Raw genomic sequence first — 72,089 nt, 5'->3', positions numbered from 1 at the left:
TGAAATACACATGTGGAGGATTTATATATTTATATAATGCTTGGTATTGGAAATTGTAATATAATACTTCACTTGAAATTCACATATATGACCCTTATTAACTATTGGATATTTTAATGTCACTTCTTTATGAAATTACATGTTTTTGATCGCTGATTACGTCACTAGGGGAAATGATGTCACATCTGTTTTTACTACATATATGTTTGTCTTGACCGTGTCTGTTATGCTTGATAAAGATTCAATGTGAATCGAAATGTCGCTGCTTTTTTACCTGGATGAATTGTAAATAAAGAAACCGTTGGAACTTTACCTTTCCGGTGCTGTGGTCTTCTCCAATCACTATAACACACTGGAATTATTATTATTATTATTATGATAGAAGATAAATATGAAAGATGATAGAGATTTCTAGATGCAGAACTGTAACGTAGATTATATAGACAGTAGATAGATATGAGAGATAAATACAGTAGAAGAAAGATATAAGACTTATTAATAAGATTAATAAAAAGACACAGAAAAAGCGAGATATATAAATGGTCAGATTATAGGAGATAGATAACTAGACAGATAGATGATAAGCGTCTTTACCAAGCATCTTCAGCCAAGGGGTATTAACCTTTTCCCTGTTGGGCATTTCTGGATATTTTGTTGCATTATTGGCAACAGCAATCTTTACAATTTTGACGTTTACAAATAAAACCAGAATTACAACAAAATGAATTAATGTAAACTGCAACAAACCACATATTTTCTGAAAGCAGACACTTGCCCAATTTTCAAAATTGCATTCAAGAGTTTATAGACATTCAGACATTGCAGGCGCCTTCCTGCAATTTTGATTGAAACGGCAACATTTTATAAAAAAAATACTTAAAATTTTACTTTGATGGCAAAAACTGTGCTTCAAACAGAAAATATTTACCTTCACATCTCCGAAATGTAATAGATGGCTATGTGTAGAGTTCACAAATGCCTCATATTGATATTTCCACATGAATTAATCATCATAATATGACTAAAACTGAAATAACTAAATACCTGCTTTTCAGCTAGAAATTTTAAGATGTTAACAACCTGCAAAATATAGCAATAAAACAGATTAAAAACTAAAGGCGCTCATAAAACCTATATGTTTTTGAAAGCAGACAACCAGGTGATGCATTTGCCTTAACAGTTGACAACCTAGACCACCCTCAGGTAACTTTGTGGCAAACACAAATTATTAAAGAAAAAGTGCATTGAAAATGCCTTGATAATGTACGTTTTTTCATAAAACTCACATCGAAGTGGAGATTAACGCAAAAAATAGGGATTTAAAAATACCGTATATACTCAAGTATAAGCCAACCTGAGTATAAGCCGAGACCCTTCATTTTACCACCAAAAACTGGGAAAACCTATTGACTCGAGTATAAGCCGAGGGTGTAGTATACAGCTAGCCAGCCCCCATGTAGTATACAGCCTGCCCCCATAAGATATACAGCCTGCCCCCATAAAGTGTACAGCCTGCCCCCATAAGGTATACAGCCTGCCCCCATAAAGTATACAGCCTGCCCCCTGCCAAGCGTATAAAAAAAATAAAAAACGTAATACTTACCCTCCGGTGTCCGAGTCGTTGGCACGGGTCCCGATGTTCAGCGCGAGGCTCCCGATCCTCGGCGCGGTACCAGGCGGCGGCGGGGGCTCCTCTTCTTTCTTCTGTAGCCGGCAGATCGCGTCCATGCGATCTGCTGGGCGGGCGCGCACTATGACACCGCGGTGTCGCGACTGATGACTTCATCAGTCGCATGAAAAAAAATTGCATGAAAATTCTAAATTTCCAATGAAATATGTACAAATCCTGAATAGTTATATGAAGAAAATATACTTAAAACAGTAAGATGTGAGGAGATCATACAGACCCCACTTGTGTATATTCACCAAAACATGCAGCAAAGGGAATGTTAACTCCACAAGGGACACAAAACAATTTTTGCAGAAAATTGCACTAAGCGTCACACAGATATATTATTATATGCTCCTTACACAATGGTAACCCAAATAAATATATACTTGAGTATAAGCCTAGTTTTTCAGCACAAAAAAATGTGCTGAAAACCCAAACTCGGCTTATACTCGAGTAAAAATATATAGGTTTTAACAGGTTTTTGTGGTAAAATTAGGGGCCTCGGCTTATACTTGGGTCGGCTTATACTCGAGTATATACAGTAACTATATATCCATAGACCAAGCTAATGAGATAATAAAAGTCCCTTTTAGATGTGTGCCATTGTATTAGCCGCACAATAACGGAACCCTCCGCGCTTCATAAGAATCTGAGTGAGAACGTCATAACATGGGTGTAAGTAATGGAGGATGGTGGGAAATAAAAACCTTATTCAGGAGCATGTGTGCGGTTTTGGTGTTACATATAACTTTATGGACACGTTCTGGGTCATGGTGTTAATATATAGGGACATGAGGCAAAGAGGAACGAATGTTCATTGTATCAGAAAAAAAAAATCACAAAATAAAAGGCAATAAGAGAGAAAGTGTGCTCTTAAATAGTTCTGGATAGGAGAGGGTTAAAACATGAACATTAGTTGATTTAGTAACATATTGGGGCACATTTTACTTACCTGTCCAAGGAGTTCCGACGATAATGCACTGTGCCGCGATTCACTAAGATCGTGTGCCCGATATCCTGCATGTGTCGCTTCCCAGCTCGGGTCAGACAGAGTTCACCTTCTTCTTCCCGGTGCATGTAAGTGCATTGGATTGCAACACAATTTGAAAGTTAAATCCCGCGTTCAGTACAAATCAGTCGGATCGTTCCCATGCCACGCCGCCACCAATTTCTGTTGTATGAAAGCAGTGCAGCTGCGCCACAATACGATTGCGTGCAATACGATCCCCAGTTAAATACCTGTCCCAGCGGCCCAGAGGGTATTCTCTTTTAAATGAATTTAAATTTGTGTTTCTAAGTGTCAGGAAAACTGAGATATTAACTGTTAAAGTGCCATCGGGAGTGATTTTTATATATATACTCACCCAAAATACTCACTTTAAACTTGAATATCTCCGGATCCATGGCACCTAGAAACACAATTCTAGATTCCCTGCCCACTTTGCCTACCCATAACGCTGGACCTGGGTAAAAGATATAATTTTATGCAGCCCTGTAGCTGCTGATCACTTGGGAGGAGTAGACGGCAGGAAGTTGGCACGTCACTGAAAAATGAGTGGATTTTGGTTGTAGTTTGGGCACTCGGTCTCCAAAAGGTTCGTCATCACTGGCTTACAGTCCATGAGGATGAAGGGATGATACAAGAGCTTACAGTCTATGAGGATGAGGGGGTGACACCAGAGCTTTCAGTCTATGAGGATGAAGGGGGTGACACAAGAGCTTACAGTCTATGAGGATGAGGGGGTGACACAAGAGCTTACAGTCTATGAGGATGAGGGGGGGACACAAGAGCTTACAGTCTATGAGGATGAGGAGGTGACACAAGAGCTTACAGTCTATGAGGATGAGGAGGTGACACAAGAGCTTACAGTCTATGAGGATGAGGGGGTGACACCAGAGCTTTCAGTCTATGAGGATGAAGGGGGTGACACAAGAGCTTACAGTCTATGAGGATGAGGGGTGACACAAGAGCTTACAGCCTATGAGGATGAGGGGGTGACACAAGAGCTTACAGTCTATGAGGATGAGGGGGTGACACAAGAGCTTACAGTCTATGAGGATGAGGGGTGACACAAGAGCTTACAGTCTATGAGGATGAGGGGGGGACACAAGAGCTTACAGTCTATGAGGATGAGGAGGTGACACAAGAGCTTACAGTCTATGAGGATGAGGAGGTGACACAAGAAATTACAGTCTATGAGGATGAGGGGGTGATACAAGAGCTTACAGTCTATGAGGATGAGGGGGTGACACAAGAGCTTACAGTCTATGAGGATAATGGGGTGACACAAGAGCTTACAGTCTATGAGGATGAGGAGGTGACACAAGAGCTTACAGTCTATGAGGATGAGGGAATGACACAAGAGCTTACAGTCTATGAGGATGAGGGGGTGACACCAGAGGTTACAGTCTATGAGGATGAAGTGGTAACACAAGAACTTACAGTCTATGAGGATGAGGGGGTGACACAAGAGCTTACAGTCTATGAGGATGAGGGGGTGACCCAAGAGCTTACAGTCTATGAGGATGAGGAGGTGACACAAGAGCTTACAGTCTATGAGGATGAGGGGCCACAGGAGATTACAGTCTACAACATAGTCTGACAATAGCTGAAAAAGAAACAAAGTACAGTAAAACTAATGGCTACAATAAAAAATGCACAAGTTTAAAGAGAACCCGTCATGCAAAATAACCCCCCTAAACTAAATATATTTTCATAAACTGCCATTAGAGAGCATTGCCTCTATCCCTTCATTGTCCCTCTACATGCCTGTAAACCTAAGCAATGAGGTCCTAAAGCTGTATGCAAATGACCTGTGAAATGTCCAATGAAGCATTAGCATATTCAAGCTGTCCACCTTATTCATGAGTGGGAGGCACAGCCACACCCCCAGTGCATGACTGACAGCCTGTATAATGATGTGAGGCTGTATAATGATGTGCTTCCTGGTGCTGGTGGCCACGCCCCCTGCAGCCTGTGTGTGCATGTGTGTATGTGTTTAGAGATAGAGATACAGCAGCTCCAGGATGCAGCCATGTTACAGCAGAACATGTCAGATTCATGTGTAGCTGATGTCTGTGTCTCTCACATGTGTATTAGGAGGATGCAGCATGTCAGCAGATGCAGCACACACACTAGCAATGCTTTACTATACATTACACACAGACATGAGCAGGGGGAGGAGAGGGGAGGGGGTAACAGGGGTGACATCACTGCCTCTGACCATGTGACCAGCCTCATTTACATGATAAAGAATAGATGATTTTACAATGAATAATGTATGAAATAACTAGATAAAGGCTGTGATGGATCCTTGTGAGCTGCTCCAACAGGTAGTGGTGACAGGACAAGTGACACAGACCTGATGACAGGTGTCCTTTAAAGACAACAAGGTAGAGTTTTTCAATTGCAAAGATCAGTATTGAGCATCCTGAATTGCATATGATAGGAATATAGGGGTGCGTGACTTCTACTTTACTTTTACTGCACTGTATATATTTTGCTGAAACTTTTTCTTTCAAAGATTAAATTTGTGCAAAAAGGGGGTTTACAGATCAGTTTCCTGTTTTGTCAAGTTCAGCCACTTCCATATTTCACAGCCACAAGGCAGCTGGGCGAGTATTGGTTGCTTATTCACTCTGCCGGAAGCTGTAGTGGACATGCTGTGGTCTGTACTTCCTCTGCGGGATTTCGATTACTGTGAAAGGAGAGAGGTCTGAGGGTAAAATTGCAAACTGAATGCAATGTAGAAAGTCTAGCTGGATTATAAAGCTACCAACCCCTGACTGTATTTTCCACATCTTCCACATTAACCACTTAAATAGGGGGGTGTACTAAATGCACAAACAGGGCGCACAGCTCTATCCTGAATGCAGGAGACTTAAAGGGGTATTCCCATCTCGGCATTCACATTAACCCTTTCAGGACCTGGCCCTTTTTTGTTTTTTCATTTTCATTTTTTACTCCCCATGATCAAAAATCCATAACTTTTTTATTTTTCCATGTACAGAGCTGTGTGACGGCTTATTTTCTGCGTAACAAATTGCACTTCATAGAGATGGTATTGAATATTCCATGCCGTGTACTAGGAAGCGGGAAAAAAATTCCAAATGCAGTGAAATTGGTAAAAAAACGCATTTGTGCCGCCTTCTTGTGGTCTTGGATCTTACGGATTTCACTGCGCGCCCCAAATGACATGTCTACTTTATTCTTTGGGTCGGTACGATTACGGGGATACCAAATTTATATAGGTTTTATAATGTTTTCATACATTTAAAAAAATTAAAACCTCCTGTACAAAAATTTTTTTTGGGATTTTGCCATCTTCTGGCGCTACTAACTTTTTTATACTTTGGTGTACTGAGCTGTGGGTGGTGTCGTTTTTTGCGGATTTTGATGACGTTTACAATGTTATCAATTTTAGGACTGTACGACCTTGTGATCACTTTTTATAGAATTTTTTAATTTTTTTAAATGACAAAAAAAGTGCCATTTTCGAATTTGGGCGCGATTTTCCGTTACGGGATTAAACACAGTGAAAAACCGTTATCATATTTTGATAGATCGGGCATTTTCGGACGCGGCGATACCTAATGTGTTTATGATTTTTACTGTTTATTTATATTTATATCAGTTCTAGGGAAAGGGGGGTGATTTGAGTTTTTAGGGTTTTTTATTATAATTTTTTTTTTTTTAACTTTTTTTTATTTTTATTTTTAGTACTTTTCAGACTCCCTAGGGTACTTTAACCCTAGGTTGTCTGATCGATCCTACCATATACTGCCATACTACAGTATGGCAGTATATGGGGATTTTACTCCTCATACATTACAATGTGCTGATAGCACATTGTAATGCATGGGTTAACCAGAAGTAGCCTCGGGTCTTCGCGAGACCCGAGGTTACCATGGCGACGGATCGCCGCTCCCCGATGACGTCACGGGGAGCGGCGATCCTCGAAAAGATGGCGGCGCCCACGCGCCGCCATGCTTTTGAAGCCGCCGGCAGCATTGCCGGCGGCGATCGAGGTGAAAACACCCGCGATCGGTGCTAGCACCGATCGCGGGTGTTACCGGTAAGCCTTTGCTGCAATATGCAGCAAAGACTTACCGGCTATGGAGAGGGCTCAGCGCGTGAGCCCTCTCCATGCACCCGCGGCCGACCCGTGACGTGCTATTACGTCACGGGTCGTGAAAGGGTTAAGTTCATCTGCTTTGTATATAACTTTCTTCAATTGCATGTTATTAAAAAAATTTACCTGTGTGAAAATAATTTCCCATATGTAGCCATCTTGTCCCTTAGAAATGAGATAGTTGTCCTTGGATACAACATCCCACAGAACCTAGCAGCAGTGACCACACATGCGCTTTTAATCATCTGCCTGACCATGTGTATTCAGCTTTTATTACCACAGGACTGAAGTAACTCCTGGACTTTTCATATGAGAAAACTATTTGTTTTCTTTGTACGATCACTCCTTAAATGGTGGTCGTATCAAAGGACAGTAATCTTGTTTGGAAAATTATCTTCAATCAGGAATGTTCTTTTATTAATAACATCCAATTGAAGAAATATATATAAGAATACTCCTTTAATTTTTGTATTAGCTAGGTTAGTTATATTTGAGGCCATAATAAATCAATTTTACAAGCTTAGTTGAAGAAAGCTTGGCTGTACATCAATTGAGACATCAATTTAATATTTATAAATTTGCAAAAATTATTGCAAAAAAATTACCTGCAAGTAGAAATAAGAGTGTATGACACTACAATGGGTGTATTAGGCTTAAAGGGGTATTTCCAATCCTAAGATTGGCTTGGACATTGCACATCTCCTAGTTAAAAGTTGTTGAGGCACCATATTCCTCCAATAGGGGTGTAACTACAGGGGTAGCAGCCATAACAGCTGTGTCCGCAGTGTCAGGGGGGCCTGGCACCCAACCTGCCACACAAAAGAATGGCGCACATTATTTACAGTGCATATGGTACTGTATGTATGTGTGTATATATGGTATGTATATACTGTATGTTACCATTATATTCACGTGCATATATGGACGTGTCTGTATATACTGTATTTGTAATATGATGTATATATACTATATGTATGTGTATTTGATGTGTATATACTGTATGTTTAAGTATATATATATATATATATATATATATATATATATATATATATATATATATTAGTGAATACATCTGTGTGTATGAGTGTATAAATGAGTGTATTCATGTATGTGATTGTATAAATATGTGTACATGTACAGATATGTGTATTATTTTAAGGGAAATGGGGGCCCCATTCAGAAGTCTGCTATGGGCCCCAGCCTCTCCTAGTAACACCCCTGCCTCTAATATCACTAAAACCTCAGTAACTTATAGTGCATGCAGGGTCTTTGCTTACAGTCAATACCAGAAACATGTGTGCACCAGTTCTTCCACTCAAAGGGGAAGTCCAGCCAAAAATCTTCTGATGACATATTTCTTATACATGAGAAATCTACAAGTTTATCAGTGATTTTCAGTATCAAGTCAACATCCCCCTTTGTTCCTGTTCTGAGATTTCAATTACTGGAAGTATCTGAGATTTTATGCAAAGCTCCATTCATTTCAATGGGCTATAATTTACAATGTTATGTTAATATTTTCAGCGCTGAGTTTGGGTTGATAGGTTTTTTTCTTTTACAATGCCCACTTTTTCTATAGACTCCAGTAAGCCATCTATGAGGAAAGTCATCTATACATTACACTTATCCATTTAGCATATTTGCTACATGACCTGCACCTCATTGGACCAATAAGACAAACACTACCAGTGACTTTCGGTATATGGGGCATACTGTGGTTTTAAAAATTATTTTAAATTTTTTATTGATCCTGATTTTCTAGGAGAAGATCATTTTAAATTAGTCTTTCTCTATATGTTAAAGACGATGGGGATCATTTACTAAGGGTCGGGCTGCTCCCTTTTGTCGGACTGTTTGCCTTTTTCGGGGATCAAATGGCTTGGACAGGTACTTAACAGGTGCAACAGAAATTAGGGAGCGTACAGTTGGACGATCTGACTGATTTGCACTGAGCACAGGATTTAACTTTGAAAATTGTGTCGCAAGACAATGCACTTAGATAACTAATTATCATCTGACAACTTTCGGTGAATAAATGGTAAGTAAATGTGCCCCAATGTCCGGACTCCACAAGAAAGAGAAAAATGTCATCATGACTTTTGTTGCCTAAATTTCAGGCTAAAATGTAGCTACAAAAATTCCTTTAAAAAAAGGAATTTTTACTTGACGTTAAAGACTATCCTCATTATTGTTTATAACATGGAAGTGGGCAATGTATATTCCAGGAAAGCCATACTGCGTATAACATACAGTATAGATTCCTCACTTGTGAATATGAGGCTTTCATGTCCCCACATCTGGGTTGCATTATGAAGCTCATACAGCACTGATCACTTTGGAAGCTGTGAAACAATTTCCTACTGTAGTGAGACTGGAGTGTGGCTGGAGGTGCCGCCATGGGGCAGGTGTTGATACTTCTGAGGAAGCTGGCCAGTCCTCTCTCATGTGGTCCACACCCGGTTTTACCACAGGGAACACTCCAACTTTGTATATTCTGGAGCCCAGCCCTCAATAACAGCTGAAGAAGCACATTTTGCACTGGAATGGCACAAAATGCAACCTAAATATGAGCTTCCTACACACATGTACTGCATATTTGCTGCAGATTTACACAAAGACCATCAAAATCCATCATGTTAAAAACATACTCATAGATACATACAACATGACTTTTGATATCTAGTTATACGAGTTATCCATGGCCACCTTCTTTCTAAAATCAAAATGTAAAATTATGCTAATAGCTGTGGGGGTATAACCAGAACCCCTCAGTGCTGCAGATTCACAGGCTGTTACAATGAGCAGAACATGTCTCACTCCCCTCTGCTCTCTCCCTACTCCCTTTGCCTGTGCAAAATCCCCCACCGGGGCCTAGCCTTTTCTCATTGGGCCCAGAATACCTAAATGGCTGGATATTGCGGCCCAGGGCACGTTGTGGTCACAGTGCTTGGTATGGGGACCGGAGGGCTAACCTACAGCCTGGCAGGTCTCCAGCTGGTGGTGTGTGCAAAAAAAAAAAGAAGGGAGAGGCTGATGTACTGGTTTCTCCCTGAGTGTCTGTAGGATGAGTCCCTGGGTGATGGGTGAGAATGCCCGTGATGGTAACAGCCGTATCCAGGGATCAGATGGAGGCAACGTTATGCAAATCAACTTACAGTTCTTTATTGAACAACAGGCAATGGCCCCAACATGGTTAAACAGCAGATTCTGGTTGCTGGAGAGTGGACTGCAGAAATGGTGTAAAACAGCCTCATAGTAGATGCAGACTGCGATAGTTGAGGTGGAGCTGTGTCCAAGTTGTGGAAGCTGTAGCTCTGGGCTAGAGCCTCCAGACTCTCCCTAAGGCTACATTGACACTGCCGTTGCCCGCCGTACCATAGCACAGCGTGCAACGGCAGCGCGAGGAGAGGAGGAGGAGGTGAGCGCAGCTCACCCCCGCTCCTCTCCATAGGAAGATATGGAGCATGGCGCCGTACTACGGAGAAAGATAGGCTTGACCTGACCTGGAGAGGGTGCTATTCGCAACTTCCCACCTGCCTATTGCATTGGCAGGGGTGTTGCACCTGTTTAATCTAGCAGCAGCATGAAGTGCAGGATAAGAGGAGACCTGCTTTGCCCATTGTAACAGATTGTGAAGCTACAGCACTGATGGGCTCTACAAACAGGGGCTCTGAAGCAGGTCCCATTATTTAGAATAGAATAGAATAGAATGCTTTATTGTCCCCATGGGGGAAATTGATTTTGTCACAACGACAGCAACAACACCTCCATTCATGATCACAATTATACATATACAAACAAACAAGATACTAGCATAAATACATTACAAACAATTAAATACATCCACAGTAAAAGATTTTTTAAAAGACGGTAAAAAGAAAGAAAGCACCATGGTTAAAAATAATATTAACCGGGCTAAGATATCTGCTGGTTTGTTTTTGAGTTTTGATTTTGAGTTTTGGTTTGTTTTTGAGATAAAACATTTAGAAAAGGTACATAACTTCTAGAGATGGCGTCAAGTGGGTGTCTCAAGCAGCAGCAGGAGTCATGGAGTTACCATTAAAAACACACCTACATGACTAGAGATAGGTACCTATTCTACATGTGATGTATGAAAAATGAGCAAGCAAATATCTTTGTCAAATACATGCTTATGTAGAGTATTATGGGAGCTGCAGCAGAATGCCATTAACCTGATATGTGAAATCCTCCTGACAGGTCCACTTTAATCTCATGTACATGCTGCAGTGTTATTCAGAACAATAAAAAAATTATTAAGGTATTAAAAGGGGGAGGAGGTAAGATGTGACATCATCTATTGTCAGTAGTGATGTAATGATGAGTCAGTGTTATCTATATAGAGGTCATTGTACAGGGAGGGGGAGGAGATAAGCTGTGACATCATGTATTGTCAGTAGTGATGTAATGATGGGTCAGTGTTATCTATATAGAGGTCATTGTACAGGGAGGGGGAGGAGATAAGCTGTGACATCATGTATTGTCAGTAGTGATGTAATGATGGGTCAGTGTTAGTGGGTCAGTGTTATCTATATAGAGGTCATTGTTGTATATTAAAACAAAGGCTAAAGGAAAATAAAGAGCTGGTCATAAAAAGGGCGGATAAGGGGGGGAATATAGTGTTAATGACACGAGACCAATACATAAAAGAAGCCGAACGGCAACTTAAAAACACTCAGAATTATGAACAACTAGTATCAGACCCCACAGAAAAAATTAAAACTAAACTTATCACCTTTTTAAGAGACCATACCTCAAGAGGCACTATCTCTCACCGTACAGCAGAGAAACTATATCCTAAACACCCACAGAAACCAGGATGGTATTTCCTGCCAAAAATACACAAATCCCTGACGAACCCCCGGACGACCCATAGTCGCCGGAGTGGGCTCGGTCACGGAGCCTTTGTCGCAATATATTGATTGGATGTTACGTCCACTCCTGTCAAAAATCCCCGCCTATCTTAAAGATACGAACGATTTTCTACTTTCCATAAAAGATTGTACATGGCAAGAGAATGTACTGCTCGCCACAATAGATGTAGAGAGTCTATATACTAGGATCCCCCACGAGATAGGAATAGAGGCTATAAGAAAAGTTCTAGAAAAAATAAATGAAGACCCAAATGTTATTTCTTTTATATGCGAGGCTATGCTCTTTATACTCTCAAATAATACCTTTAAGTTCATGGATACATGGTTTAAACAACTCATCGGTACTGCGATGGGGACCCCAGCGGCATGTACTTATGCAAATATCTTTTTAGGCTTCTTCGAGGATAGATATATCTATACCTCCACCAACCTTTTTCTTAAATATATATCAACTTACTTATCGTTATGTGGACGACATCTTCTTGGTTTGGTCCGGTACAAAAACAGCCTTTTTAGAGTTTATGGCATATCTAAATCACAATACCCTTAATATGCTTTTCACTTACAAAATAGATGAAAGAAATATAGAATTCCTTGATGTAGAAGTCAATAATGTAGGAGGGTCTATTATAACTACAGTTTATAGGAAACCTACATCTACAAACTCGTACTTACACTTTTCCAGTTATCATCCAGACAGTGTCAAAAAGGCCATCCCTTATGGACAGTTTATACGTCTTAGACGAATCAATAACCAAGATGACCTTTTTCTACTTCAAGCAGAGGAATTAGTGGACCGCCTCCATAAAAGAGGCTATCCACTACCTCTCCTTAAAAAAGCCAAAGAAAAAGCCTTTAAAAAGACCCCAGCACAACTTTTAAAAACATCCATGAACAAAGACAAAAGAGAAAAATTTACTTTTTCGTTTGATTACAACTAGAGATGAGCGAACATACTCGTCCGAGCTTGATGCTCGATCGAGCATTAGCGTACTCGTAACTGCTCGTTGCTCGGACGAATACTTCGCCCGCTCGAGAAAATGGCAGCTCCCGCCGTTTTGCTTTTTGGCGGCCAGAAACAGAGCCAATCACAAGCCAGGAGACTCTGCACTCCACCCAGCATGACGTGGTACCCTTACACGTAGATAGCAGTGGTTGGCTGGCCAGATCAGGTGACCCTGGGATAGACTAGCCGCTGCCCGCGCTGCTCGGATCATTCTCTGTCTGGATGCCGCTAGGGAGAGAGCTGCTGCTGGTCAGGGAAAGCGTTAGGGTGTTCTATTAGCTTACTGTTAGGCAGGAGTGATTGTACAACAACCCAACAGCCCTTCTTAGGGCTACAATAACGTTATACTTTTTTTTTTTATTTGCTTGTGGCTGGGCTTGCTGGCACTAGTAGTGCAGCTAGTACCATATTGTGAGGAATTTGCAGGGGGACTTGCTACCGTTGTGTTTAGCTCTTAGTGACACACATATCCACCTCAAACACCAAAGTGGGAAAATTTATTAGGGGTTTGATTTCAATTAGGCACAGTCTGCCAGTTTCTTTTTATTTTACGTTTATTTTTTTAATAACTCAGTGTCATCTCATCTTGCATAGTAGTGTGCTTTCATACTTGGCTAGAAAATAGCCATAGGAGAATCCAAACGGCTTACTTACGCCTACAGTAGCGTTATATATATTTGATTTCTGGTTGATCTGCTGGTGGCTGTACTTGCTGCAGTGCATCTACTAGCAAATTGTGAGCAATTTGGAGTGAGACTTGCGACCGCTGTGTTTTGCGCTTAGTGACGCACATATCCATCGCAAAGACCGAAGTGGGAAAATTTATTAGGGCCCGGGGTTGTATTTCAATTAGGCATAGTCTGCCATTTCCTTTTTTATTTTACGTTTATTTTTTTAATAACTCAGCGTCATCTCATCTGGCATAGTAGTGTGCTTTAATACTTGGCTAGAAAATAGCCATAGGAGAATCCAAACGGCTTACTTACGCCTACAGTAGCGTTATATATATTTGATTTCTGGTTGATCTGCTGGTGGCTGTACTTGCTGCAGTGCATCTACTAGCAAATTGTGAGCAATTTGGAGTGAGACTTGCGACCGCTGTGTTTTGCGCTTAGTGACGCACATATCCATCGCAAAGACCGAAGTGGGAAAATTTATTAGGGCCCGGGGTTGTATTTCAATTAGGCACAGTCTGCCATTTCCTTTTTTATTTTACGTTTATTTTTTTCATAACTCAGCGTCATCTCATCTGGCATAGTAGTGTGCTTTCATACTTGGCTAGAAAATAGCCATAGCAATAGGATAGCATCGTTTGGTTTTAAAAACTAAAAAACACAAAAAAAAACAAAAAAAACAAAAAAAAGTTTAAAAAAAAATTCAAGTTATAACTCTCATTTTCAAAATGTTTAACCCGAGGGTTAGGGGTAGAGGACGAGGGCGGGGACGTGGGCGTCCAACTACTGCAGGGGTCAGAGGCCGTGGTCCTGGGCGGGGTGAGACACCACCTGCTTATGAGGGAGCAGGGGAACGCCGCAGAGCTACACTCCCTAGGTTCATGTCTGAAGTTACTGGGACTCGTGGTAGAGCACTGTTGAGGCCAGAACAGTGCGAACAGGTGATGTCGTGGATTGCCGACAATGCTTCGAGCAATTTGTCCACCAGTCAGTCTTCCACGCAGTCCACCCATGTCACCGAAATCGGCACTCCTCCAGCTCCTGCACCTCAGCCTCCTCCCCCCCAGTCTGCCCCCTCCCAGGAAAATTTGGCATTTGAACCGGCATACTCTGAGGAACTGTTTTCTGGACCCTTCCCACAGTCACAAACCACTTGTCCGGTTGCTGCTGAGCAATTTTCCGATGCCCTGTCTGTGGGCATTGATGACCTTCTTGACGTAGTGGAAGAAGTGTGTAAAGAGGTGTCCGACGATGAGGAGACACGGTTGTCAGACAGTGGGGAAGTTGTTGTCAGGGCAGGAAGTCCGAGGGGGGAGCAGACTGAGGGATCGGAGGATGATGAGGTGACAGACCCAAGCTGGGTTGATAGGCCGGGTGAACACAGTGCTTCTGAGACGGAGGAGAGTCCTCGACCAGAACAGGTTGGAAGAGGCAGTGGTGGGGCCAGACGGAGAGGCAGGGCCAGACCTGGTGCATCAGCGCCAAATGTGTCAACTAGTGAAGCTCCCGTGGCGAGGGCTCCTGCGGCGAGGGCTAGATTTTCAGAAGTCTGGAGGTTCTTTAAGGAAACACCGGATGACCGACGGACTGTGGTGTGCAACATTTGCCAAACCAGGATCAGCAGGGGTTCCACCACTAATAGCTTAACTACCACCAGTATGCGCAGGCATATGAATGCTAAACACCCCACTCAGTGGCAACAAGCCTGTTCACCTCCGGCCGTGCACACCACTGCTCCTTCCCCTGTGTCAGCTGATAGTCAGCCCCCTGCCCAGGACCCTGCCACAAAAACCCCATCGTCGCCTCCACGATCCTCCACAGCATCCACCAGCGTTCAGCTCTCCATACCCCAGACGCTGGAGCGGAAACGCAAATATAGTGCAACCCACCCGCACGCCCAAGCCCTTAATGTCCACATCTCCAGATTGCTCAGCCTGGAGATGCTGCCCTATAGGCTAGTAGAGACCGAGGCCTTTCGCAACCTCATGGCGGCGGCCGCCCCTCGGTATTCGGTCCCCAGCCGCCACTACTTTTCCCGATGTGCCGTCCCAGCCCTGCACCAGCACGTGTCAGACAACATCATCCGTGCCCTGACCAACGCCGTTTCTGACAAGGTCCACCTGACCATGGACACGTGGACGAGTGCTGCCGGGCAGGGCCACTATATATCGCTGACGGCACATTGGGTTAACTTGGTGGAGGCTGGGACCGAGTCTGACCCTGCGGCTGGTCATATACTGCCGACGCCGAGGATTGCGGGGCCTACCTCGGTCCAGGTGTTTCAGGCCTACTATGCCTCCTCCTCCTCCCACCCCTCCTCCACCTCCTCCTCCGAACTACCATCCGTGGGCATGGCGCCATCAGTCGGTAGCTCTAGGCACAGCAGCAGTGCCGTCGCTAAGCGACAGCAGGCGGTGCTCAAACTGCTGAGCCTAGGCGATAAAAGGCACACCGCCCAAGAACTATTACAGGGCATCACGGCGCAGACTGATCTGTGGCTGGCACCGCTGAACCTGAAGCCAGGCATGGTTGTGTGTGACAACGGCCGTAACCTGGTGGCGGCTCTGCAACTCGGCAGACTGACACATGTGCCATGCCTGGCCCATGTGTTAAATCTGATAGTTCAGCGTTTCCTCAAGACATACCCCAATCTGTCTGATTGGCTCACGAAGGTGCGCCGCATCTGTGCGCATTTCAGGAAGTCCAGCACAGATGCTGCCACTCTCAGGGCAGCGCAGCGCCGCCTCCAACTGCCCGCTCACCGACTGTTGTGCGACGTGCCCACGAGGTGGAATTCAACACTGACCATGTTATCCAGAGTTTACCAGCAGCGCGGAGCGATTGTAGACTGCCAGATGTCAACTTCCACCAGAACTGGTAGTCAGGTCAGTCAGCTTCCTCAAGTCTACAATGAGGAGTGGACGTGGATGTCTGATATCTGTCAGGTGCTGAGTAACTTTGAGGAGTCAACACAGATGGTCAGTGGCGATGCCGCCATCATCAGCCTCACCATCCCGCTGCTTGGCCTGTTGAAAAAATCTCTGATCAGCATGAAGTCGGAAGCTTTGCGCTCGTCACAAGAGACGGGGGAAGAAGATTCCCTTGTTGATAGCCAAAGCACCCTTAGGTCTGTTTCTCAGCGCATATCGGAGGAGGTGGAGGTGGAGGAGGATGAGGAGGAAGAGGAGGAGAATGTGGGCGAGACACAAGAGGGGACCATTGTTGAGTCCTTCACTGTTCAGCGTGTATGGGCAGAAGAAGAGGAGTTGGAGGAGTTGGAGGAGGAGGAAATGGACAGTCAGGCCAGTGAGGGGAGTGAATTCTTACGCGTTGGTACTCTGGCGCATATGGCAGATTTCATGCTAGGCTGCCTATCCGTGACCCTCGCGTTCAAAGAATTTATTCCAGCACCGATTACTGGGTGTTCACTCTCCTGGACCCACGGTACAAGCAAAATCTTTCCACTCTCATCCCTGGAGAGGAAAGGAGTGTGAGAATGCATGAATACCAGCAGGCCCTGGTGCACAAGCTGAAACAGTATTTCCCTTCTGACAGCGCTAGCGGCAGAGTGCGTAGTTCTGCGGGACAAGTAGCGAGGGAGAGTAGGCGAGCAGGCAGCTTGTCCAGCACTGGCAAGGGTACGCTTTACAAGGCTTTTGCCAGCTTTATGTCACCCCAGCAAGACACTGTCACCTGTCCCCAGTCTCGGCAGAGTAGGGCTGATCTTTACAGAAAGATGGTGAGGGAGTACGTAGCTGACCATACCATCGTCCTAAATGATCACACAGCTCCCTACAACTACTGGGTTTCAAAGCTGGACATGTGGCACGAACTGGCGCTGTACGCCTTGGAGGTTCTTGCCTGCCCTGCCGCTAGCGTCTTGTCCGAGCGGGTTTTCAGTGCAGCTGGTGGCATCATAACCGATAAGCGTACACGCCTGTCGACTGACAGCGCTGACAGGCTGACGCTTATTAAGATGAATAAAGCCTGGATTTCTCATAATTTCCAATCTCCACCAGGTGAAGGAAGCTCAACCTGAATAATTTATCCACTCCTCCTCCTCCTCATTTTCCTCCTTCTCCTCCTCTTTGTACAGTAAAGCAGAGGAAACTGGCTATTTTTTGACAGGGCCCACTGGCTCTAGCTATAGTACTTTATGCATTTAATTTTTCTGGAGGGCCACCGACCCGGTCCTCTGTTTTAAACAATTTTTGGGAGTGCCACATACAGGCACTCAATCTATTCAATTTTTCTGGAGGGCCACCTACCTGCTCCTCTGGTTTGAAAACTTTTTTGGACTGCCACATACAGGCACTCAATCTATTTCATTTTTCTGGAGGGCCACCTACCTGCTCCTTTGGTTTGAAAACTTTTTTGGACTGCCACATACAGGCACTCAATCTATTTCATTTTTCTGGAGGGCCACCTACCTGCTCCTCTGGTTTGAAAACTTTTTTGGACTGCCACATACAGGCACTCAATCTATTTCATTTTTCTGGAGGGCCACCTACCTGCTCCTCTGGTTTGAAAACTTTTTTGGACTGCCACATACAGGCACTCAATCTATTTCATTTTTCTGGAGGGCCACCTACCTGCTCCTCTGGTTTGAAAACTTTTTTGGACTGCCACATACAGGCACTCAATCTATTTCATTTTTCTGGAGGGCCACCTACCTGCTCCTCTGGTTTGAAAACTTTTTTGGACTGCCACATACAGGCACTATCCAAATTAAATTGTCTCCATAGCAGCCTCCACACGTTGTCTCCATTGCTACCTCCAAAAGTCGTCCATATAGCTGCCTCCATACATCGTCCCCTTATCAAACGAGGTGTGTCAGGCAGAAATTTGGGTTCTTTTCATGGATTCCACATCAAAGTTGTTAACTTTGTCGCCACCCTGCTGTGTTATCCACAAAATATACTGGCAAACTTTTATCATTTACCAATATTATTTCAGCGCTTCTTGCGCATCTGTTTACATTCCCCTCACCCGCCATATCCCAAACTTATAAGAACGCTACTACACTTGATCTTATACAAAAGGTTCTTAGAAGTGCTGTTTGGGGAGTAGCCTAGAGACAGGGGCTTGGATTGGCGAAAGCTCGCCTGGCAGCGGAGCGCCAGCTCCATGCGCATCATGCGCTTCTTGCGCATCTGTTTACATTCCCCTCACCCGCCATATCCCAAACTTATAAGAACGCTACTACACTTAACTTGGTGCAGGCTGGGACCGAGTCTGACCCTGGGGCTGGTCATATACTGCCGACGCAGAGAATTGCGGGGCCTACCTCGGTCCAGGTCTCAAAGGCCTAGTATACCTCCTCCTCCTCCCACCCCTCCTCCACCTCCTCCGAATTACCATCCGTGGCCATGGCACCATCAGTCGGTAGCTCTAGGCACAGCAGCAGTGCCGTCGCTAAGCGACAGCAGGCGGTGCTCAAACTGCTGAGCCTAGGCGATAAAAGGCACACCGCCCAAGAGCTATTCCACATCAAACTCGTTAACTTTGTCGCCACCCTGCTGTGTAATCCACAAAATATACTGGCAAACTTTTATCATTTACCGATATTATTTCAGCGCTTCTTGCGCATCTGTTTACATTCCCCTCACCCGCCATATCCCAAACTTATAAGAACGCTACTACACTTGATCTTATACAAAAGGTTCTTAGAAGTGCTGTTTGGGGAGTAGCCTAGAGACAGGGGCTTGGATTGGCGAAAGCTCACCTGGCAGCGGAGCGCCAGCTCCATGCGCATCATGCGCTTCTTGCGCATCTGTTTACATTCCCCTCACCCGCCATATCCCAAACTTATAAGAACGCTACTACACTTGATCTTATACAAAAGGTTCTTAGAAGTGCTGTTTGGGGAGTAGCCTAGAGACAGGGGCTTGGATTGGCGAAAGCTCGCCTGGCAGCGGAGCGCCGGCTCCATGCCAAGATCCAACTAACATAGTTTTAACTGCAGCACCTTTAATCTACTACTAGTTCACTGCCTCCATACATGGTCCCCTTATCAAACGAGCTGTGTCAGGCAGAATTTTGGGTTGTTTTCATGGCTTCCATGTTAACTTTGTCGCCACCCTGCTGTGTAATCCACAAAATATACTGGCAAACTTTTATCATGTACTGATATTATTTGAGCGCTTCTTGCTCACCTCCTTTGGTTCCTCTCTGCCACCCATTGGTTTGAAGCCTGAGTCCATTTAGGGTATGTCGCCATGCCACTCTCTAGCCTGCCGCTGCTGCCGCTGCCTCTGCATGCCGTCCCCTATAGTGTCAGGGTCAATTATTGGATGTATTACATGCTATCTAGCTTCATTCTGTCACTCTGTCATGGCCATGCTGTTGCCCATAATTTTGGCATAATGGTGCGATTAAGCAGCCTCAGAGGCATCCATGCATGCTGCCCCTGCTGTTTCCTGTCCATTTCCGTGGTGTTTCCATCCTTTTCTGAGGTTCCCAGGTGTTTGGCCAAGCTTCCCTGTGCAGAGCCTTGGTCCCCTTGAAAAATACTCGAGTCTCCCATTGACTTCAATGGGGCTCGTTATTCAAGACGAGCACTCGAGCATCGGGAAAAGTTCGTTTCGAATAACGAGTACCCGAGCATTTTAGTGCTCGCTCATCTCTAATTACAACCCCTTAGCATCAGAAATTAAGAGTGCGGTCAACAGGAACTGGTTTATGGTTAAATCTGACCCGCTATTAAAAGATATAGCTGAGAACGGACCCCTAATTACCTTTTGTAAGAGCAGAACTCTTAACCCCTTAATGATCGCCCTATCGGGTTTTTCCGGCGGTCATTAAGGGTACTTCTTCTGATGCGACGCCTTTCTACGGCGGCGCATCAGAAGAAGTTTTCGGGACACCGGGTCTCGCTGGTGCCGGTGTCGGGCTGTGATATCACCCGCTGCCCCGGGTTCCGACGAGTGACCCGGGGCTGTCGGCTCCTCTTCTCCCCGGGTCCTGCCTTCCTGGCAGGACCCGGCTGTAAGTAACTGAGCATGCGCAGCATGCTCAGTTACTTTCACTATACACTGCAATACAAGTGTATTGCAGTGTAAAGGCTTGAATAAGCGATCGGATGATCGCTTATTCAAGCCAAGAAGTAGAAAATGTAAAAAAGTAAAAAAAAAAAATTAAATCTTTTTATAATATTATTAAATAAATAAATAAAATAAAAGTCCCATAATCTCCCCAGTAACACATAAAATGCAAATAGAGTAAATAAAACACAAAAACACGTACATATTTGGTATCACCGCATCCGTATTAATCTGTACAATAAATCTAAATCAATATTGAACCTGCTCGGTGAACTACGTAAAAAACTTCCCATAATATACAATTTTTCATCAAACACCATCACAAAAAATGTTCTAAAAAGTGATCAAAAAAAGTTACGGTACCTAATATGATACGACTGAAAAGAACAATTGTTTTCGCAAAAAATAAGCCCTCAACCAGATCTGACAACAGAAAAATACAGAAGTTATGGCCCTGAAAAGTTGTCAATAGTAAAAACAATGCGATTTTCTCCAATATTGGTTTTGCTCAGGAAAATTGAGCAAAAATAAGAAAAACTATATAAATGAGGTATCACCGCAATCGTAGTGAACCAGAGAATAAAGATAAAATATTATTTTTACATTACGGTGTCCCCCTTGAAATAGTTAATAAAATCTCATGAATAAGCTTTAGACTCCCAAAATAAATTATTTATACATTGTATCTCATCCCGTACAGAATAAGCCTCATATGTTCGCATTACCAAAAAAAATAAAAATGTATAGGTTGTACAATGTGACAATACAAATCTGCTGTGAATGGCGCCTCCATTCATTCTATGCTCGGCCGTGCACCCATACAGCAGTTTACCACCACATATGGGATATCAGTACACTCGGGAGGAATTGGGCATCAAGCGTTGCAGTGCGTTTCATCATTTAATTTATTTTGAAAATGTCAGTTTTGGCCTAAATGAATGTATTTTCAAAAAAATTCTAGTTTCTAAATCGCAGGTCCATATTTTTTAACCCATGTGAAACACTTAAAGGGTTAATGGACTTAATAGAAGTTCTTTTACACATGTTGAGGGGTGAACTTTCTATAGTGGGGTAATTTATGGGGTTTTACTATTATTTAGGCCTCTCAAAGTAACTTGAAAGCTGAGTTGTCCCTCAAAATGTGAGTTTTGGCAATTTTCATGAAAATAAGAAAAATCGCACCTAAAGTTCTGCACCTCATAACATCCTAGAAAAATGACCAGTAGCATAAAATATCATCCCAACATAAAGCAGATATTCCGTAAATGTTAATTATCAAACTTTTTGGGTAGTTTTACTTCCTGTCTGGAAACCAGAACATTTCAAACTTGGAAAATGAAGAATTTTTACAAACTTTTGCCAAATTTTCACTTTTTTTCAGAACGAAACGCAAAACTTATCACTTAAATTTTATAACTAACATGAAGTACAATGTGTCACGAGAAAACATTCTCAAAATCACCGGGATATGTTAAAGCGTCTGAAGTTATAACCAATTATCGTGAGACTTGTCAGATTTGAAAAATCGAGTCTGGTCATTGAGCTGAAAACTAGTGTCGGTGATAAGGGGTTAAGGACCAGTTGGTCCGAAGCAGGCTCCCAAGTGCACCCAGAAAAGATGATTGGCTAAAAAAGGCCGCTCCCCTGGGCAACCATAGATGCGGGAATTGTAATCATTGCAACCAACTGGTAGTTGGAAAATCCTTAAAGATCGGTGGTTGGGAGCATAGGATCAAACAGTTTATCACATGTCGTTCAAGTTTTGTTGTTTACGTTATATTTTGCCCTTGCAGGCGATTTTACATAGGAAACACAATTAGGACCATGTTCACACGCTTCAGGGAGCACAAACATTCAATAACAACTGGCAAAGGTGCCCCGCGCCTAATAGAACATGTTAATGCGGCTCATGGAGGAGATGCGAACATACTCACCTTTGCAGGAATCGAACAAATCCCAATACCGATACATGGGGGTGACAGACACAGGCTATTACTTAGAAAGGAAGACCAATGGATTATACGTACTGAAGCACTAGGTGCATTGGGCCTCAATGATAGAAACGACATGGGGGTTTTTCTATGATAAGCATGTCTATTGCTATACTTATGTTTACTGCCTTACCGCTATACTAAGATATTGTCTCTGTTATTGGGTCATTAACTATGCCTGCTCTATTCTGCCCCAGTTCTCCGCTTATTTTGGAGATATGCCTGCCTATTATAACCACTAAAAGAAAAATGAGAATTCACGATCTTTATTGAATATTTATTGTTTAACTTTATGATCTCTCCTAGGCCGTAGTGTATTACATATGCGGAGAAAAGCCTGTCTCCTCCTCTTTTTCCCTCATTCATTACCCCCGCCCCCTTACTATAACCCGATTGGCTGTACATACCAGCAAGCGGTTCCCATTCAGGTCCGCCGGCATTCATGCGAACGAAATGTAACATGACTTACAAGTACCTCCCCCTTTTCTTATACGATCCGCCCCCACGGCCGCTTTTACCTTATTGGCTAAACCGGTGGTCTATAGTTCTCCTTCAGGTCCGGTTTAAGTCCTTCGTTACCTCCTTACGCTTGAATCTGCCATGTGATTAGGGCGGGGCCAGGATTGTATCCCGCCGCCCTAAATTGTTTTTATCCAATGCAATGTCTTTGAATTGTAGGTGTGGCTGCATACGCAGCAGAGTCTCCCGGCGCCCTCATTTAAAAGCCAGATGATGACGCTTGGAGAGTCAGGCAAGATGAAGCGCTAACCTGTGCGCGAAACGAATCGTCCCTGAACGAAATAACGCATCCTTTTGCATAACCCTCCCCTGCTGTGTACGCCATGTTTTAATATGGATCAATAAAGAAATAGAGTTTTACAAAAGGCGGTGAGTGCCAACTTTTTCTTTTCTTCTACGAAGTTTTTGTATATGACTGTGTATCTGTTATAGTTAGAGCACCACGCCAAAACCTCAACAAAGTCTTACGGTTTGAACTCTTTACTGACTCTGGATTAGAGTCCCCATTGCCACGAAGGCACAGGAATCTCAATAGTGCCCCCGATCTCTCCTCTCTTTTTTACCATTATCATCTATTGTCAGTAGTGATGTAATGATGCGTCAGTGTTATCTATATAGAAGTCATTGTACAGGGAGGAGGAGATAAGCTGTGACATCATCTATTGTCAGTAGTGATGTAATGATGGGTCAGTGTTATCTATATAGTGGACATTGTACAGGGAGGGGGAGGAGGAGATAAGCTGTGACATCATCTATTGTCAGTAGTGATGTAATGATGCGTCAGTGTTATCTATATAGAGGTCATTGTACAGGGAGGAGGAGATAAGCTGTGACATCATCTATTGTCAGTACTGATGTAATGATGGGTCAGTGTTATCTATATAGAGGTCATTGTACAGGGAGGGGAGGAGATAAGCTGTGACATCATGTATTGTCAGTAGTGATGTAATGATGGGTCAGTGTTATCTATATAGAGGTCATTGTACAGGGAGGGGGAGGAGATAAGCTGTGATGTCATCTATTGTCAGTAGTGATGTAATGATGGGTCAGTGTTATCTATATAGAGGTCATTGTACAGGGAGGAGGAGGAGATAAGCTGTGACATCATCTATTGTCAGTACTGATGTAATGATGGGTCAGTGTTATCTATATAGAGATCATTGTACAGGGAGGAGGAGGATATAAGCTGTGATGTCATCTATTGTCATTAGTGATGTAATGATGGGTCAGTGTTATCTATACAGAGGTCATTGTACAGGGAGAAGGAGGAGATAAGCTGTGACATCATCTATTGTCAGTAGTGATGTAATGATGGGTCAGTGTTATCTATATAGAGGTCATTGTACAGGGATGGGGAGGAGATAAGCAGTGACATCATCTATTGTCAGTAGTGATGTAATGATGGGTCAGTGTTATCTATATAGAGGTCATTGTACAGGGATGGGGAGGAGATAAGCAGTGACATCATCTATTGTCAGTAGTGATGTAATGATGGGTCAGTGTTATCTATATAGAGATCATTGTACAGGGAGGAGGAGGAGATAAGCTGTGACATCATCTATTGTCAGAAGTGATGTAATGATGGGTCAGTGTTACCTATACAGAGGTCATTGTGCAGCAGTCAGTATTGTCAGTAGTGATGTACAGTACTGGTCCCCAAAATTGTAACACTAGTGAGGATCTGCTAGTGATGTGCACTATACCAACTGATTATTTTATGTATTTGGATGTCTGAATATTTATTGCCTACAGCTGTAAATTCACATGCTGCAAGGGTTGACATGAGCTATATATATGCCGTGTATAATAAGCAGAGTGCTCTGGAGCTATATAAATGTAATATATACATAAATACAAATAAGAAATGAAAGCTGCTTCATATTGAAATGGATTAGTTTTACTACATGTACTAGGCACTGAGGGTAAGTACATCACAATCCACAGGGCCCTAAAACATACACAGAGACAGTAATGGGAGGGTATGGGACAAGTGCAGGGTAACAGGGCATTACACTTCTTGTAGGATGTTGTCCTGACTCATATTAACCCCATAAGCCTCTTAGGATTCTCTCAATCACAAAATAGTATTACACTACAAAGAGCTTACATAGGCTGTGCTTGTACTTGGGTTACAGGGTTACATTACTACATCACAATGCGAAATGTAGGTATATCACAATATCACATTATTATTCACTACCAAGAAGCAGAAGATAAGATAGTGAAGAGACTAAGAGGTGTGATGCACACCATCCCTGCCCTGCTCCCATGGGATGTCTCCAGTCTTCCAGGAAACATCATTCCCACTACCAACAGATTTTCCATTGTTTTGCTCCATAAAAATAACACAACAGTGTAAAACTGTTCTAGTTGCCCATGGAAACCAATCAGAGCTCAGCTTTAATTTTATAAAATGGCTATGAGAGAATGAAAGCTGAGCTCTGATTGGTTGCCATAGGCAACTAGAACAGTTCTGCTCTAAGGGACTTATGAGAAATCTCCCTCAAGATGTCTGTTCCATAACAGGACCACTCATTAGTGTCTAATTAGTATCACTGCTTCCCAAAAAGTCTGATCTATCAAAATATCATAACAGTTATTCCCAGTGTTGAACCCCTTAATGGAAAATAGTGCCTAAAAGTCTGAATTGCCACTTTTTCACCATTTTGCAAAATATAATAAATGTATTTTTTTTTTTTAAAGTATTTATTTTTGCAATTTTGAAATTTTATACAATTAAAGTAAACGAAATCGAACAAAATCGAAGAACAAGATTGTCTGTCACATATTTCTCTCCCCCCATTACAGGATTATTAAGCAACAGCCATGGTAACAGTCAGGTTCTTACTGCGTTTCAAAACTAACTGAGGGATATTACAGTAAATGACAGCAGGATACTGCAGCCAGACATCTTGATATAACACAAATAACTATTGACACACAGACAATCAGTAACACACACTCACACACACACACACTCACACACACATACCAGCACGCTCAGTCTCCTTCATCATGGAGAGGAGTATATATCACATGTGATTATAAGGCTGTATGGGGAGTCGCGCACCATCTGGACCAGATGCGGTCAAACTTCTGGGGACACTTCCTGTTGGTATACAGGGACCGGTAGTGGGGAATGACGCTGTTAATAAGTAGTATCCATCTTTTTAATGGAGGGGGCTCCTGGTCCTTCCAAGTCATCACCACCACTTTTCGGGCGTAGTATAAGACAAGCCTAAAGAAAATTTTGTCATAGTGGCCATTGACAACTTCATTTATGATGCCGAGGAGACACACAGAGGGAGACATTAATCGAGGGAAATCAAAGTGTAGATTTAGGAACTCCAGCACTTCGGACCAGAAGAGATGGACCCTAGGGCAGGACCAGACACAATGCAGGAAGGATCCGACTTCAGCCTGACAGCGAAAGCAAAGGTCATTGGGCATTGCTCCCATGCGGAATAATCTAGCAGGGGTGAAATATACTCGATGGAGGAATTTAGATTGTATCAGGAAGTCCCTCGCGCTCACTACAGATGTGAAGTAGGACAGTTCGACCTCCCTCCAGTCATCATCTGACAGGTCAGGGATATCCTGTCTCCAGCGTTCACAGGCTCTATCAAACGGTCTGGACTTTTGCTCTTGTAGGAGAGCATAGCACTGAGTGAGTGGCTTAGGGAGGTCCGGGGTACTCATCAGAGTCTCTAGTTTGGAGAATTTCACTGCCAGGCTGAAGGAGCCGAATTGGGCTTTGAATGCGTGTCGCAGTTGCGTGTAATGGAAGCTGGCTGTATCGGGTACAGTATGTCTCTCCCTTATCTCGTTGAAGCTGAGTAATTCTGCTTCCGGGGATAAGAGCTGGCCTACAAATTTCACCCCCGCCGCCCCCCACATTGTCCAGCCCGGGAGGGAGAGGAAGTGAGAGAGCCACGGGTTGAGCCACAATGGAATCCTAGGCGAGAGAGGGGGAGAGCTGCCTGTTTCTACCAGGGATTGCGCCCTACGCCAGCACACCGCTACCGTACGTAGGGGAAGTGGGGTATCAGATGGGGACTTGTATCTGTACAGCAGGTTTGTAAGGGCCTCGTAGGAACCTACCAGGGCACCAGCCAGTGCAGTAGCTGCATTACCCATGTCTATATCTATCCACCACTGGGCATATACCAGCTGGGAAGCCAGGTAATAAAGATACAGATCCGGGGCAGCCAGTCCACCCCTAGACTTAGGAGCTTGAAGCAGCGCTAAACTGAATCGTGGGGCACTACTCTGCCAGTAGAAGGACCTGAGAATGCCGTCTAAGCGTTTAAACAGGCTCTTAGGAAGTATATAATAAATGTATTAAAAAGTGATCAAAAGTTTGTCCCCAAAATTATAGCAAAGCAAACATCAACTCATCCCGCAAAAGAAGGACACCACACACAGCGGCGTACACCAAAGTATGAAAAAGTTATTAGCACTAGAAGATGCCAAAACTAAGACATTTTTTTTTTAACAGAAGGTTTTAATTATTGTAAATGTATTGAAACACAATAACACCTATATAAATGTTGTATCCCCGTGATCATATCAACCCAAAGAATAAAGTAGACGTGATATGGATTTTTTTTCCTGCTTCCCAGTACACGGCATAAAATATTAAATACCGTCACTGTGAAGTGCAATTTATTTAGCACACACCATGTCGTCACACAGCTCTTCACATGGAAAAATAAAAATGTTAAACATTTTTAAATGTGGGGAGTAAAAAATGAAAACGCAAAATCAAAAAAACTATAATTTGTGCCTATAAAGGGGTCGTCCATGAAAAATATATATTTTTCAATATATCCCCCTGGGAGCATGAAGAAATAGTGCATACCCTGACAGCGCAGCCCATCACCGCCAGACTCTGTTTAATAATAATAATTCTTTATTTATATAGTGCACACAGACTACGCAGCGCTGCACAAAGCATGTTAAATCGGTCCCTGTCCCCAATGGGGCTCACAATCTAATCACCTACCAGTATGTTTTGGAGTGTGGGAGGAAACCGCAGTACCCGGAGGAAACTCACGCAAACGCGGGGAGAACATACAAACTCTTTGCAGATGTTGACCTGGGTGGGAATCGAACCCAGGACCCCAGCGCTACTCACTCAGCCATCGTGCCGTATACAGAGGCCCTGGGGGTGCCCTCTACACCCTGTGGCTTAAAGGGGTTCTCCAAAGGTTGAAAAACATGGCTGCTTTCTTCCAAAAACAGCGCCACCCCTGACCATGGTTTGTGCAGGTATTGCAGCTCACCTGTATAGAAATGAATGGAGCTTAGTTGCAATACCACACACTACCCATGGTCAGCTGTGGCACTGTTTTTGGAAGAAAGCAGCCATGTTTTTCAACCTCAGGAGAACCCCTTTAAGGCTGTTTCAGGCATACCAGAACAAGGTGAATATAACCTTTGCTTGGTATCTTCACACGCCTGGGGACAAACGGGGAAAAAAAAATCCTGGACCACCTCTTGATTGTGAAATTCTAATTATGAAGTGAAAAATTAGGCAGCATTCACAAACTTCATTTACATCAGTAGTTTTAGCCCCAAATCAGCATCTCCCCAACTAGTCTTATCATTAGTTGTGCTTACCTGAGAGAAAATGGATACAACTGATGAATGCGAACGCACCCTTATGTCTAGATGTAAAGTTCTTATTCAGATAAATAACATTTTGGAACAAGTTTTTTTGTGTCTTTTGTAAATATTCTGCGCTCAGTAGGAGGAAATCAATACCTGTTCTCTCCTTGATTAATAATGTCCTTGAATCCTTATGCATTAATGACCTTCAGATTTTGTCATTTTTCCGTACAGCTTTAATTGTAGGCCGAAGGCTCCCCAGGCCTCCAAATGATTTCATTTTCCTGCATACAAATGTGTGAACTAATAATTTTCAGCAACAGTTATTGGAAATCTGCACGTGTAACTTCATCTCACAGACGTCAGCCACATCTGTGTTATCAGGGAGATAATGAAATTGCCCCTTCCGTTTCTAGCACATTTTGGGCTTAATAGAAGAAGGTGTTAAAAACTAAGCAAATTAACATTTTACAATTTGAGAGCAGACATCTCAATTATTATGTTAGCACTGGTTGCAAAAAAATTATTTATCAGGTTGAAAATTAAAAAAAATTCTTTCTTTTTTAAAAAATTTTGTAAAGTAGTGATCTTGAAGAACCTGGGTGTTCAAAAGCCTGCCACCACATTGAGGGAAGATGGAGGAGGGGCATAATATGTTTGTGTGCAGAGTCAGCTCCCGGTTTCAGTAGGCCCCTGGGCGACAGCTCTTCAGTGGGCCCCTTTGCATGCTGGCACCGGGCCCAGTTTGTGTGCCACATTAAGGGGCAATGCGTCCACTGGGGGCCAATATTCAATTTGGGGGAAGGCTACAGCTGACAAAGGGGCATTATACAGTTTGCTAATTAATACTGTACTGGGTTTTATACATGTCATCAAAGTAGTATCAGTAAGTAGCATGAACATAGACAAGACCACTCGTACCAAGACATCCCTAGGAAGGTGACCTGAACCAGACGACTGGGGATAACCACTGATCAGGCCATTCTTAGTTTCCCTCTCTATGGTTCAAGGGAGCTGTGGCAGGTTGTATTGGGCTTTTATTCTCTACTGGCTTTGGGGATTTGGTGGGGGAAATGTTCGCAATAGCCCCAATTTTCTGCAAGGAACACATGAGATGCTAGCTGGGCTTACATATTCCCAAACTCAAATCCTTACCCTTTGCCAAAAATAAGCATTGGCCAGTTCCTGCCACTGCATGGATTATGCTGCCAATCCTTGAATCCGAAGTGGATTAGATCAGCAGCTCCTGCTTGATTCTGGTAATTGAGAGAATGAGCCCTTAATGCAGTCTATAATATGTGGACCTACAAGATTAGACTGTCATCTCCTTCTGTTTTGAGATTGGTGGAGAAGTGGGTCTTTTAATACATGTACTCTTCAGACTGGATGGAAGGAACCTTCAGGAGAAACTCATAAGTCATTAACTTGAACATATAACTTGCTCCCTGGGGTTTGTAGAGTCCATTATGTAGCTGATTTTTATGGATGTGTTTTTTTACCATTTTGCCAATAATCTTTCTCATTTTAGAATTATGGTAACGACTATTGTATCCCTAACTATATTTATGAGCAGCAACAATTCCTTCTCTAAGATGATTGTCAATGTCTTAACTGCTTGACAGATAAGTAAACTTCCAAAACTTTTATAGCAGTAGTCAAACTTATTGATGACCAATTATTAAAGACATTAGATTTTTAGCACCAGAGGTCTGTTTACCATTGTAGTAACGGTCTGCTTTTGCATTTTAGCTCAGTCTTTGTAAAATCAATAATACTAAAAGTTTCATTTGTTGTTCATCTGTGGTTGCATTTCCTAATTTTAAAACCTTCTAAGTCAGGCCTGGGCATTGTGCAGCTAGAGGGCCACATCCGACCCTCTAGCTATCTCGGACCGGTGCAGCCTGAGCTCACTGAAAAATTTAGCTCCCCTCCCGATCATTAAGTAATTGAATCATTGTAGTGTTTTATTTCTCAGCAGCCAGTACAGACTGATGGCAGGAAAATTAATCAATATTCGGTTAAAGTGACTAAAATATGGCAACTGTCCAGAAAAGAAGCACAGCATTATCATGCAAAGCTAAAAGTCTACTCTATAAGAATGGTCTCACACACATTGTATAACCATACTTTGGGTGACATATTTTTATGGCCAGATGTTACTAAGGGTCTGTTCACATTTCACCCTTACCATACATGAGCAGAGAAAGCTCCAAGACAGTGGTTCTAAACCTTCCTAAAGCTGCAACCGATTTGTACACTTCCTCATCTGGTGGTGACCCACAACCATAAAATTGTTTTCGCTGCTATTTAATAACTGTAATTATGCTACTGTTATGAATCATAATCGTAGCCACAACAGGGATGCCACCAGTTGCCACAGCAAGGATGCCCCCCAGTAGCCACAGCAGAGATTCCCCCGGTAGCCACAGTAGGGATATCCCCAGTATCCACAGCAGAGATGCCAGCAGTTAAAAGTACTTTCCTGCCTGTGCTCCTGTGGCCTCTCCAGTCTTCTGCGTCTCTCAGCTCTCCTGTTTAGGAAAAAGGGATTGGCCACTATTACAAACCTTTACCAGTTAGTACAAGACCCTAATAGGGTAGCCCATTTAGTGCTTACCCTGGTAAAGATCGGCTGCACCAAGACGTGGGACTTCCTGTTTCCTGCTGCTTTCCAATGGTTGGAGAAGGGCGTGCACTCATTACTATATGCCAGCCCCATCCATGATAACCACTCCCATATCAGTTATTGGAAGGGCTTGCCAAAAGCTTCAGCACGCCCCTCCAACTCTGATAGGTGAGTGGTTATGATGGAGGGGGCGTGTATACAATAAAGACTTCACTTCCTCCTCCATCCACTGGAAACCAGCAGTACAAAGGACGTCACAGGAATTTCCGAGTCCTGTGGCTTTACACAAACATTACCGGGGTAAATACTATATGGGTAAGCCTATTGCGGTACTTTACCTTGGTAAAGTTTAGTGATAGTGGCCTTCAAATGTTAATGACCGATACTTGAGTTATGGAACTGTTCCTGGTAAAGAATAAGGAGGGCAGGGCCAGCAACCTGTATACCTGGGTAAGTGCTAGGGCCCAGAGCTGCTGGAGGGGCCCACATGGCCCTAGCTCAGTCCCCGGCAGCCTACGTGGGGTTTAATATAAAATTACCTATGAGGGGGCTCTTTGGGATGATAAACTAGGGAAATTTTTAGGGAACAGAGGACTATTTGTTTCTGAATGTTTAACTCCGCCACCTGTGTTCATTGCAAAGGGGCCCCACTGAGGTTTATTCACCCAGGGGCCAACTGAAACCTTGAGCCGGCCCTGAAAATGAGTAAATTACTTATCAGAGAATCAAGATCAATTCAATTAGCTGATCATCAAGGCGCAATTCACACTGAATTGTTACCATGATTTTACCATCTGGGAATCAAGGTGAGGTCACGGTGTCTTGTTATTTGCAGTAAACATTTGGAAATCTGAAAAAAAAACAAGCAACATCTCCTATATTCAGAGCAGAAGCTGCTTTTCACTATATAATTTTGTAAGACTAGTAAGAATAACAAAGGAAAAAGCTATGGAAAAATGATGTTACATAAAATTATTTCATGAAGAATTCAAGTTTTTTATAAAATGAAAGTTAAAGATGTGGCAATGGTCATGGCAATGTGTCTTTAACGCTCGCCAATGCTATACATAATACATGTTCCAGAAAGTATGCTCATCCGAACAATAAAGATTTCATGGATGCAATTAACCTAAAATATCCTGCACCCTTTGCAATACTGTATTTATATGGTTAAAGAGAAATACAGCCGATTTCATACGAATTTACTTTGATTGTGGCTCCAGACTGATACAAATGTGCGCCTGAGGTGCAGCTTCTTACAAATTTTCTGAAAGATCCTGTATTTGCAGTTTGAATGTCCCTAAAAATAGTGACCAATATATCATTATGTGGTTATGCGGTGCACACAGTCAGCACTAACTGTACTGTGTGCAGACTCCTGACGGAATAAAAATAGAGCGGCCATTCATGGTTTTAAGGTGTTTTAGTCACAGTCCTGCGACTATCTCAATGCTTCCTCAAAGACCTCTGTTCATCCATGATTTGATGTTTTTCAGTGGCTTTTGCTTTATGGTTATTTTAGCATAAACTGATAAATATGTCTCATGCATCTTCCAAAACTATTTCTTCACATCTCCTATATGTTGGCTCAGTTTAACCCTTTGAGGACCTCGCCCTTTTTTGTTTTTTCATTCCCCACAATTAAAAATCTATAACTTTTTTACACGTAAAGAGCTGTGTGACGGCTTGTTTTCTGCGTAACAAATTGTACTTCATAGTAATGGTATTCATTCTTCCATGCCGTGTACTGGGAAGCGAGAAAAAAATTCTAAATGGAGTGAAATTGGTGAAAAAAACCATTTGCAGTGTTTTCTTGTGGGATTGGATTTACGGCTTTCACTGTGCGCCCCAAATGACACGTCTACTTTATTCTTTGGCTTGGTACGATTACGGGGTTACCAAATTGGTATAGGTTTTTTAATGTTTTCATACATTTACAAAAATGAAAAACTCGTGTAGAATTTTTTTTTTTTTTGCCATCTTCTGGCGCTAATAACTTTTTTATACTTTCGTGTACAGAGCTGTGGGTAGTTTCTTTTTTTTTTGCGGCTTTCGAAGAAGTTTTCAATACTACCATTTTTAGGACTGTACAACCTTTTGATCACTTTAAAAAAAAAAAAAAAAATTCACAGGTGAGCGCTCTCCATGCACCCGCAGCCGCCCCGTGACGTGCTATTACGTCACGGGTCGTGAAAGGGTTTAGCCAAAAAAATGCTTCAAAATAAAGTTGCACTGGCAACAATTTTGAAGCTTATACCCTGCCCATTTTCATGAAGCCATATACTAGCCATATATATGTCATACTAGATCAGTGGTGGGGAATCTATGGCACGGGTGGGCCTCTCTGTGGGCACCCAGGCCATTACCCCAGCACAGGGATCACCAGACAGGACTAAAGGGCCCCTCCTGCGGTCCCAGGCGGCTCAGGGCGAGCCACGTTCGCCATTTTAAAGTTTACTGATGGTAAATGTGTCCTACTAAGAAGTTCCTAAGGAACTATGCTCCTCAGGACTTCTTTTATTATAACTCTATAGGATTACGGCAATATAGAGTTATAAAAATTATGCTAATCAGTCTTGGACGCTCCTGTCTGTCCCTTAATCCCGCCCCCATTCACAGTACTGATGGGTGGAACCAGGACCTGTATCGTAATGGGGGGTGAACAAATTATAAGATGAGGTGCTGCAGACTGATTAGCATAATGTTTGCAACTCTATATTGCCATAGAGTTATAATAAAAGAACTACTTAGTAGGACACATCGACCATCATAAAACTTATGGCGGATGTCATTTAAAGGGCAACTACCACCAGGGTGAAGGATTGTATACAAATGAGCCTGAGGGCCTCCAGGCTCCATAAATGTTAATGGATCCTGGAGCCCCTCGGGCTCATTTGGATACAGTCTTTCATCCTGGTGGTCGATGCCCTTTAACCCGTTAACGACCCGTGACGTAAGAGCATGTCACGGGTCGGCCGCGGGTGCATGGAGAGGGCTTACGCGCTGAGCCCTCTCCATAGCCGGTAAGTCTTTGCTGCATATTGTCTCACGAAGACCCGAGGCTACTTCGGGTTAACCCATGCATTACAATGTATGAGTACAGTGTATGAGTACAGCACATTGTATGAGTAGTAAAATCCCCATATACTGCCATACTGTAGTATGGCAGTATATGATAGGATCGTGCAGACACCCTTGGGTTAAAGTACCCTAGGGAGTATGAAAAGTACTAAAAAAAAAAAAAAGTAAAAAAAAAAAAATATAATAAAAAACCCTAAAAACTCAAATCACCCCCCTTTCCCTAGAACTGATGTAAATATAAATAAACAGTAAAAATCATAAACACATTAGGTATCGCCGCGTCCGAAAATGGCGATCTATCAAAATATGATAATGGTTTTTCACTGCGTTTAATCCCGTAACGAAAAATCGCGCCCAAAGTCGAAAATGGCACTTTTTTGTCATTTAAAAAAATTAAAAAATTCTATAAAAAGTGATCACAAGGTCGAACTGTCCTAAAATTGATAACATTGTAAACGACATCAAAATCCGCAAAAAACGACACCACCCACAGCTCCATACACCAAAGTATGAAAAAGTTATTAGCGCCAGAAGATGGCAAAATCCCCCAAAAAATTTTTGTACAGGAGGTTTTAATTTTTTTAAATGTATGAAAACATTATAAAACCTATACAAATTTGGTATCCCCTTAACCGACCCAAAGAATAAAGTAGACATGTCATTTGGGGCGCACAGTGAAATACGTAAGATCCAAGCCCACAAGAAGACGGCACAAATGCGTTTTTTTACCAATTTCACTGCATTTGGAATTTTTTTCCCACTTCCTAGTACACGGCATGGAATATTCAATACCATCTCTATGAAGTGCAATTTGTTACGCACAAAATAAGCCGTCACACAGCTCTGTACATGGAAAAATAAAAAAGTTATGGATTTTTGATCATGGGGAGTAAAAAATGAAAAAACAAAAGAGGGCCAGGTCCTGAAAGGGTTAAATTAGCTGAAACTGCAGGAGGAGCGAGGAGATGTGGACAGAGCAGACTTTACATTGGAGCTCCAGTTCCAGGCCCTGTGATTCTACCTATTCAGGGGACCCTGGAGGGAACCTTCAATGATAATCCGAATTTCTCCTCCTTTCTACTGTATTAGCGTCTTCTGGATGCCAATACAACTGAAATCTGTAACAGAGCAGAGACCAATAACTTACTGCTTAAATTGCCAAATTGGCACTTTGTGAAAAATATGTGGGTTTTGGTTGTAGTTTGGGTACTTGGTCTCTAAAAGGATTGCCATCACTGTACTAGCCATTGACTTCATTATTGCGATGATGTGTTTTTGTTTCTTTAGTACAATTTATGTAGTCATTTTTAGTAAAGTGATAAATATTCCTCAATTGTTTTCTAAACAGCGTCATAGGCCCTCTCCTCCATGGACATACAGACTGACTACAAATGGTGAAAAATCAACATGGACCATTGGAATCAAGACTTCAGGGACCTCAAGAGGCAATTACATTTATTTTATATACTTTTTGGTGGTGTCCATCTCACCTATTGTACATTGCATTGTAATATAAGGGAGTCATACACTCACGCAAGGATCAGCATCCCCATTCCGCAAGCCTACATTTACAACATTTTGTGAGACCCCCCCCACAATTTTCAGGCAATTACATGGGTTTGTGTATGTCCAATGTTTTTAATTGGAGAATCAAGTGGAAACCTCAGCCACTGACTGCAGAACGTACTGTATAAGGAGCCTACTGTAGCTCTTAGTGCAAATAACTGAACACACTAGCGTTTCACATAAAAAGCAGCTTTATTTCAGTCCATATTTCGTTGAGACGTTTCTGGGATGAGGTCATTAGAAATCATGATCTATTCCAGTGCCTTTAATAAGATGTCTGGTCAGCAGCCATGGTGTTTTGCTAACACGCAGCGCTGAGAGATCCGCTGTCTGTACCCAGAACACATCTGCAAACCCTCCGAGTTACAAGCGATGGTGTGATACATGATGTACATCCACTTAGAAAACTTCCTTTCCTTTAGAATAAAGTTGTTCTCGTCGGTGGCAGTGAAAAAGTTAAAAGGCGAGATTCAAAAAATATTTCATCTTCATGAAGCACCATTGTTACGGTCAGGATATGGCGGATTTAAAGGCCGGCTCATTACACGGGAATGGTCTGCTATAGGAATCTCTCACACAATCATTTCACAGGGCTGGCACACAACCCGCCGGGGTCTTGGTTTTTGTGGTTGGTAATTCAGTAAAGACTTTATTGCCTTCTATTATGTGCAGTGCATATCACTAAAAGCAACTGTACAAATGACAATCAGGTTTTCCTTTTATAACATATTGTCCTCCTCCTTGCCTGCTCCGGCCTTATTTATGGTCAGAACTGAGTAATGCTTAAGGCCAGCGTGGGCCTGTTTGTTAAATCACATCTTTCATAAGCGTTTTGGATGGCAGATCCAGCGACCTTGTGGTATGAATGATTCATCCAAAAACACACAAGAAGAAGAGAGTCTTTACTGAAGAACCTGGGGGGGAAGGAGAGTATGTGTAAGATTCCTCAGTCCTTAAAGTTGCCTGCTCTGCACATTGCAGAGATATCACTGCTGGTTGTCATTTGTCGATTAAGACGATAGGCAACATGGGGCCGTCCAATATTGCCTCAGAATAAATAAATATCAACTTAGTAGATCAAATGTCTGGAGACACTGGGTGGAGCAGCAGTAGGCCACAAAACTGACAGCTGTTCTCCTGGAAGAAAAAGTACAGTATGTGTCAGGTGTGTAAGCGTCATCCCTGTATATACATACAACCTTAGTATCTACCATAAGGATATTATCAGACTTTAGACTCCTTGTCCTAAGGATCCATTAAATATTGCTCATCTTATGAGTATGGTACCTAAAGGGGCATTTCCATTACCAGTATTTATGCTGCGGAATATGTTGGCGCTATATAAAGGAATAATTAATATAATAGAATGTCATAACATGACAGATATCTAACTTTGGGACCTGCTCCTATAATTTAAAATGAGCCATATGAAAAGTTGACTGCACATCCATTCAGGTTGATGGGAGTGCTGAAAATAGAGTCTATTTGCTCTGCAATTTTCGGAGCTCCCATATACTACCTCACAGGACCCCTGGGCTGCCTGTGAACTCACTCCCTCTGCACCGGCTTAGACACTGTGGTGACTAAGGAGTTAAACTCTCTGGATACAGCACCATAGAATGGCATTGCATCAGAAGTACCTTAAACGAGAATTGTTAAGGGGTTAAAGGGGTTTTTCAGGATAATAATATTCCTTACATATGTCATATTAGTAGAGTTGACGGTCAGCATGTGTACCTTCTACTTCTATCCAGCTCTTATTTAAATGGTGACTAACTTAAAGGGGTATTCTCATCTGGGCACTTACATTCAGTTTGATAAATCTGCCATATATAAACATTTCTTGAATTGGATGTTATTAAAAAAATGTTCCTGTGTGAAGATAATTTCTCATAAATGTAACCATGTTGTCCCTTAGAAACGAGATGGCTTCCTCGGATACGGCCACGTCTGATAGATTGAGTGCACAAAGAAACAAAAGGTTATTGTATATAAAATGTCTGGGAGTTACTACATGTCACACAGCCGTCCTGTGGTAATGATCGCTGAATCCTGGTGGTCCAGCAGGACTCTATAGCGCAAGTCTGGCCACTGCTGCCAGAGTTTGACGTGGTCGTATCCGAGGAAGCTATCTCGTTTCTAAGGGACAGAATAACTACATTTATGAGAAATTATCTTCACACAGGAACATTTTTTTTAATAACATCCAATTGAAGAAATGTTTACATATGGCAAATGAATTTAATTAAATATAAATGCCCAGATGGGAATACCCCTTTAAGAAAAAAACTTTTCATAAATCAATAATTAAAAATCCACTGATAAATCTCATCAGAGGAAAGTGCTTCTATCTCTCCGTGTCAATCTCCCTCTCACATGTTTGCTGAATTCTGCCTCATTAATGTAGACAGAGGCTCTCTGAGATTACATAGGAGCTGATGATTATAATACAATTCTAATGGACGGATTCTAATGGAACCAATACATTCTAAACCATAAGAAATGATATCCACACCTTCTGTCAATTGCTCCTAATATCGCTAACAATAACCACGTTCTTATGTATAAAACAGTCTCATAACCTTCCCCTGCACCATTATGAGCCAACAATCCAAATGGAGCCCAGATGTGTTACCCTTGATGTAGTCCAGCCATAGGGGTCTCTCTCAGAGGGAAGAGCTTTGGATAAACAATAGTAAACATGGACTGGCTGCAGCGATGGCAGTGCCCTAGAGGACATTGCAGTAGCTCCAACAGACTTCTGGGTAATGAGATGTGGGAAAGGCAGCTTAGATCTAATGACAGAAAAACACAGGGGTCACATTTGTCTTATAGGAAGTATCCTGCAATGTTATACAATAGCAAATCAAATAGGACAATATGTTATACACCTATAATTCAGCCATTGGTTATAGTGCATAATATAAGAATAGAGATGTGTAACAATCATCTTCACTTTATTGTAACAAAAGTATCTGATTCCAAGTTGTAGAAGGTCCCTGTGTTGCAATAATTTCCCCAGAAAGTGATAGCAGGTCATGAGAACTACTGTTTGGGTCCAGGTGAGTCCTGCGCAACCCAGACATATTGCCAGCTAGGTGGCCGTGTGGCCAAGGGCATCAATTTTCAATATGCCTGGGTCGTGCGGGACGCACCCGAACTTGTAATTTGGATTCGCACATCTCTAGTCTTAAGTCCAAGATTTAAAATGAACTTGTCACCAGGTTTTACCGCGATAAACTACTAACCCCCTCAGGTAGGGGATAAAATGTCCTTTATAGAATGTCCTCTTTTATGTGGAAACTCTCCAAAAGACATGTAAAAATGAGTCAGAAAAGAGTCATACTTCTGCAGTGACTCTCCTTTTGCATCCTCTAAACTTGACTCATCTCGGGCAAATTATGACACTTCTCTGCACATTTCAATATGACTTTGGTGGAGATTTATAGGTAAATGGGTGAGATTTCACAAATAAGAGGGAATTCTATAAAGGACATGTCATACCATACCTGAGGGGGCTAGAAGTTTAATAGTGTAAAATCTGGTGACAGGTTTCCTTTAACGTTGTCTACTCTTCGAAGGATATTCTGATGCGGGACAAACCATTGCTGCTTCATTCAGATGGGTGAATGGGAGCCACATATTAATTGTGATTCTAAAAGTCAGGACCCAACTGATGGCTGAGTATTCAGCTATTGTGTAGGTACGGGATAACACTGAATCCTGTGTCAGCCTCTTTTATCACAGACATGGAGTTAATCTGTATCTGATTTCACAGCAGAAGTTTCTGCCTAACATATAGTAAGATACTGTGTAACTAATCAGATTAGTCAGACATTGTAATACAGCGTATTATTCACCACAAGTGACATTTTAATCCTCTCCTATGTACCTGTCCATGATATAGATTGTGATTTAATCATCTATGTAATGCTTTGTGGTATGGCAACCATTGTAGAAGAAGTGAAAAATTGATCTTTTACTATAACCGCTCTCACTTTTGTGGTCACTTACTATTTCTTTGATAACCTAATTTTTGCCTAAAAAACAGAGACATCCTGCCACTTGCCCCGCTCTCACTAACAGCAAACTTCATACCACATAAACATGCCAGGAGGGGCGCCGCCAGAATAAATGCAACACAACATCTACTATATTTAAGAGTAAAGAAAATGAAACATACTTTCCCAAATTCTTGACAAATAAAAAAAAAAAATTAAAAATGTGGCATCTGTATGTATTAAGCTCCCAGTACTCTGAAGCTCCTAAATAAAATCCTGTGCATCCAATTGCCTTCTTAAAAGTCACTGAAATTGGTAAAAATAGTAGATATGTGTGATTTATTCTTAACATAACTACAGCTGATTTGTCAAGAAGCGCAAAGTATGGCGAAACGTACGTTGGGTCGGGTCAGAGACTCTCCCATGATAGTCAGGATAGAAGGTCCAGTAGGGTCAGAACCAGGCAGGGCTAGCTTCTGTGTTGCAATTTTGGCTTCTTGCCATTTGCACAGATGCAACCAGCCACCGGTCTGACCCCTGGTCATGTGCTTGCAGGCCCTTCCTCTGGAGCCTGCGGATGTGAGCAGAGTGCGGGTGACAGTGCAACGTCCTCCAGGAATCAGGCAGCGCTTAACACCTTAACCACATGTGATGTACAAGATGAACCCACTTCACACAAAGCATAATGCAGTTAACACCCAGGATTGGTGCTGATACCATCCTCCTAGGTGCCGCCATCAAATGCGATGGCAGGACTAAAGTGATGGTGATGCATGGGTACTGCCATCTTTAAACTGTCTGGCGCGCAACCCGTGAGGTCATCAGAATGCACTGGCCGGTTGTTTTGACAGCTAAGACCCTAGGCAAGGGTTCCACGGCTGTCATAGAACTATCTGTGAAAGAATCTACCTTTACCCGGGGTCTTTACAGTAATTTTACAATATACAGGCAGTCCCCAGGTTATGTACAAGATAGGTTCTTTAGGTTTGTTGAATTTGTATGTAAGTCGGAACTGTATATTTTATAATTGTAATCCCAGCCAGAATTTTTTTGGTCTCTGTGACAATTGGATTTTAAAAATGTTGGGTTGTCATAAGAACCAGGATTAACAATAACAATTTACAGCCAGTCCCCCCATTATACAGCCAACCAGCCTCCCCAGTATATAGCCAGCCAACGCACCCAGTATATAGCCAGCCCCCCATATATAGCCAGACAGCCACCCCCAGTATATAGCTAGCCCACTCAGTATATAGCCAGCCATCCCACCCAGTATATAGCCAGCCCCCTATACATAGCCAGACAGCCCCCCCAGTATATAGCCAGCCAGCCCCCCTCCTGTATAAAGCCAGCTAGCCGCCCCTGTATATTGCTAGCCAGCCCATCCCCAGAATACAGACAGCCTGACCCCCTGTGTATAGCCAGACAGTCCCCCTGTATATAGCATACCACCAGTATACAGCCAGCCAGTCCCCCCAGTATACAGCCAGCCAGCCCACCCAGTATATAGCCAAACCCCCCCAGTATATAGCCAGCATGCCCTTCTCCAGTATATAGCCAGCCAGTCCCTTCCCAGTATATAGACAGCCATCCCCTCCCTATAATATAGACAGCCAGGCCCCCGTATACAGCCAGCCAGTCCCCCCAGTATACAACCAGCCCCCCACCCAGTATATGTATGTAGCCAGCCTCCCCCCTGGATACAGCCAGCTAGCCCCACCCAGTATATGTATATAGCCAACCAGCCCCAGTATATAGCCAGCCAGCCTTCCCCCTGGATACAGCCAGCCAGCCCCACCCAGTATATAGCCAGCCAGCCCCACCCAGTATATAGCCAGCCCCACCCAGTATATAGCCAGCCAGCCCCACCCAGTATATGTATATAGCCAGCCAGCCCCACCCAGTATATGTATATAGCCAGCCTGCCTCCCCCTGGATACAGCCAGCCCCACCCAGTATATAGCCAGCCAGCACCACCCAGTATATAGCTAGCCTGCCCACCCAGTATATAGCCAGCCTGCCCACCCAGTATATAGCCAGCCAACCAAGTATATAGCCAGACCCCTATATATAGCCAGCATGCTGCCCAGTATATAGCCAGCATGTCCCTCCCCAGTATATAGCCAGTCAGCCCCTCCCCATAATATAGACAGCCAGCCAGTCCCCCTAGTATGCAACCAGACCCTCACCCAGTATATAGCCAGCCAGCCCCACCCAGTATATAGCCAGCCAGCTCCACCCAGTATATGTATATAGCCAGCCAGCCCCACCCAGTATATAGCCAGCCTCCCCTCCGGATACAGCCAGCCAGCCCCACCCAGTATATAGCCAGTCAGCCCCACCCAGTATATGGCCAGCCTGCCCACCCAGTATATGTATATAGCCTGCAAGCCCCACCGAGTACATAGCCAGCCAGCCTCCTTGGATACAGCCAGCCAGCCCCACCCACTATATAGCCAACCTGCCCACCCATTATATAGCCAGCCAGCCCAGTTTATAGCCAGCCCCCTATATATAGCCAGCATGCTCCCCAGTATATAGCCAGCATGCTCCCCAGTATATAGCCAGCTAGTCCCTCCCCAGTATATAGCCAGCCAGTCCCTCCCCAGTAAATAGCCAGCCAGTCCCTCCCCAGTATATAGACAGCCAGCCCCTCCCCAGTATATAGACAGCCAGCCCCTCCCCATAATACAGACAGCCAGCCCCCCTTACAGTCAGCCTTCCTCCTGGAAACAGCCAGCCTCGGTGACAGCTCCATGTGCGCCGTCGGTTCACAGCCGATAGCCAACTTCATAGTCTGTGCGACGCCGGAGCGCACGGAGCGGTCACCGCCGGCCGGACTGCATCAGCGGAGCTACTGCGGAGTGTCAGAAAGGTTAGTACATGATTTTTAAATTTTTCCACCAGGAGCCCGGTCCGCGAGCCAGATGCGGCCATCAAAAGAGCCACATCTGGCTCATGAGCCATAGGTTCCCGGCCCCTGCTCTATAGTAAGTACAGGTACAAGTAGATGTATAAGTAAAATACTTTATGTGACTGGGCCACGGCATGTACAGGAATAATTATGTTATTATTTATAGACAGCTGTCAGAGTAGTAATTTTTATTAAAGTTGAAACAACTGGATCAGTTAACACAAGGTAGAATTTTATAGAACCTCGGGGCAGTATTACTTTATGAGTCATATCCTTAAAGCACAACTAGCCTCCTGTACAAACTCATTCCCAAGGTTTCCCAACTCATTTTCAAAGTTGGTGCCATTTTGCAATATGCAAGAATATTCCTGAACATGTAAGATCAGTGTCACCTGGTAAAACGGAGCAGAAAGCAGCATGGAGGGAGCGCAGCGCCAGTTCTTGTAGAGGTAAAACCGAGTCCGTGGACAAACCAATAGACTTCACCTCGGCTGGGAGGTGGACGCTCAGTGGCCCGGAGGTGAAAGAAAGCAGCTTGGTTTCGGATATGGGAATGGGCGAGCCGCAGCTGTGAGGATGGGAGGAAGGAAACTGTTAATATCACAAGGTGTCTTTCTTTCCTGGAATTCTCTGACAAAGGCTTCTAACTCCTAGAACTGCTAACCCTAGAGAAAATATTAAAGCAGGCCCTTAGCAGGCAGCCATTTCCAATCACTTACAAGTGGAAAATCATGGTCATAGCCTGGCCCCCATCCAGAGGGACTTGAGGCCGAGGTTTATACAAGACAAGACACATCACATAGAGAAATAGAGACTGCTAATGATTTCACCCTCTTCAGGAAAGAAAACTAGTCATCTCCATTTGCCATTCGGTTTAACAAAATCACGTTATACCCTTATTTGTCTAGTTCTACTAATGGACTTAATGTTCTATCCAATAATATTTAGGTTGTTTCAGAAGTCAATAAATATGCATCTAAAAAGCATCTTTCTACCATTTCAAACGCAGGCAAGAAAAATTATTGTGAAAGATCAGAGAGCAGTAAATAAGAGGCGAAGATGAGAATGTGTGAAGGTCTATCGTACACCCGATCAAGGATAATTGGTGTCAGACTACACAAAATAATCTACAGGGTTAAAAATGATATAACTTGATACAGTAATCAGTGATGTCTTATTTTATTTTTATGTCCCCAATGATTTGTAAAGCCCTACAGCAGTTGATGGCGCTATATAAATAAAGATTATTACTACTACAGATCATTACCAAGATGTGGATCTGAATGCATGGGCCTTAAAGGAAATCTACCATTTGCTTTTATGCATTGTGAATGCATCAGAGTGCTGTAGCTACACTGATGCAGAAACATATCTTGTTTAGCCCCTGAGCTGAGTGGTTTTGCTGAAAAAGCAATTATAAAATGATGATAATGAAGCTCTGTCACTCCTGTGGCTGCTCCGGCGATTCTCCTCTTACCCTAATTATGCACTGCTCCAGTCTTGTCCCACCCATTTGTCAACCCCCCCCCCCACTTTAAATGGTTGTTATCCAGCTTTTTCAGGCTCCTGAACAGCACATATGCTTAGGTTATATAGTGCTATAACCTCTTCATCTATAAAGAAGCTAGTTCTTCTTCATGGCTTCTTTATTTTGTGGCAATTACAGTAAGAAGGTAATAATGATGTAAAATATAAGCACTTCTGACCTTCAGTAGTCTGGAAAAGCTGGGTGACAGAAGTCAGTGTGATTTTGCTTAGAAAACAGGGAAGAACTTACCCACTGCAGCCAATCACTTTGTTGTAGAGATAGGAGGGGAGACCCTTCAGCTGAATATTGTTGTCCACATAGACATACTGTAGCTCTCTAGATCTTCCCAAATCTAGATAGAACAATGAAATTGACAAAAATGTCTATTAATAACAAATAAAATGTCTCCTGTACATAACACAAATTCCAAAGATTCTTAACATGTAGGAAAAGTATCTTACTTAATATTACTTCTAGGAAAAACCTATTGTTTTCCATTCACCTAGTGGGGTATTAATAGGGGTTGTGACCTGCCCTAATAATTAGAGGTTAGGGACAGGTGAATTTTTAACATTGCTGGTTTATATGTCTGCCTGGTTCTGGTCCATGAGTTCACTAAATCCCAGCCAAGCATAACCATTAATGTCATGCTATTATACAACATCCCCTCCGCGGTATCTGCTGTCGGCATCCAGCACCTTCAGGGTAAAGGGTACAGAGTTCGCTGGGTGAGCTGCTGCCAGGCAAAGTACAGGTCCTGTCACCCTGGAGAGCTGTCAGTGATGACATAGCGCAGTGTTAACCCCTGGCGGTGGTCGCTCCCCTGCTCTCGCATTAGGTTGCCGCTCGCCTGGCCCCCTTGGCCTTAACCCAACACATTATTTTTTATCACCGCGGCTCAGATGTTGGCAGCCTCAGCACTATTGTCTGGAGAGTAATGCTTGTGATTTACATTGAGCTATGGACTGGCCTAGTGGTGATAGCCAAACTCACGCAAAGTCCAAATATGGGAACTTCTGCTAACTGCGCAGAAGGGACACAATGAAATGATGTTTGTACAGAGGCAGCACCTTGCCAAGAGCACACTGATGTGGTACAATACACAGGGAGGAGGAGAAGGTAGCGATAAAAGTGACTCACGCGTTAACTCCTGCGTTTCACATGTCACTGTAGTAAAGCAGCAAGGTCTAGGGTTATAGAAAGCTTTATAAACCCCATCAAAACATTTTTACTTTTATAACTGTACAATATTCAGGGTTTTTTTTTAAATCAAAATCCACTGGTAGCTATAGTTTCTTCAATTATATCCTTGCTTGAAGACACAAGTCTTTCCCTGTATATTCTGCATATGGTTACAGATAACTTAACCTGCAAGAACGTGTGCAGCCCATGGAAATGGGTCCAAGTGCAGGTCAGATCACATGTGCTGAACACAGTGCAGTGGATGGGAGTCATTGCATCATAGAGAATTATGATGCAAGGATTCTCTATCTGCTGACTAAACAGCAGTGCCGGTACTGGTATTATAAGAACTGTTACAGAGCCTGCACTGCAGTTCACCTGGCAGTCCTTGTATCATATTTCTCTATGGTGCAAGCACTCCTGTCCACTGCACTCTGTTTAGCCCATGAGATCGGACCAGCACATGGATCGTGCTGCCACGTGTGAAGCAATTGGACGTAGAAATTGTCATTGTGCTATCCATTGATTCAATGGATGGCATACAAAGAAATGCTTTTCTTTGAGTTTAGACACACAACTCTGTGTGAGCTGACTGAAAATGTCCAATTCCTTCCCAAATCTGCGGCTTGGAGAGTCTTTTCTACTGTCAACAGTGTATTGAGGACCTCACATACCAATGACACATGGGCTGCAAACAATGTACATGGTTGTGTGCAGGTAACCTAAGGGTCAATTTACTTAATTTTGTACATGCATTTTTTGTTTGTTTGTTTTGCAGATTAAAAAATAAATTTGCTTAAAATGTTTTACCTGTAACAAAAACAGCATCAAAACACACATTTTCTTTTCATGTGGCTTTATTTGCGCCAAACAGTACTAACTAAATGTAGTACTAACTAAAATTTGTTGAGAGAATAAATGTAGACCAGATAGTATTACAAATATATAATAATCTAATTGTAACTGACAAAAACATAAAATCTGCAATATTACCAGCAGAATATTGCCCTGTGAGATCAAGATGTGCTGGCGATGGTTAGTTAAAGAAAATCTCCCATCAAAATCCATTGTGATAAACCAGGGACACTCATAGATCCAGCACTGTGACTGTGGTATTCGTCTTATATTTGTTATCCATGGCTTCCTCCGTGCTGTAGCTTCACAGGCTGTTACACTGTCTCCCCCTCCCTCTGCCTGATGTAATCTCACACAGAGGTAGGGGAAAGTGCTTCTTGCACACTATAATACCCTCTGAATTTGCAGCACAGATGGGCTCTGGTAACACCCCCAGAGCCCTTCTTACTCATTAGCAAAATGTTAAAAGTTAATTTTATATGGAAGGCCATGGATAAAAAATATAAGAAGATTACCGCAGTCACAGTGCCTGGATCTATGAGTAAGTGCCCCTGGTGTATCCATGCTTTGATGGATCATTGTTAGTCACATGACCTTGTATGTTTGTATAAATTTCCGCTGATGACACTGTGTAAATGGCTTGAAAAAGGCTCTCTTGAGCCGAAACGTCGCTATTGTTATATGTGATGGAATAAAAGGACCACTTTATATTTTTTCACCACAAACGGAGTGCTGCACGTTTTCTTCATATCTCCATGCTTTGATGGTAGATTTCCTTTAAAATGTATAAGGAAATAAAAGATTGCACTTATGTTACATAGGTCTTTGTAAAAAGGTCAAAGCATCAAGTGCCAATTTGTCAATCCTTGAATGGACAGAAATTTACATCCCTATAGACTCAGAATAGAATACATAATCCCTAAAACATACCCATATGTTCAGCGGGACCATATGTAGCAGGGTTAACAAAGAAAAGGATAAAATGACATACTGATAGGTTACAATTTGGGCGACTCATTATTGTAATGCAGTTTTTGCATGATGTTGATTTGGTGTAAATATCATGTACCATAGCCAGAAGTCATACGATCATGTCCTTGACACGGAGAATATGAATGGCGCTGTTCATGAGCACATAAACACTATCTTAATGGCTCTTTATAGACGTCTAAAGGAAGACGTGTCACATAATGTTGACATTTACAAGCAGTTAATTGGCAGATGAGTATAAAATAACAGATTATATAGGCAGGATCCAGGGCGTCTTTTACTATCCCTATTGTAGGGCTCACACACAGATACAACTTACTGAACAAAATACATTTCCACCAAAAACTCTTTTTTTTTTCTTTGCATGTAATGTGAGGGTTTGTAGCAAAATCAATAGCGTTTTACCACAAAGTCTGCCTGTGCTTGACCACAAACCCTTGCAGATGCGAGTCTTGTGTATATTTTGTAAAATAGAAAGGGGAAGTTCAGGTGTTAAAAGTAAACAAAAAATTAAAGATTGTGGGCTATGTGGCTATGGGTGCTTTGAATAAAAACATGTACATAGTTTAAGGAAGGAGCTAGTAGGAATGGATAAGTTTTACATCACTGGGGGTCCACAGCTAAGACCCCACCAATCAATAGAACAGGGGACAATAGAGCTTGTCCCTTGTGTTTGAGTAGTATTTGCGGAGGGGGCTCATCAGTTGGAACCCCATCATTCAGTATGTTATCCCCTATCCTCAGGATAAGTTGTATACCTAAGCAAAGCACTTTACGTAAAAACACAACATGGGTACTTCTATCACAGAGGCGAATGGCACCTCTGTGTATAATTACATCACCCTATAGGGCAGTGGTGGCGAACCTATGGCACGGGTACCAGAGGTGGCACTCAGAGCCCTTTCTGTGGGCACCCGGGCCATCGCCCCACACACCAGACAGAACTCTAAGAATCCTCCTGCAGTTGCAAGCCACTTAAAAGATGCTGTTTTCAGACATATTTTGATACTTGCTTCTCTACTTCGAACTGTAGGAAGAGGGAGAATGAGTAGACAGGGCCAAATTATCTTTAGAGGATTCTCTGTGTACAGAGGGACACTGGAAAGAAGCTAAAATGATGAAAATTTTCCATCTTTCTACTGTGTTGCTGTCCTCAGGAGGCCAATCTGATTGAAAGTCGTTGAAGAACATGGAGCAATAAGTTACTGCTTTAATTTTTGGTTGGCACTTCGCGATAAATAAGGGGGGTTTGGGTTGCACTTTGGGCACTCAGTCGCTAAAAGGTTCGCCATCACTGCTATAGGGGTTTTCCAGGAATATATTCCATATGTACCCAGCTATGGCTCCCAAATTGCACGTACCTTTGGTACTTCTGGTTAAGGGTCCTGCGCTCGACTGGAAGGTCTGGCTGGTGATAGGACTCACATAATACAATGAGTGGCCCCCTTGGACCAGCTGACAACACAGTAAGTGAAGTCCCCTGGGAAATGAAAGCTGACCCGAATTTTTAGTTCTGCTCTAGGGTTTGGGTGTTTCCCTGTCACATTGTCAGATTAGTGGCTGAGCAGCAATCCGGAAAATTGACGCCCCTAGCCAATAGCCATAGTTATGATTGGCCAGGGTATGTCCCCCTGACCAATCACACCTATGGCTAAGGTGTCAATTTAGTTTCGGTCCACTCATCTCTAGTGACGTCCCATGTCTAATAAACTTGGTCAGTGGATGGTTCTGTGATGCCCCAGGAAAACCTGTGCTGAAGCAATTTGGGAGCTGGGAGCCAGATTGGGACAAATATGTGTTCTTTTCTGTTTTTTTGCCCCAGCTCTTGAGGGATTTCCATATTTCCAAATGGAAGCATCTTCACTTTTTATATTAATATGTACCATTTTAAAAATGGATCAGGGAAGACGTATGAATTGTGCTTAGATGCGTATAGTTGTGCACTCAATTCCCAGTATGTCCTTTTGGATCCAATTCTCCTGATCACAGGGGCTGGCAGCAATGAGACCACCAGAGATCAGACACTTATCTCTTATCCTGTGTATAAGTGTCTATAGTGAGAAAACCCATTTATAGCGTGTACTAAAGTAAAAGAACATCTACCAGCAGGATGAAGGATTGTACACCGAGCACAGTGACATGCTAGTGTGTGCCCCGTCTGGAAGGATCCAGTGTTCTTTAAGTTTCTTAGGTCCGTATTTTTAAGAAAATAAAGGCTTTAAATATTATGCAAATGAGCCTGAGGGTCTCCAATCTACATTAAAACCTTTGTTGCCCGGAGCCCCTCAGACTCATTTGCATTATTTTAAAGGACTGTTTTTGTAAAAACCAGGGCATTAGAATCTAGAAGAATAGCAGATCCTGCCAGAGGGGGAACACACCAGCAAGTCAGTGTGCTTGGTTTACAAACCTTGATCCTGGTGGTAGATTTCCTTTAAAGTTACACATAGATCCAGGCACCTTGGCAGTGCTAATTTTGTAATATTTGTTATCCCTAGCCTCCTTCCTTTTAAGATGATACTAATGGGGGCATTACCAGAGCCCCTCTGTGCTATAGCTTCACAAGTTGTTACACTGTCTCACCTGCTGAGTGAGAAATGACCCTGAGAAGCTACGGCTAGGAGTGGCTTTGGTAACACCCTCCGTTAGCATGATTTTGAAAGTTGATTCTAGAAGGAAAGAGGCCATGAATAACATATGTAGGAAGATTACCACAGCCACAGTGCCTGCATCTATGAGAAAGTGCCCCTGGTTTATCATGCTTGGTTTTAATTTCCTTTAACTGGTCCAGGTAGTGTCATCAAGCCCTTTATCTGTTGTGGTTATGAGAGGACAGCAACATATATGTGGCCAGGTATTTTCATTGCTGAATACTTTGAATGTGTGTAAAATCCCTTGTGGTTGAGCTTATCAGTCACCGAGTTCTTCTATAACCCATCTAGAATGTTTATTTCAGAGATGATGGCATGCTTAGCAACAACTCACTGCTCCTCGTATTCTTGCAAGTGACTTTTGTCAAGACTTATTTTCGCCAAGAGATTGGCTTCCGTTTTTCTCACTCACACTCACCCAAAGGCAGAGATGCCAGGCGGTTCCCGGCCATGGATAGCTCGTTCAGACTGGCCAGCTGGCAGAGGTGGCGCGGAATGCTGCATAGAAAGTTCCGATCCACTGTCAGGTATCGCAGCGACTGGCAGAGGTGCAGCTTTTCTGGTAAAGTGACCAAGTGATTGGTAGAAAGGTCTAAGGTCTGCAGTTCTTTCAGCTTCCCAATTTCTAAAAACATGAAGAAAACATCTGTATTATAAGGAGAAGGAGGCTGAAGACGCAAAAGAAGCCAATGTAGCCTTGATTCACAAATGATTCTTCAGATTCACATCTATGGCATCCTTATACAATGTACCATTTCTAAACTTCACACAGTATATGAGAAGCTTAGGCTCCCTAAACTTTTTCTCCTTCTTTTATTGTGTCTCTTCTTCTGTGAGCCATGCGCCTTTCTCTTGTCTCATGTGTGTTTTTTTTTAACATCTAAAGCACCAGGCTTCCTGGAAGATGGAACTGCCTGGAACATCTTCGTAAGGAAAGGACTAGCTCTATCTTCCAATCTTGTGTTTTGCTGAGGCACCATGGGATTGACAGCAGAGAGCACAATGAAACCTACATCATGGCAAACTATTCAGTTCTGTGACATCACTGTGATCAATATCTCTTTGAGTAGATTATCCCTGTATTGTGACGTCACGGTGCCTCATTCCTGCACTGTGACGTCACTATGTATATTAGACTTGTACTGTGACATCACTGTATTATCTCTGTACTGTGACAACACTGCATTATCCGTGTACTGTGACAACTCTGCATTATCCGTGTACTCTGACATTGCTTTATATCATTATCCAAGCCTTAGGAAAAGTTGTATTGGGAGCCCCATTGCAAGTTTTGCTATTATTCCCCACGGTAACCAGTTGCCTCTGTAGAGTCGTCTCGATATATGCCAGTAAATGTTAACGTTGCTCTGCCTACACAATGGCAGCCATGCAAACATGACTTCCCTATGGCTGCCATGTTCTAGTAGCCAAATGACTTGTAAAGGGATCTCAGCAGCAGGTATATGGGTTTACAGGGGTTATGGGGCAGATGTTCTCAATAATAATGTTTAAATACAGTAGTTGCACTTAAAACAAATCTATTTTATACAAAATGTACCCATTATGTGGTTAACCAAAAATTTCTGTAAAAAAGTATGTAAAATGTTATTACAAAAAGATTACGTTAATGCTCAAGCCACAAAGAATAACATATCAGGGTTCAAAGACCTTCCAGGAAAGCAGACAGGACCTGGACAGTTGCAGTATTAATCACACAGCATTTCCTTTCACTTCAGTTAGACACTTGGCAGTAACTAGTAAAATGTGACACCTGCTGAGGATGCAAGTCACACGTTACCTGGAGGAAGGTATTTGAGCCGGTTGTTTGTTAGTCGTAAATGACGCAGCGATCTAAGTCTTCCAATGTCAGGGCATATGATTTCCAGGGCATTATCACTGAGGTCCAAGGACTGGAGCTTCACCAGAGATCCAATAGCTGCGGAGAATGCAGACTGGTCACATATTCTACAATTACCAAGGTCATTCAGATACTAAGTGGTTCTGGTGTGCTGGAAAGAGTGCAGAAGTGAAAAAAGGCATAAGGGCCGAATTCCCAGAGCACTTGCCGTGGTCATTAAGTGAATCAGGCAAATTAGGCCCGCCCCTTCTGCACCTGCATTTTTGACGCATTCCAAAGGCTTCAACCTTGATCACATGTTGAAGTAACATTGCGTTTCCAATGCATTTGCTAAAACGCAATGTTACTTCAACATGTGATCAAGGCTGAAGCCTTTGGAATGCGTCAAAAACGCTTAAAAAACCCTGACGCAACACATCGTGTGAATGCGCCCTGAAGCATTGCTTCATCATATATTAACCACAGAGGAAGGTTTTGGATTCTACTGAAAGTCCCTACTCAGCGCTATATTTGGGACCTGAAAGATTTTAATTAAAAGCAAACTGTGAATATAAAATCACAGCTCAGTCTGCATGCAACATGTTATAGAGCAGGAAGAACAAAGCAGTTTGATTCTTAATAATTTGTCATTTTTTTGTATATGTACATGTACATGTTTTGTATAGGATTTCACTGGGTAGGGCTGAGCAGTCGAGAATGAGAATAGATATAGATCAATACATTAGGAGTTAAATTGAACATTTCCTTGAAATGCTCATCCCCTCCTGCTCTATAGCATGCAGCCTTCAGATAGGACACTATGTCCAGGCTGTTAAGCCTTTCCTGCACTATACCATGCTGCCTGTAGAGAGGACACTATATGCAACCCGCTCATTTCCCGCTGCTCCACAAAATTCTACACCTAAAGTGGTGTTCTGGTGCCGATTCAGACCATGCTCCATATTTATTACCGCAACTTGACAGAATTGTGTCGCACACTGTATATTAATGATGCACCAAAAAAAAGTTGGTGCACACTTCCCGAACAGTGCAGGGGGCGCCAGATTAATGAAGACCATGTACCAATATTCAATAATCCGGTGCAATCTTCACATTAGTGAGGCAAATGTTTTTGCACTACTTTTGATGAATCTGGGCCATTATGTATTATCTTATCTTTCTCCTGCTCTATAACATGCTGCCTGCAGATGCATATTGAACATAACAGGTTTCCATTAGAAGTATGTATGAACACCATATTTGTGTCAACCCATGGCTAAATAATTAATGTGGATTTTGCTTAAGATTTGCAACAGAATTCATCCTGTGCCATGCAAATGGTGAAATCCACTGTGATTATTCATAACATAACTTGTGGATTCTACAGCAAGTGGTTGAGATATGTCAAAATCCCATTCACTTTGAAGATAGTGTAATATGCAGCATTAATACCCAGCATAACCACCCATCCCGTGAGGATGTACCCCTGATTTGGGGAAGGCCTGGGGGAAAACTGATGATGTATATGAGAGCAAATACAGTCACCACTGGTATTAATCACTTCTAAAAAAAAAAAAAAAGGGAAACAAAAACTTGAACAGTCTCATTTATAGTCAAGGGGAAAGAACACCATACAAGTATCAGAGCAGATGACCAAATTGTCACATGGGAGTCACTTACCTTCTGGGACAAAGACAATGTTATTTGAGTGCAGATACCTTCAGAAACAAGAGGAGAAAAAATACAGAGCAGCTGTTACCCTGAAGGACTTGTGCGAGGACATACGTACATTTCCAGACACGTTAATACACAAGAAGCATCAAGGACAAAGAAGAGATACTGTTCCTGTATTCTGCTGAGAATTAAGCGCTGTCACTCGGTTGAGACACTATTCATTCATTTTCCCTTCTTGGAATGTAAAATAACAAGGAGCTCAGCGACCTTACCGTCGTGATGTCACTGATGTGTTATACTGTCCTGGAGATGTATACAGCGAGCAGGATCGGTGAGGGCTCACTCCTGTCTCTGTGAATTCTAAATATTGCTTGCTGATCCTATGTAGAATATGCTTACTATATGTGGCCTAGGAGGATGATGTGTGCCTATAAACTTTTTAGAAATGAACAAAATAAATCTAAGATTTTCTCAATCCAGAAGTCTTTGGCGGGGGAGGGGATGCTATTGGAAGAAAGACATATCACCTGCAATCTATGGGGGACGGATTTACTGTATGGCATCCATCTCCGTCCTCAGCTGAATGTCCCCACAATAATGCAACTGTTCATATAAGGACATTTATGTCACAAGACATAAAATTAGGAAATCGCTGCTTTCTCCCTTCATTTGCTCCTCCTCCTGCTTTCAGGCGGGAGGGTCTACACAGGACGTAAAAATACAGTGGGATACTTTGCAGCCCTCTTTGTAAGTATACATCAGGAATACTTATGACGGGGGCTAAAAATGTGATCAATATTGTATTGAAAATATGATGCATGGTGCAGCCTACAACAAAAAATTGTCAACTTTTTGGTGCCTTTGTGCATTTCTACTATTTGAGAGGTTTTGCTTTCTGCTACTTTGTTATGGTATTTACATCAAGTGACCAGATGGGTCGATACGTAGGATTTTTCAGTCATCAAAGAAACATAAGATTATTTATTATGTGAAAACAGCAACAAAATGTCAAAGCAAAGCCAGGTAATCCAGAAAGTGATTTCCCAGCAGTCTTCATCTTTGTGCCAGAGGGACGTCACAATAACTTTTTTGCTCTCTTGAATATTAGGGAGGGTGTGCAGACTCTGTCCTCTGATGCCTGTATGCAGACGATGTGCCCAACAAGATACCCAGGGAGCCTCTCGCCCTTATGAAGGGCACATTGAGAACCTAGCGTCTGGGTTCTGGCTGGCTTCCTGCTGGCGACACTATCGTGCTCAGATACTCGATCTTGCCTGCCCTTCACTTGTCTTCTGATGGGACAAAGCTGACTGCTGTTCGTGCCACCAGTCTGAAGGACAATCTGCGATCCTCATTGTTTTTAACCTGTTACAAGCCAAGATACTCGTTGATCACTTTTACTTTCTTTAGACATTGTCCAGATTTAAAGGGGTACTCCAAGATTTTGTATTGTCATCTAATCAGCTGTAAGAAGAAACTGCTGAGCACAGTGCCATATATATATGGTGGTTGTGCTCGGTATTGCAGCTCAGCCACATTCACTAGAATAGGACATGACATTGCAGACCTCACTGCTGTGTTGCAACCAAAAAAGCCATAGATTGGGGGTGCCAGGAGTCAGACCCCTTGATTCTGACATAGATGACTTATCCTAAGGCGATTAAAAAAAGACCTGGGATACCCGTTCAATTAGTGCTTATTTATAGCCACGGTAGGAGAATTAGACTAAAAAACTCCATATCTTATCAGATCCGATGCCTAAACAATAGTAGGTTCACGTGTTAATGTAAAAAGTGAATGGCGCCAGTTACAAGGTTATAGCCATGACTGACAAACATTATGTGTAATAAACCTATCTTTTATGGAAGACACAAAGTCATCAAATTTTATGCACGCTACAGGTAAATAGCCAACAATTCTGGGTCGTGAAAAGTAAAAAAAGTTGCAAGTTGAAATGTTGAAAAATCTCTATGCTACAAAGCAGCCTAAACATGAAAGACATACAAACTAATGGAAATAGCTACCAAAAATAAAAAATTTGTTTAAGTATAGAGATATTACTTTCTAGTTCACTAGAAATCATTAGAAACGTGTGACCGCTCTGCCCACATACTTACAGAGCACATGGATTGGGGCTCTGATGCCAAGGTCCTTCTCCCTTTCATATCCTAAAAATGACTAGTTGAGGAATATACAGAGAAAGGAAATTGGGTTGTCTACATTAAGTCTTGCTTCCTGATAACATTCTAGCAAATGCAGAAGTTAGCAGATCTACTGGACAAGGTAGTGACAAGGTGCATCCCCATGTTAAGGTCCACATGCGCACACACATATGTATATGGTGGCCATATGCTAGCTGTACCAAAGGCAGCCACCAAACACCATACAGCCACCATAGAAATGCATTGTACACTGGTGTGCATGTCTCCCTATGGAGAGGGCATGGGTCTTCCCTTCTCCAGTCAGTCATACGCTACGCGCAGGCTTTGGCTCGAGAGTAGCATACATTTGTGTGCATGGACCCTAATTCATTGTCTTTCCTAAGGATCTTAAAACATAACCTGTAACCACATTTTACCCAGTAAACTACTAGCCCCCTCAGGTAGTATATGAAATGTCCTTTCTAGAATTCCCTATTTTATTTGAAATCTCATGTTTGCCTATAAAAAAAAAATCCCCCCAAATCAGGAAAATATGACTCTTCTCATCATTATTTTGAGATTAGATGAGTCAAGTTTAGTGGTTGCAGGTGTAGTGTCAGTATAGAAGGCTCCAGCTTTTGTACTATAGGACCCAGAAACATGCTTTTTGTATTATATTAAAGCTAAGGATCTAATCTTCTAATTATCAAGCATGTGGTTCTGTGAGTTACAAAACTGGACATACAGGCAATTAATATATAGGCGGGAACTGAATCTTTATCTGCAGCTCACATTTCTGACTTTGTCTATAGCTGTCTGTATGTCTGGTTCTGTAGCTCACAACGCCATAAGCCTGATGTAATGTGAAAGATTAGATCTTTTATATGGTACTATATTGTACAGGAGATACGGGGATTCTGAAGTGACACTACCCCTGCAACTATCCAGCTCTCCTGTGTAAATAATGGAGAAGAGGAGTTATATTTGCCTGACTTTGGGGAAGATTTTTTTAGAGGTAAACAGAAGACAGTGCCAATAAAATCTAGAAATGACATCTCATACCCTACCTGACGGAGCTTGTAGTGGTGTAAAAGCGTGTGCCAGGTTCTGTTTAAGTAAGCAATGTAATGTAGAGCAATGTAGGGTCAGGTTTGGAGGCTGACAATTGGTTACGTAATTTTCCCATTTCACTATAGATTACGGGTCCATGTTTACATGGAAAGCTATTGATGTCAGGAAAATGATGTGGCTGATGTGTTCAGGCACAGCAGTGATCATCCAGACACTCAATATCCGTAAAGTACATTGAGAACAAAAATCAGACTTGATTGTGTGGTGATCAGTCACAAAGATAGATATGACCAATGATTGTTTTTGTATAGAGAGTATAAAGTAAAATGTAGTAAATATAGCAAATGATACAAAGCACAGTAGGCAAAGTAATTTAAATTACATGAAAAAAAACTTAGTTCAGGATATGTTAGCCAGGATTACAAAAATGACATAAAGAAGGACTACATAATTGTCCATGTCTGGCATCATAGTTCACTGACTTCAATGGTGAAGAGGTGCAATACCAGCATAGAGATGAGACAATGGAGATAATAAAACTGCCTTACAGTTAATATAGTAGTCATATGGATAATCTGACAGTATGCAATTCTTGGATCAAGAGGATAATAACCTTGTGTATTCATGTATAATAACAAAATATTTTATCTTTATTATTTCAAGAGTTGTTGCTACCATTTCAGACAGGTATCAGACAACAGTACCAATAAATGCTCCCTTTACTAGAATTTTTCAATGCAGCTCCCATTTAATGTAAAGGGCAACTGCTGGAAATGTAGAAAGTCCTTGTGTGCATTGACACCTGTGGTGGTTCTGGGTGGCCCTTAAGCAAACAAGAGGACACTACACTACTTACTCAGAACAGCTGCAGAATCCTGTGATGCCAGATACTCTACTGGAAAATAGTGCATTAAAGTATAGAATATCTGGCCAATGTAGGGTGCTTTCAGATGACAAATTCAACTTCTATACCTTGAATTTGCATCCTAATTTGAGGGCAACAACTAATATGCCTTAAATGAAAAGACTAACACTGCTGATAACAAATACTTACATTTTTACTAAGTAATTGACAAGTTTTATTTCATAAAGCATCTACTGCCCTCTAGTGGCTACAATGGAATAAAGCAGTACAGGAAAAAGTTACTTACAATTCCACAAGATTTGGTAACTTCTGGGCGAGATTTTCTGGCTGCAAAATATGAAAGATGTTGTAAGTCTTCAGAAGAAAAGGTGTGGCAAAAAATTACTGTTGTATTTTTAAAAGAAATCTTCTACTAAAATCCATCATGATAAACCAGATTACTTAGATTAAACTATTATAAACCACATTACTCATAGACCCAGGAACCATGACTATGGTTATCTTCTTATATGTATTATCCACAGCCTCCTTCCCTCTAAAATCAACATGTCAAAATTATGCTAATTAGCCTGAAGGGCTCCTGGGGGTGTTACCAGAGCCCCTATGTGCTGCAGAGCTCTGGCAACACCCCCAGGAGTATCAAGCCACAGGAGATAACATAATTATAAAGGTTGATTTTAAAAGGAAGGAAGCCATGGATAACACATATAAGAAGATTACAAGTAATTGTTCCTGATTTATCCATGCTTGCTTTTGATGGTAGATTTGCCATTAGATTTGGTAGATTGCACTGTCTAATGCAATGTGAGTGGGGATTTTATTTAAGACAAGAAAGGGAAATTACATATGTGAATACCCACCATGTAATAGCTTAGGGTGCCTATCTATTAGGTTATGTATGAAACATGACTACCATCTTGAAAGCCGCCATGTGGGATGAAGGGCAAGGGGTAAGTGGTCATATAGCATAACACAGAACAGAATTATTAGATACCATATGTGACCGAATGGATTAAATAAAAGATTTATGCTTTGTGGATATCATTTACAGATTTACTCCTGTCACATGATTCAGTACTGAACCACCTTGAGCAGCGATAACACTGCGAGTGGTGTCACACGTTAGCATTTTGACTCTGTTTTGTAACAGAGTCAAAACGCACTGGGGCGGCCTGCAGCATTTGCGTCTGTATGCAAACGGCAATTAGTGCCCTGTGTCTTGCATTTACACAATACAAGACACCGGGCGCTGATACAAACGCATATGTGCTTGTCCACGGGCCGCCCTTGTGCGCTTTGATTCCGTTACAAAACGGAATCAAAACACTAACGTGTGGCATCACCCCAAAGGGAATAACACTGATCATCTAGAGACAATTGCTCCTTCTAAGAGGTCGGGGTGAAGAGCCACACTGCCATGTGTTTCAAGCAGTATTATGGCAAGTTGTATGATCTGAGTGACTACAACAAGGACCATAGTGTGACTGATGGATGACAGGGTCTGAGTGCCTCCAATATAGAAGGTCTTATATGGTGATCTGTATATGTATTTGTATATATAGTGACCACCAAATGTGACCCAAACAAGGACAACTGATAGACAGATGACAGGTTCATGATTGCCTAACGGTCTATGATATGGGAAGGCTAAGCCCATGGAGCACACACTGCATCAAAGCCACACTTCTGGGTCTACGTCTTAAAGGGGTTGTCCACTTTCAGCAAATAATTGCTATTGTTTGCGTGAGGAATAGTTATACATTTTTCCAATATAATTTCTGTATCAATTCCTTGCAGATTTTTAGATCTCTGCTTGCTGTCATGCTAAAGAAAGCTTCTATGTTTAATTCCTGTGGATATAAATCTGTCTGTGGTCATGTGATGGACAGGCAGGTGAAGGAGCCATTAGTATCAAATGTCTCTGAGTACTCTCTATGATAATAATGACTCATGCACCTGTGTGACATTACATGACCAGGGCCAAAATTATATCCACTAGAAATAAGCACCATAGAACCATAGAAATAAGCATACAAGCTTTCTTTAGCAGGACAGCAAGCCGAGATCTAGAAAACCGCAAGAAATTGATACAGAAAGTATATTGGAAAATTTTATAACTTTTCCTTACACAAACCATACGAATTATTTGCTGAAAGTGGACAAACCCTTTAATAGTTGTAGATGTTTTAGTGCCACTATGAGGACCCAATAAAATTTAGCCTTGTGGTTTTATTCCTTTGGCTGATCAGTGTGCATCAGACGTCATTTAGTAAGAAGTGCAGCCATATAGATGCAGCCATCTCCTGTCATGATCTGGACTTGTAAGCCTAATTTGCGAGTCTTATTTATTTGCTCTTCTTTGTTCAGAGTTAATTTCTCTATCCTAAAGGGTCTGCAGATTTCTTAAGATTTTTCCGCATATCTTGAGATGTTATACAAGGCTCGGTTCTGATTTATAGATGCCAAATACTTCTTACCAGTATGTTAGTGGCCCTGCTCGGTCATGACTAACCCTATATTATTGATAACTGGAGGTCAGAACACAATGAGCAGCATTACTTGTACTCACCAGTGTAGTCAGAGAGTTGCGCTTCATGTAAAGTCTCTCAAGATACTGGAGACCTTCATCCTTCAGCAGTTCTAGTGGAAAGTGGTTTAGATTTCGGTAATTTAAGAAAAGATTCTTGTGCCTTTCCAGCTTGGCCACAGAGATGGTCTGGCAGAGTTCAGAAGCCATGTTTGGCTGCAGTCCATCCAACTGGGCAGAGTCCACGTCAACATCTCAAATCATCTGTAGAACAGGACAGAAAATGGATAAAAATTATACATGATCGTCAACCATTGAAAAACAATCAAATTTTAACTCCAATTTTATCTTTTAATAGGAAAACAGTGAAGCCAAATGTTACCATGGGAGAATTTTACCCAATATTACTAAACTCCAAGGGGATAAGCCGCTAAATATGACACTATCAGATCCAATATATGCCTAATCGTAGCTTGTCCCCAGCAAGACTTCAGTCCAGATATGGAAAAATAACATCACCCACCTTTCCAATATCTGCCATCCAGGAAGAGTTGGGATACCACATGTCTAATATGGTTGACCTGTTCCATCAAAATCGTTAGGTTAGGCCGAGGGTCATCAAATGTGTGTGGGAACCTTTAGGGAACCCTTTCTAATGGTGAGCTAGAAAGCCTGGACAAAATGGTGGCTAATGACTAGAAGATGCGTCCCGTGGCTCTGTACACATAAGAACAAACTCACAATACCAGAAAAGAAACATTATCTGGAGCAGAATTTGTATTACTAAAATAAGTATGGTAAGAAACCGTCTTATGTGAAATCTCACCTGTTTACTAATAAAAAATTTCCTCCAAAGTCATGTAAATGAACTGAGAAGAGTCACTTATTACCTGAGATGAGTCCCTTTAAAAGCCTGGAAGAGATGCATCACTTTAGTTGTCCCTATCTTGGGCTTTTATAGTACCATATATCATATACACTCACCGGCCACTTTATTAGGTACACCATGCTAGTAACGGGTTGGACCCCCTTTTGCTTTCAGAACTGCCTCAATTCTTCATGGCATAGATTCAACAAGGTGCTGGAAGCATTCCTCATAGATTTTGGTCCATATTGATATGATGGCATCACACAGTTGCCGCAGATTTGTCGGCTGCACATCCATGATGTGAATCTCCCGTTCCACCACATCCCAAAGATGCTCTATTGGATTGAGATCTGGTGACTGTGGAGGCCATTTGAGTACAGTGAACTCATTGTCATGTTCAAGAAACCAGTCTGAGATGATTCCAGCTTTATGACATGGCGCATTATCCTGCTGAAAGTAGCCATCAGATGTTGGGTACATTGTGGTCATAAAGGGATGGACATGGTCAGCAACAATACTCAGGTAGACTGTGGCGTTGCAACGATGCTCAATTGGTACCAAGGGGCCCAAAGAGTGCCAAGAAAATATTCCCCACACCATGACACCACCACCACCAGCCTGAACCGTTGATACAAGGCAGGATGGATCCATGCTTTCATGTTGTTGACGCCAAATTCTGACCCTACCATTCGAATGTCGCAGCAGAAATCGAGACTCATCAGACCAGGCAACGTTTTTCCAATCTTCTACTGTCCAATTTTGATGAGCTTGTGCAAATTGTAGCCTCAGTTTCCTGTTCTTAGCTGAAAGGAGTGGCACCCAGTGTGGTCTTCTGCTGCTGTAGCCCATCTGCCTCAAAGTTCGACGTACTGTGCGTTCAGAGATGCTCTTCTGCCTACCTTGGTTGTAACGGATGGCGATTTGAGTCACTGTTGCCTTTCTATGAGCTCGAACCAGTCTGCCCATTCTCCTCTGACCTCTGGCATCAACAAGGCATTTTCGCCCACAGAACTGCCGCTCACTGGATGTTTTTTCTTTTTCGGACCATTTTCTGTAAACCCTAGAGATGGTTGTGCGTGAAAATCCCAGTAGATCAGCAGTTTCTGAAATACTCAGACCAGCCCTTCTGGCACCAACAACCATGCCATGTTTAAAGGCACTCAAATCACCTTTCTTCCCCATACTGATGCTCGGTTTGAACTGTAGGAGATTGTCTTGACCATGTCTACATGGCTAAATGCACTGAGTTGCCGCCATGTGATTGGCTGATTAGAAAGTAAGTGTTAACGAGCAGTTGGACAGGTGTACCTAATAAAGTGGCCGGTGAGTGTATATTGAGAATAAGAATCTTATCTTTCAAACTGCATCAGGATTGTGTGTTGTAAAACCAGAGATACAGGTAGGTATTGGATATTTATCTGTAGCTCACATTTCCAAGTACTTTGCTGTATGTCTTTAATTGCATCTAGTCAAGGTTCTGTAACATGGTTATAGGTATTACAGAGCTCAAAATAAAAGCACCTGAAGTGAAAATCCTCATCCAGCGTTTGAAAGTGACTCATCTCAGGCAAAAAGTGACTCTTCTCAGCTCATTTGCTTAGGATGTTGGAGGAGATATTTTATAGGTAGACGTGTGAGTTTTAATAGGTATAAGAGGGAATTATAGAATGGAGACCTACCAGAGGGTGCTAGTAGTTTATTAGAGGGGTACAAGGTGGCAACAGAATCCGTTTAAGTTTTGGCTATGTTTTTGGCAATACGCAACCAGGTATTCCTAATCCTCACATCAGAAGTGAGAATTTATGTGATTTGTTCAAGATCAAAGACCTTCCATCCTTCCAGTACAAACATTTTCATACAGATCTCAGTCGCATGTCAGAAAATGTCTAAAGTTCATCCATCACTTTAATTATAGAGTGCCTAAAAGTTTGGAGGTCATGTTTCAGAATCAGCCATATCAAGTGATGTCTGTCGATTGAGTGGGATTTACTTTAAGTTAGAAAAATCCTCAAACAGATCATCGCTTACATAAAATCCTGAAAATAACCTAATAAAAATACCTCTTTTATATCTACAAATGCTCCACCATGTATATGCGCAACCTCATGGTGTAAACCAAATCTCCTGTGAACACATAGTCACATTCCTGATAATTGTTTGTCCCAAAAAGCTTTGCTCCAAGCCGTTTACAGAGCATCGGCCAACAAGTGACACGGAGAGGAGAGGATCAGATGTCGAAATCGGATCAGAGCTGAGGAAACAGGTGCAGGTTACAATATTGTGACTGTGAGTCAGTCCACATCAATGCAAAAGTGCAATAGGCTGTGACACAGAGAGAGCAATCATCGCTCCCTGCTTCCAAGAAACGCCACACAACTTTCAGGACACTTCCATACAACCAGTGCATGAAATACAAATCACAAAACCGCTTATAAAGTAATTCCCTAACATATTGTCAGTCAGTGGTCAGTAGTGATGTAATGATGGGTCAGTGTTATCTATATAGAGGTCATTGTACAGGGAGAGGGAGGAGATAAGCTGTGACATCATCTATTGTCAATAGTGATGTAATGATGGGTCAGTGTTATCTATATAGAGGACATTGTACAGGGAGGAGGAGATAAGCTGTGACATCATCTATTGTCAGTAGTGATGTAATGACGGGTCAGTGTTATCTATATAGAGGTCATTGTACATGGAGGGGGAGGAGATAAACTGTGACATCATCTATTGTCAGTAGTGATGTAATGATGGGTCAGTGTTATCTATATAGAGGTCATTGTACAGGGAGGGGGAGGAGATAAGCTGTGACATCATCTATTGTCAGTAGTGATGTAATGATGGGTCAGTGTTATCTATATAGAGATCATTGTACAGGGAGGGGGAGGAGATAAGCTGTGACATCATCTATTGTCAGTAGTGATGTAATGACGGGTCAGTGTTATCTATATAGAGGTCATTGTACATGGAGGGGGAGGAGATAAACTGTGACATCATCTATTGTCAATAGTGATGTAATGATGGGTCAGTGTTATCTATATAGAGGTCATTGTACAGGGAGGAGGAGGAGATAAGCTGTGACATCATCTATTGTCAATAGTGATGTAATGATGGGTCAGTGTTATCTATATAGAGGACATTGTACAGGGAGGAGGAGATAAGCTGTGACATCATCTATTGTCAATAGTGATGTAATGATGGGTCAGTGTTATCTATATAGAGGTCATTGTACAGGGAGGGGGAGGAGATAAGCTGTGACATCATCTATGGTCAGTAGTGATGTAATGATGGGTCAGTGTTATCTATATAGAGGTCATTGTACAGGAAGGAGGAGATAAGCTGTGACATCATCTATTGTCAGTAGTGATGTAATAACGGGTCAGTGTTATCTATATAGAGGTCATTGTACAGGGAGGGGAGGAGATAAGCTGTGACATCATCTATTGTCAGTAGTGATGTAATGATGGGTCAGTGTTATCTATATAGAGGTCATTGTACAGGGAGGGGGAGGAGATAAGCTGTGACATCATCTATTGTCAGTAGTGATGTAATGATGGGTCAGTGTTATCTATATAGAGGTCATTGTACAGGGAGGAGGAGGAGATAAGCTGTGACATCATCTATTGTCAATAGTAATGTAATGATGGGTCAGTGTTATCTATATAGAGGTCATTGTACAGGGAGGAGGAGATAAGCTGTGACATCATCTATTGTCAGTAGTGATGTAATGATGGGTCAGTGTTATCTATATAGAGGTCATTGTACAGGGAGGAGGAGGAGATAAGATGTGACATGTATCGTCAGTAGTGATGTAATGATGGGTCAGTGTTATCTATATAGAGGTCATTGTACAGGGAGGAGGAGGAGATAAGCTGTGACATCATCTATTGTCAGTAGTGATGTAATGATGGGTCAGTGTTATCTATATAGAGGTCATTGTACAGGGAGGAGGAGGAGATAAGATGTGACATGTATCGTCAGTAGTGATGTAATGATGGGTCAGTGTTATCTATATAGAGGTCATTGTACAGGGAGGGGAAGGAGATAAGCTGTGACATCATCTATTGTCAATAGTGATGTAATGATGGGTCAGTGTTATCTATATAGAGGGGGGGGGGGGGAGATGGATTAGCTGGGCAGCAGAGATTAGGATGGATTGAAGGGGCGTTAGAGAGTTAGCTGGGAGACCACAGAGAATTATGTTGTTGTAGTCCAAGCGGGAGATGATAAGGGCATGGACTAGTAATTTTGTAGGCATTGGATTGAGGAAGGGTCAGATGCGAGATATGATCTTGAGATGGAGGCGGCAGGTTGTCGTAAGGGTCTGTATGTGAGGCTTAAAGGAAATCTGCCACCAGGATCCAGCATTGTAAACCAAGTACACTTACATGCTGTTGTGTGCTCCCTCTGCCAGGATAAGTTCTTCGTTTAGCTTTTTATGCCTATGTTGCTTTAAAAATTATGAGCCTGAGGGGCTCTGAAATCCATTAACAGCCTGGAGCCCCTCAGGCTAATTTGCATATTCTTAAAAGTCTTTTATTGTATAAACAGGGCATAGGAAGCGAAAAGAAGAGCAGATCCTGCCGGAGGGGGCACGCACCAGCATGTAAGTGTACTTGGTTTACAATGCTGGATCCTGGAGGTAGATTTCCTTTAAAGGATAAGGTAGCGTCAAAGATGACCCCAAGGCAGCAGACTTTAGGGCCCGGGGAGAGTGTGGAGCCATGAACTGTGATGGTTAGATCTGGTGGGATGGATGTGTTAGGTGGAGGAAAGATTATGAGTTCTGTTTTGTTCACGGGAAGAGAAGAGGGAGGATATGTCTGACACTCTCGAATTCTGACTAGAAGAGAGGAGATATCTGGACCAGAAATATAGATGTGTGTGTCATCAGCATAGTAGTGGTATTGGAAGCCAAAAGTGTAGAGGGTCGTTGTACAGAGGGTATTGTACAGCGAGGGGGAGGAGATAAGACATCTAGTGTCAGTAATGAATGAAAGAATGTAATGATGGGTCAGAGTTATCTATACAGGCAGTTCCCCGGTCACAGATAAGATAGGTTCCGTGGGTTTGTACTTAAGTTGAATTTGTATGTAAGTCGGAACTGTATATTCTATAATTGTAGCTCTAGGCAATTTTTTTTGTCCCAGGGACATCAGGATTTTCACATTTTTTTGCTGTAATGGGACCAAGGATTATGCATAAAGCTTCATTACAGACACTGTATAGATGATCCCTGCAGGAAGTAAAGCTTCCAGAGAGATTCACCAGGGTCACAGTGGGCAGAGAGGTCATCTGTAAGTCAGGTGTCCTTAAAAAGGGGACAACCTGTATATCTTCTTGGCCGCAGCTTTCAGTGGTATCGGTAACCTAAGGATACAAGTAAGGGTACATTCACACAGCGGTATGCCCGCACGGCATAGGTATGCCCCTCCTCCCTCCATAGAGAATAGCGGCGCACGGCCGCACACATGTGTGGCACCGCATCTGCGCCGCTATTGCCGTCTATGCGGCCGCATGTACGTCCCCGCAGACGGCCATGTGAATGTGCCCTAAGCATGAGAGAAAAGGGGATAACCAATGTAGCTTTCCAAACAAAGAATCATGGGATCAGTGCAGGAACTCTGATGATGATCTGATCCTCCTGCAGCTCAGGACGAGTTAAAGTAACGCTGAGCGTAGCAGCTTGGGTTTGCAAGAAGATGCATTGACCCAGATTTATCAATAGTGAGACAGATGCTGTTTGCCTCACAATTGTGCAGGGTGCGGCAGATTATTGTATACTGGTACCTGGTCTTCCATTATTAGGTGCACCCTCCACTGCTCAGGAAGTGGGCACCAACTTTTTTTTGGTGCACCTTTAACATACAGCGTGTGACTTGAATCATTGTATTAAATGTGTCGCAAACTCCTACTTGATCAATATGCTGGGGATTGAACTCATTGGGGGTAATTTACTAAGAGCCCGAATTTCCCAAAAATTACCGTTTTGTGCCAAATTGCCCCGGGTTTTTGTCGCACGCGATCGGATTGTAGCGCATTGGCATGCACATGGCGGAAATCGGGGGCCGTCGGAAAACCCGCCGTATTTAAAAAAAAAAAAAAAAAAGTGTCGCTTGACATGCGCTCACCTGCACTCAACAACAGATGGTGAATTCCGGCGGACCTTGGCGCAGCAGCGACACCTGGTGGACATCGGGCGCAAGACCTTAGTGAATCGCGACAGGACTGGGTAAGTAAATCTGCCCCATTTTATTGATATATGATGCACAGAGTTCTTATTTCCTCAATATGTAGTAGAGCTGCTATGTAGCAGAACTTTGTGCATTTTATTGATGTATGATACACGGTGTCCAATCCCAGCATAGTAATCAGTCTGTGACAGGGATGGACCCCTGAGAAAGTCGCAATAAGCAACGAAACGCGTGGCGATTTTTCTCACATATGCTTGCTATACTGGCTGCCACCCGAACAATGGATTGGTTACTATGTACCGACAACTCATGTCTATACAATACTTCCATTGACTGTGCCATCCCTTCCATTGGGTGTGTTACTGTCTGTACTTGATGTTACCGTTACATATTGTCTAGATGGATGGTTTATGCAGCTAGAAGATTTCTACCTGGTATAGTAAACCATGTGATCTGTATCAACTTATCACGGTTTGATACAAGGATCTAGGGGATATGTACAGATGTACTTTTTAAGTGTTTTTAACAGAATACTTGTTGTTAGGCAATGATCTAGTTTCAATAAAGATTTGTATATATTTGTTTGCCTATACACACTTCTCTTTGTTCATTGTTTACATGGATCTGATAGGAAATATTATGTACTGATTGGTGACTGGTGTAACCTTCAGAAAATTTTGTTCTAATCGCTCTTTGTGCTACAGTCAATGCTGTTCTCCAATTATGATCATCACATTTCTTTTCAAATTAACAGCGATGTTGATCTACCGTATATACTTGAGTATAAGCCAACCTAAGTATAAGCCGAGGCCCCTAATTTTACCACAAAAACCTGGTAAAACCTAGAAATTTTTTACTCGAGTATAAGCTGAGTTTGGGTTTTTCAGCACATTTTTTTGTGCTGAAAAACTAGGCTTATACTCGGGTATATATGGTACTTTGGTAAGTGTTTAAAACACTGTTCTAGTGGCATGGTGCACCCCTTACAAAATGTTGATCAAATGTTACATCAAATGTTGATCAATGAGATTACATTTCTAAAATAAACCAACTGATATTACAATGTTCTCCGATTTTGATTTCCAGCGTATATTATATATAAGTACACACACACAAACATCAAGATCTGCTACATCAAACCCCAAGTCCCTAACCTATAGCTCATGTTCCAAGGATACAAAACTATACTCCATTTCACTCAATTGCCAACTGAGAAAAATCTGTATACAAGGCAATCCTGAATTTTGGGGGGTTGTGGCTAAAATCAGTGCAGCTAAAGATCCATTGCTTTCTCAGCTTCGGCTAAATGTAATCTGTGAATTGGATTTGGTTACGCCCGAGAAAATAAACTATGGTAACGAAGTGTGACAAGAACTAAAATTTATTAAAAAGAACAGAGAGTCGCTGCGATGCTACTATAGAAATATAGCTCGGCTGACTGGGGAGGGCTGAGGCATCAATGACCAGAAGACAGGGTTCAATTATCCTACAGCGCCTCTTCAGGAGAAATAAAGCATTACACAATTACCAAAGAAAACATACTGCTTGATAATGGCTGTCTTCACATGTGGCATTTGCATGGGAGGGCTGCTGCAGAATATGGGGCAGTAAAAGTGGGGCTGCTGCAAATTAGAGAAAATTATAAGCTGGGCTCCTGCAGCATAGGGTACAGTATAAGCTGGGCTCCTGCAGCATAGGGTAACAGTATAAGCGGGTCTGCTGCAGAATAGGGGGCATCATAAGCGGGGCTGCTGCAGAATAGGGGGCAGTATAAGCGGGGCTGCTGCAGAATAGGGGGCAGTATAAGCGGCGCTGCTGCAGCATAGGGGGCAGTATAAGCAGGGTTGCTGCAGCAGAATAGGAGACAGTATAAGCAGGGTTGCTGCAGCAGAATAGGAGACAGTATAAGTGGTGCTGCAGCAGAATAGGGGGCAGTATAAGCGGGGCTTCTGCCACATAGGGGGCAGTATAAGCGGGGCCGCCGCAGAATAGGGGGCAGTATAAGCGGGGCCGCCGCAGAATAGGGGGCAGTATAAGCGGGGCCGCCGCAGAATAGGGGGCAGTATAAGCGGGGCCGCCGCAGAATAGGGGGCAGTATAAGCGGGGCCGCCGCAGAATAGGGGGCAGTATAAGCGGGGCCGCCGCAGAATAGGGGGCAGTATAAGCGGGGCCGCCGCAGAATAGGGGGCAGTATAAGCGGGGCCGCCGCAGAATAGGGGGCAGTATAAGCGGGGCCGCCGCAGAATAGGGGGCAGTATAAGCGGGGCCGCCGCAGAATAGGGGGCAGTATAAGCGGGGCCGCCGCAGAATAGGGGGCAGTATAAGCGGGGCCGCCGCAGAATAGGGGGCAGTATAAGCGGGGCCGCCGCAGAATAGGGGGCAGTATAAGCGGGGCCGCCGCAGAATAGGGGGCAGTATAAGCGGGGCCGCCGCAGAATAGGGGGCAGTATAAGCGGGGCCGCCGCAGAATAGGGGGCAGTATAAGCGGGGCCGCCGCAGAATAGGGGGCAGTATAAGCGGGGCCGCCGCAGAATAGGGGGCAGTATAAGCGGGGCCGCCGCAGAATAGGGGGCAGTATAAGCGGGGCCGCCGCAAAATAGGGGGCAGTATAAGCGGGGCCGCCGCAGAATAGGGGGCAGTATAAGCGGGGCCGCCGCAGAATAGGGGGCAGTATAAGCGGGGCCGCCGCAGAATAGGGGGCAGTATAAGCGGGGCCGCCGCAGAATAGGGGGCAGTATAAGCGGGGCCGCCGCAGAATAGGGGGCAGTATAAGCGGGGCCGCCGCAAAATAGGGGGCAGTATAAGCGGGGCCGCCGCAAAATAGGGGGCAGTATAAGCGGGGCCGCCGCAGAATAGGGGGCAGTATAAGCGGGGCCGCCGCAGAATAGGGGGCAGTATAAGCGGGGCCGCCGCAGAATAGGGGGCAGTATAAGCGGGGCCGCCGCAGAATAGGGGGCAGTATAAGCGGGGCCGCCGCAGAATAGGGGGCAGTATAAGCGGGGCCGCCGCAGAATAGGGGGCAGTATAAGCGGGGCCGCCGCAGAATAGGGGGCAGTATAAGCGGGGCCGCCGCAGAATAGGGGGCAGTATAAGCGGGGCCGCCGCAGAATAGGGGGCAGTATAAGCGGGGCCGCCGCAGAATAGGGGGCAGTATAAGCGGGGCCGCCGCAAAATAGGGGGCAGTATAAGCGGGGCCGCCGCAAAATAGGGGGCAGTATAAGCGGGGCCGCCGCAGAATAGGGGGCAGTATAAGCGGGGCCGCCGCAGAATAGGGGGCAGTATAAGCGGGGCCGCCGCAGAATAGGGGGCAGTATAAGCGGGGCCGCCGCAGAATAGGGGGCAGTATAAGCGGGGCCGCCGCAAAATAGGGGGCAGTATAAGCGGGGCCGCCGCAAAATAGGGGGCAGTATAAGCGGGGCCGCCGCAAAATAGGGGGCAGTATAAGCGGGGCCGCCGCAAAATAGGGGGCAGTATAAGCGGGGCCGCCGCAAAATAGGGGGCAGTATAAGCGGGGCTGCCGCAGAATAGGGGGCAGTATAAGCGGGGCTGCCGCAAAATAGGGGGCAGTATAAGCGGGGCTGCCGCAAAATAGGGGGCAGTATAAGCGGCGGGGCTGCCGCAGAATAGGGGGCAGTATAAGCGGGGCTGCCGCAGAATAGGGGGCAGTATAAGCGGGGCTGCTGCAGAATAGGGGGCAGTATAAGCGGGGCTGCTGCAGAATAGGGGGCAGTATAAGCGGGGCTGCTGCAGAATAGGGGGCAGTATAAGCGGGGCTGCTGCAGAATAGGGGGCAGTATAAGCGGGGCTGCTGCAGAATAGGGGGCAGTATAAGCGGGGCTGCTGCAGAATAGGGGGCAGTATAAGCGGGGCTGCTGCAGAATAGGGGGCAGTATAAGCGGGGCTGCTGCAGAATAGGGGGCAGTATAAGCGGGGCTGCTGCAGAATAGGGGGCAGTATAAGCAGGGCTGCTGCAGAATAGGGGGCAGTATAAGCGGGGCCGCTGCAGAATAGGGGGCAGTATAAGCGGGGCCGCTGCAGAATAGGGGGCAGTATAAGCGAGGCTGCTGCAGAATAGGGGGCAGTATAAGCGGGGCTGCTGCAGAATAGGGGGCAGTATAAGCGGGGCTGCTGCAGAATGGGGGAGCTCGTGTAGGGTTGAGGCTTCCTGCGGATATGTATACATGATGACCAGCTGTGCCGGGTATATGCAGGGATTGCACTGCTGCTCCATGTACATAAATGATGGGGAGAACACTGCAGCACCCCATGGCTGCCCTCTCCCTGGCACACTACCGCTGATGTAATGAACACGCCGCACAGTGCCCATCCCACCACCCGGTGCCCGCAATCAGCTCCGCATCACTGACCCATCTACTCACCTTTTTATTGCTCTTGAAGTCCTGACAGATAAATTAACACAAGCCATGAAACCCTCATCCTGATTGGCCTTGGGGGCAGTGCCGCGATCTAATTGGTTGTTGAACGAAATAGGCGGAGATTCCACTGGTCAATGGAGTTTAGTATAACAAATACAAGGCTGATAACTAAACGCTGATTGGAGCGACTCTTTGGATTAGCCGCTTCCCATTGGTCTTCGGTGTCGGTTTGAGTATTTTGTTTGACTGCCTGCAATTAGTTGGTTTTTGACTGACAGCGTTTAGGACCTATCACGGATTAGAATAATAATTGGCACAACAAAGCGGCTTCTTTACAGACCTGCAAAATCAGGAACACTCAGGGATTATAAGTATGGGGCTTCAGGCGGCTACTGCTCGGAGACTGCGGCTTGTCATTAGTTCCAGGAGTGAGGGAATGTGCTCGGCAGGGCCGAGAGGAGACTCTCTACCTCTAAACTCCCTTCTGTAGTTGGGTCGTCCCTCTGTTATTCCACCTGGAAATTTGTGAATAAATTGACAACGAAAGAGGCGCATCTGCACTGGCATCAAACTATACAGGGACACCCCCTGCCACTAATAAAC

The 72,089-nt window shown here is 43.2% G+C and overlaps 1 protein-coding gene across 1 annotated transcript; it reads right to left on the bottom strand.

Annotated features, from left to right (window-relative positions):
* Positions 1-35,985: 35,985 nt before the first annotated feature.
* On the bottom strand, positions 35,986-71,602 carry LRRC28 (leucine rich repeat containing 28). Its single transcript, XM_072148584.1, has 10 exons — positions 71,490-71,602; positions 60,091-60,312; positions 57,808-57,848; positions 53,451-53,488; positions 51,732-51,869; positions 50,352-50,558; positions 44,505-44,607; positions 43,120-43,295; positions 38,448-38,607; positions 35,986-36,949 (listed from the first exon to the last, which is right to left on the bottom strand). Exons 2-10 carry the CDS (start codon positions 60,256-60,258, stop codon positions 36,877-36,879), a joined length of 1,104 nt encoding a protein of 367 aa, XP_072004685.1. The 5' UTR covers positions 60,259-60,312; positions 71,490-71,602; the 3' UTR covers positions 35,986-36,876.
* Between the last annotated feature and the right edge of the window lie 487 nt (positions 71,603-72,089).

This window comes from Engystomops pustulosus, chromosome 4, assembly GCF_040894005.1.
Source record: "Engystomops pustulosus chromosome 4, aEngPut4.maternal, whole genome shotgun sequence".
Classification (NCBI taxonomy): domain Eukaryota; kingdom Metazoa; phylum Chordata; class Amphibia; order Anura; family Leptodactylidae; genus Engystomops; species Engystomops pustulosus.
Note: the sequence above shows the minus strand (reverse complement) of the source record. Positions and strands in the feature narration are given on the sequence as shown.

What these genes read in the sequence shown, in the direction of transcription:
- LRRC28 (XM_072148584.1), bottom strand. Translation starts at nt 60,258, where the DNA reads ATGGCTTCTGAACTCTGCCAGACCATCTCTGTGGCCAAGCTGGAAAGG. An exon ending in GCAACTCTCTGACTACACTG is followed by an intron (nt 57,849 to 60,090) that starts GTGAGTACAAGT and finishes CATATTTTGCAG; the next exon opens with CCAGAAAATCTCGCCCAGAA. An exon ending in TTACCAAATCTTGTGGAATT is followed by an intron (nt 53,489 to 57,807) that starts GTAAGTAACTTT and finishes TTGTTTCTGAAG; the next exon opens with GTATCTGCACTCAAATAACA.